We start from the raw sequence: 72089 nt of genomic DNA, 5'->3' as shown, positions 1-72089 counted from the left end.
TATGGGCCTTTTTCACAACGTGGCTGAGTTAGTCGGTCTCAGTCGAGTGTAGCGTAGTTTTTTGTCCTGGAAACTCCGGTTTTTCTTCCAGCAAACAGAAAATGGACTACAGAATATACGCAATTTACAAACAGTATATAAGGAGCAATAGGGCCTTAGTCGCTGATGCTTCTAAAACAAACAGCCATTTTAATTTCCTTTTTTGGGGGGGAAGGAGGGATCAAAACGAGGGCATAAATCCGCCTGACTTGTAAGGAATGCCGGTTCATCAAAACAACGGGAATAAAGTGACCTTAAATTAATTCTAGGTGATGATAAAATTTTGATAAACAGTTCTTGAGTACTTTGGTGACTCATTAATACTTGAAAGCTCGAAATATTAAAAAAAGAGACGTTCTTGAATTTTGTAACTTCTTGAATTTAATGAATTTCAAATATATATATTTAAAATTCATTAAACATATATATAAATATATATATGTTTTTTCTTTTTCGGTCTTCAGTCATCGTTTTTCCTGCTTGTATGCTGTCTACTATTTTTCTGGTAATCCAATGTTTTACTATATTCTTTTCACTCTAATTTGACACCAAAGTAAAGCCTATCTTAACCAGTTGATACCTATTTTGTGCAATACTTCGACAAATAAAAAATACTTTAATGGTATTGATATTTTATATCAATACCATTAAACCATTAAATAATTTTATTTTATATCTGTCATGTAAAAGTTACGACATGCTTGATTGATTTCTCTTTGATTTTGAGACAGAATGCAGCACTCGGTTCAAACTATTTGCGAATTCTTTCTTTTTTTTCCAGTTTAGTACTCATCAAAAATTACAAGTGATAAGTTAATATTAATATTTTTAAATATACATATATATATAAATACATATATTGATTCATATTTCTAAATGTATATTTTTATTAAAAAAACAAAACGATAATGCTATATGATCATGAATACAAGTAAGGCGTATTAATACATTATGTCATTTGTTTTGGAGAGGAGACTCTGCGTGTAACTTTCTTGAAGTTACTTTTGAAATGCATAATAAATACAGGCGGAAATATTTGTATGACGAATTTAGTGAGCAAAGAATTCAAAACAGAGAAAACTGGCGCGCAGACCCAACGTTCAATGAGTTATAAGCTTACGAGCAGTTTACATCTGATTCTAAAAACACGCACATTTCATTTTGTGGCCATTTTACAGAGTTTTATATAGAAAACATAAAATCAACGGCTCCTAAACGTTAGTTCAACTCAGGAAGATTTAACTAACGTTTAGGGATAGCCATACATAAGATAAACACATATCCACATGTCCACATTTGATTGACTGTAGCCTTTCTATTACCCCACACCGATCTTACCAACCTCCATTTGTCTCTCGCATCAATGAGCGAGCTGTTTCGGACCACAGGATCGCCATTGGCTGAATGTTATTTGATTATTGGAACAATCTAAATGCACCAGACACAGAACAATGCGTGGAATCCCTAAAGCAAAGTTTCAATTTCCGAAATTTCCACACTAATAGCTCTGTCGCTGGCTACATGCCACCTTAAATGTCACTAAAATCTTTGATTTCCCATATTCTCACACTGAATTGTAGACATGCAGCATGCCTACTTATCTGTCCACCTCCTTTATATCGCATGGTATGAATGGCGCTCTTACCGAAGAAGTACTCCATTTCATGAAATGGAGTGTGGTCACTGAGTTTATTTACTGAATGTATAGAAAAACTGTTGCAAATAAAAAAAAAACTGAATCGATTGAAATTTTTAACTGAATATGGTACCAGAATATCGAAATTTCGCAATCAGGGACACTTTCAATAACATTCCCATATGTATAATAAAAAAACTGTCGAAGAGCGCGAGAGAAAATTTTGTGTTTTTTTTTTTTTTTGATCCATAACACCTTTTTTTTTTTTAATCCCCGGTAGTTTTAAGGTTTGCTAAAATCAACGTTTTAACCTGATTTCTGACCAGATTGGAAGTATACATTATGGGAATTCCTGCCGATTGCGAATGGTCACCACGTGATCTTCAACAACCATACCAAGTTATCCATTGGGCCCAAGGCTTCCAGGACCTCCCCGGACCTGGCGGTATAGTTTCGCCACTGATTTTCTCACATTTATTTAGCAAATAAATGTGAAAAACAACATTTCGATATGAACACCAAGATACTTTTTGAAATTTACGTAACGTAGGCCAATCCAAGGCTGTGCAGGCACTGAAAACATATCCACGTCAATGAGTTCAATTGGTAAAATGTACTTTGGGTTAATCGAGTTAATGTTATTAACCCAAATATGCCAGCTTTTTGTTGCAGTCGGTTTGATAAATCGAATTGGGAGAAAGATCTCAAAGGCTTTCTTTTAATAGGTAAGTTTTAATAGGTTAATAAATGTTTTCAATAATCAGGTAAAATTATTAAGTTATGTCAAAGACATGTGCGTGCCCCTTTTCAATAACATCCGTTGTTTGACAACTCCATTCTATTTTTTGATGAATATTAACTGTCTAATTTTATGCAAATATATACAAGTAATTAAAATTTTGATTAAGCGATTTAAATAACTTAGATAAGGAATTCAATTTGTGCACAGCAGATTTGAATAAAAGAGGTTAAAAATGACAATAGCTTAAATCTCATTATTTCAAGGTATGGTATAAATTGCATATCTTCATTTAATTTTATTATAACTTAACTTGCTTAAAACTTAAAATATTGCAATTCCAGCTTGAATAACATTAAATATAATCTTTGTTATTCATATTCAAAAAGTGCCTCCAACCACAACTCGACTATTTCCGTTATGTTACTTTCAGGATTAGATTAGAACAACGTTATGATCTAAATTCTAATATGAAAAATGTTTATACATTTTTTCATATTGGAAAACCTTCGGGGGAAAACCTTCATTATTAGAAAAGTTCATAACTTTTGAACAGATGCATATTTACAATAACTGTTTTCACAATTCCAAAAATATATAGCTGAAAAAGTTTTTATTTTTAAGTTTATACACTAATAAACTTAAACGTGTGCTCCTTTGAGGATGTGAAATCTGGACTGCACCTACCACCATAATTGCTTTGCATTTCAGGCGAACTTGAAGCGACTACTTCAATTTTCCATTGTATAAGGCAATGGTTAGACCTCATCTTAAGTATTGCAATAGGTCTCTGGAAATCTCATTTTATGAAAGATATGGATCTGTTGGATGGCGTGCAGAGAAGAGTTCAAATCAATGACACAAAGAGGTATAAAAGACTTCATTTCTGTAAATTGTAGCGTCTAGAAACTAGGCATCTGCGAGGAGAAATTGAAGTGTTTAAAGCTTTAAATGGATTGAATAAATTAAATTCAGGTAGCATCCTATGGGAATATAAATTTATATTTAAAAATTATGGTTATAGGATAGATATAGGAAAGTTTGCATTCAGCCAGAAGGCGATAGATTGTTGCAGCAAACTTCTATCCGATATTGTGGAGGTGGATAGTTTGGATAAATTTGAAGGAAGAATTAGATAAATTATTTGAGAGGATGGACAGGTGAGGTGAGTACAGTAATTTTTTTTTTTTTTTTTTTTGCTGATGCTGTATAACGTTTCTTCCTTACATCATCGCCACTACTAATTATTCCTGTCTTTAACGTTCGTAAATCGGGAATTGTTGTTGTGAATATCTTATCCTTAACATAACTCTACAAGAAAAAATCGAGCGGTGTTTTGTCATATGAGCGAAGTGGCCATTCAATCAGTCCACCACAACCAATCCAGAGATTTGGAAAATGCATTAGTGTTACGTACAGAACAATATCAATGAGGCAGAGCCTCGTTCTGTTGATTAACCGCGACGTTGTCGTGGCAAACATTTTTCGTGCTGACCAGCATATTGGTAATTATTACTGCACCACTTGAACTATCGAAGCCTTTTATGAACGACACCGTGCACTGTTAATTTCGGAATTTGAAGTTCTCGTGAAGCGATCGAATTGACTTTCTTGGGCTTCGGAATGCACCAGGAACGGTTTTCGAAACTTCAACTAACATACGTACCAAGCCGTCCCACTACCTTTACCGTGCAATAAACTTTTTCCACTCATACATAAAAGTTTGGACCACTTGGTGCATACTCCTTGAACATCCAATAGTAATTACGTTGAACTTGAATCGGTGGATTTGTAGGAGCAACCTACTAAACACATTGCTCTTTCTGTTGAACAGTAACCATTTTGCTTTATGGCCTGCTGTGGCGCCGCCTTCGAACCCGTAATCTATGAACTACATGGAAAACAAATTATTTCAGTTATGCTTTGTTGGTTAAAAGTACATCTTTATTTCATATCAGATCAAAAGCTATGCTCATTTCTAATAATAAAAGCTTTTTTTTTTTTTTTCGGAAACCCTATATTTATGATATTAAATATATTAATGGCACAGTTTATTGTTATTTTAGCCATCACTAATGGCTCCGCTTACAGGAGAATTATACATTATTAAATTGTATATATATTTTTTAATTTTCAATTTAATTTTTAGTTTTAATTTTTAATACATCACTTAATTAATTAATTAATTAAGTGATGTTTGTACTAAAATTTGATTCTGATGTATCAATAAATTAATTTCACAAGTCTTTTGGTGGGCATTTAAAAATCTTTGAAAAATCAGTCTAAAAGTGCAAATTATTTTAGACTTTATACGTAACATAATTTCAACTGCTTCATTCAAAGTGTCAGAGAAAAACATATATGAAGCAAAAGAAATTAAATAATAATACAAATATTCTGTTTATACTCCGGGACGAGCAAACCGTCAGAGGAGTTTACAAGAGGAAGAATACAAAAATCAGCGCCGTATTTAGTAGGCAGGAGTTCGAACTTTTGTCTTGACCACTCGGCTACGGTGGCCTTCAATATACATGCGATATAGAGATACACAGTATTTGGACCTCCTAAAACGAAACTCGTTCCCGGTCTATGCTAATACTTAGTCTATTGCTCTAAATTAGCATTTTAACTCATGTAAACTCTATAAATAGGTATCTCAATTTTTATTTCAAGTGAACTTGCATTGTGTAAATTAGAAAACTTATTTTTTAATCTGAATCCTTGATTTAAATGGAACTTTTTCATTCCATTAAAAATTATTTTTTAAAAAAAAAAGTCTATAAAAATTCTTTTCAGTTTTTGACTTTACATCTACAATTTATTTTCTGGTGGCAATATTGATCATTTCCTGCTATATGTCGGAAAACAACAGGAATTAAATTTCTAACTTAGTGATCCTTATGATCAGCCTTAATGCGTTATTTTGGCAATTTCCCACAAATTCTTCCTACTCTATTCTCATGGAAAACTATCATAAAAAAAAAGATCACCAATCACGTACGTAAACTAGCATGCGATTAACTGATACTTACTAGTTTTCTTTTCTTCTTTTATTATTATTTATATTACATATATATATATATATATATATATAATTTTTTTTTTCTTTTTTATTAAATGACTTCCGTATCTCAAATTAGCCGATTTGTGTTTGTGGGGGAGACCTTATTTACTTTCCTCTTCCTAGTTTACTGACATTTGGTAAGTAAACTAAACACACGATAAGGTAAAATTAAGTTATTCCAGCTTCGAGTAAAGTAAAATATCCAGGTTTCCCCTGCTGTTTTAGGATACAGCGTCCTAGTTTCAGCAGGGGGAAACCCAACTGATTTGAGATTCTTTAGTCAGAACAAATCTGGAACAGCGCGGCAGGAATTAGCACATACTTCGCAGTACGGTATTTGTTTATCCCATCACCTAAAGAGAGCCTAAAATTGCATTTGGCCGTCGTTTATTCAAAAAGTCAGCGCTCACAATAGCTATAACCACCACCAACTCGGTTTTGACCATCATTGGAAAAGCCCTAGGTTTCAATCCAGTGTCGGGTTCAGGGTAGGGGCAATGGGGAACGTACCCCCCCCCCGTCATTTTTCGGAGAATATTCACTAATCGTTTAAATTCTCTTTAGCCACAAAAAAATTTTTTTTTTTTTTTTCATATTTAACATAGGATTTTATCTATTTTTGCATTGTGGCTCAGCTATTTTCAACTGACTACAGTTGGCAACACATGTTATCGCCATTTTAGTTCGAGGCGTCACGCAGTTTGGTCGTGCGTAACGTTTACTTCAAAGTAATTCAGTCTTTAGCTGTGTGCCTGTGTCCGCTAGTCACATGTTTGAGTATCATATTTATTTTGTTCTGTGCATTATTTTGTGCCTTGTTTGTCACAAATTTTTTTTTTTTTTTTTCATAGTGGCAGGGTTAGTCGGTCTCGGAAGACCTTAGCAAGGTTATTTAATTTTTTTTTTTTTTAACTTTTTTTTTTTGGAAATTAGAGATTTTTCGTCCATAAAAAGAGGCAAACTGAGTAGAGAACACAATGCCAAAATATACTTGGATGTATGAGCAACCGCTCAGGTAACTAACTCCCAACCTGAAAATGTATACGAAACCAGTATGACCAGTGATCCAAACCTATCAAGGAACTGACAAATAGTGCTTGAATATGTCATTTTGGTTTTCATAAATCTACTTGTTTCATAAGATTATTATACAAAAGAAATTAACAGAGCGATATCCCTTTGGGAGTTCTGTCTGTTAACAGAGGAGTACCACAGCAGGGTGTTCTGTCTGCCATTCTTTTCGCGATCGCTCTCGATCCACTTTTATCTGTGAATTAGAATTTTCTTTCGTATGCAGGCGAACTTAAAATGTTTAAGTTCGCCTGCACACGAAACATTAAAATGACTCAAAGATGAAAGGCAAACTCGCATTATTTCTCAGAATGCTCGCAACAAATAGCGATACTTTTATCTTAACTTTAAGCTATTGGCCTTGAACGAAATTCCTTGAAAACAATGCAAATCTCTTTCGCCAGCAAACACAAGAAAAATGACAGATATATCGCTTTTAACGGATAAGGAAATATAACAGAGAAGGATTAGAGTCATCGTGATCTTGGTCATTTGGGACGATTCCAAGATCACTATGCCTCGGAATCATCTCATTTTCAAACGTCACTTCAAACATCGTCTCAGAAGAAAACCTCTTGCATATCTCTTTGGAATGCGTGGCAAGATTCTATGACACGAAATTAGTTACTCAATACGTGCAACTGTGCGTTTATTCAGCTGCTTACTCATCCGGTCATTGGAGCTAATAATAATAATAATAAAGTTCTTTTTTTATTGCTGCTAAGTACAGTACAGGTCCTAGAAACAATAATTCTCATCACGGCGACATGGCCAGGAGATTTACATTATGGAAAAGTTTTACATTAAGGAATTAAATTGGTAAAAATTAGTTACATGGGAAATTATGAGTTACACAAAATTAAACATGTAAAAATGAAATTATAATAATAGGAAAATATATAGAGGAACTGAATGTCGTAACCCAGTTTGGAAGAATTTATCGCAGTTCAACAGATGCAATCCACTCGAGGAGAATGCGACGGTATTTGTAGTCGGTAGCCATTTTCTGTAGGTTGACCCCAAGACGGAGCAGCGCCTGAATTTTGGGGAGTGCCTGGGCAAGTAGGAACGACTACACAGTTTCAACCGGTTATATTTGAGGATTAGTGTGGGGTCTGACCTCAAGGATGTGTGTGTGTTTTGTAAAGGGCGGCACCTAGAACATCTGTTCAACCCCGCCTCGTATCTCTGTGAAGAACAGTATCACTACAAATGGGCCAGATATGTGTGTGACGGAGGTTTGTGTGTATTATGTGTGTTCTGTTGTTGTGTCTGGCCGCTTGGCTACCCAGAAGCATCAATCACCTGGAGAGATGATTCTGGGTACTCGTCCACACCACGGGAAGGTGGGCTAGTCCCAGTAATGCACGTACTGTCTCAAAAGAGACTCTGACCCACATGATGTTGCCATCAGGTAAGTCAGGATCCTCTGGGGGCCCATTCCAGGGGGGGCAGACAAAAAAAAAACCGCCCGTGGTGTATTATGGGGAAAAAATAAATAAAAAATAATAAATTAATTAAAATAAAATAAAATTAAAAATAAAATTTAATTTAAAAAATAAATAAATAAAAAACCACCCTTGGTGCAGGTTATGGAAAAAAATTAAATGATAATAAAAAAATAATAAAAAATAAATTAATTAAAAATAAATAAAAAATAAATAAATTAAAAATAAATAAAAAATAAAAAAATAAAATAAATAAATAAAATAAAAATAATAATTTAAAAAATATATATATATATAATAAATAAAAATAAGTATGGAGTGGTTGACTCCAAACAGAACGCAAGGAGGAGAAGAAAAAAAAAGAAAAGAACAATTGTCTAATCCACTTCAGGCCCAATTCCAGGGGTGTTGACCACTCTATATGACCTCCTCCTTCGAGCAAAGACTTCCGTAGCAAAGTTGTGAAGAGAAAATAAACGTTCAGGGGTTTGGAGTAACTGGTCTAATCGTTTTTTTTCCGATATTGGGATGGTGTTCACTAAACCTTGTCTCAAATCTTCATACAGAATACAGTCAAAAAGGAGGTGCCTCCAGTTTTCCTTGGCTCCACAGTAGCACGGGTCAGTCGTGTAGAGGCCTAGTTGGTGCAGTTTTTCATTAAGAGAGCCATGTCCAGTAACTAGGAAGGAAGTCTCCATGGTAAGGGAAAGCCAGGATTGGACCGAATTAGAGAATGTAAAGGTGACATCAGGAAAGAATCTTCTGGTAACCACTCCAACCTGGGACGTATCCCAGCGGGTCTGCCAGATGTTCACTAACTCGTTGTAGCATCTGACTTTCTCAGCTTTTGGGTCGGTGCCAAGATCAAGCTCGATGTCAAGGAACTTAGTGGGGATGTCGTTTTTAATTCTAAATACTAGTCCTCTGTAAGCGGCGTACAAATCCAGAGGAAGATTTCCAGCTATGACCTGGATGGCTGCTGTAGAAACTGTTCTGCAAACTCTAAGGGTAGCCAGTAGCATTGTACGTTGGAAGGAACTCAATCTGTCTCTCATCTTGACCAATCCAACTCGGTGAAACCAGGCACCAGCTGCATATGTGACGATTGGCAGGAAGACTGCTTTATAGTAGAGACGAAGCGTCCTCTTGAAAAGGCCCCAGTCGTTCCTGGAGATACGAATAATGGAGCCAGAGAGCTTCTTGACTTTTGATCTGAGATGGGTGAGGTGTGGTAGGAAGCTCAGTTTGTGGTCAATTACCACTCCGAGAATGGTAGCTTCAGTAACTATGGGTAGCCGGATTCCAGAGATTTTAACCTGTGGTGGACGCCTAAGGTCTAGCTTGTGCTTAAAGAGCATAATTTTGGTTTTACTTGGGTTAATGCAGAGTTCAATCTGCCCAGGAGAAGAGATCAGACAGTACCAGATTGGCGTTATGTTCAATGGCACGCCTAGATTTTCCAGACACAATGATCGTAAGGTCATCGGCAAAGGCTACAACTTTTGTGTTCTCAAAGGAACGGGAGAGCCAATACTGTAGAACCATATTCCACACCACAGGCCCCAAAACCGACCCCTGTGGGCATCCCCGAGAGACAGGCCTGAGAACATGTTGATACTTGGATTTTAGGATAACAGTTCTTTCAGAGAAGTAGCCAAGGAAAAGTCTGCCCTCGATGATGGCAGAGGATTGTGCCACTGACAGAAATCCCAGATGTTTGGGGCGTTTATCACTCCTATGTACATTTTTAATGTAGTCATTAAACGCCTGCTGTTAATTAACTTAGGGAGCCTGGGTACATTTAGCTGCACAGCCATGTCAGTTGTTCTCAATTGAGGGGGCCGGCGATGCTTATTTATGGCTCATTTCAGGGTCCAGTACTTACACGAGACCACCGGTTTTTGAAGTGAGGGCGACGCAGATGCCCAAATTTCAGCAGCGTATAAAATAACCGGATAAACAGTGGTTCGAAGATATCTGGTAGTGGTTGCGGCATCGTTGGAATGAAGTAAGTGTTGCTTCGCTCTCCAGCGTAGGGTGTTAAATCGCTTCCGGAGGTATTCTGTGTGAACATTAAATTTCAGCTTCCGATCGAAATAGATACCGAGGTCCTTATGGCTAGTAACCACTGGGATGAGAGTACCAAAACTGATGGTTGAATTACTGTTGGTTCTTTTTCAATGAGTAAATCATTATTGCAGATTTCTAAGGGTTAAGGTTTAATCCAAACATCTTCAAGTAAGTCGAAAGAGCGGTCAAGTTCTCCGTGATTAAAGACGTAATTACCGTTGGGTTTGCAGATGGTGGGATTAAGGTAAGAAACTTTATATCATCAGCATATATTAGAGCATCATCACGGGAACGCATGAAAGGAATTAGAATGGCTGAGAAAAGAAGGCCAGACAGGACGCCACCTTATGGGACTCCTGCACTGATTTTCCTTTCCACTACTTTCATATCTTAATAACTGCTCAGCCTAGAGCACCAGATCTTACATTGGCTAAATGAAACAGTAAGGAATATCGTCACTATCTACAACGGGATCATTTTCGTAATACTCGAAGTTAGGCCTTGGCGCTTTAACCGAAATAAAATCGTTAGTTTTATTTATGGGAGGCCGGGAGGGTCGGGATCGCACAAATTCATTTATCGTTTTAGGAAATCTTTGTATAGTAGTTTGAGACTCCTTTCCTTGGAGGCACATTGTTGTCACAAGTAATAACCTGACGGTGGAAAACTACAGTCAAGGGAAATGAATACATCAAGCATCAACTCATGGTCAGAAATGCTTTCTTCAGAAATTCCGGTGAGTGGACTTGCTCGCCCTGTAAGCTTAAAGCATGTTCCCTTACAATACTATCACTCCCTTTAACTTTATGATAATCAATAGTAAACTGCTATGTAAGACAGATTCTAGAGAATCATATTCAAATATGCAGAATCATATATAAAGAGGAATTATGTACTCGACTGTAAATGTAAATAATGTAAATTCTATAGTATCTATAGAAAAGGCATGCAGAAGAAACTGAACTTCTATAAGAAAAAGACTTTACAAGAGACTGATTATTAATTAACCTGACTGCCCCCTTTTGAATAGTCTAGAAGCATGGCAGAAATTTTGGAGGTACCATCCCAGATGTGGGAACAATATTGCATGATAGGGTTGGATTGAAATATGTACAGAGGGAGTACTTGTTTAGAAAAAAAAGTAACGCCAAGAACAAAAACAATGTCCATTATCCTCCAGCGGTATAAAATACAAGAAGTCTAACTTAACCTAACCAGTGTATTTTTTATGCACGTATATCTTTACCTTTCGCAGTTCGCAAATAAGCTTAATGGCAACGATGGTGATGGTTGTACCACTAGAATAGTGACGTCGTAACTGCGGATGGGAGGATAACAGACAACTTATCCTCCTAAAAAAAAACAGATGAAGATATAGAGGAAACAGTATTCGTAATGTATTTATGCAGAGAGAGAGAGATTAGAAGTCAGGGTAATCCCTAATAAAATATGTAATCTTGTCTAGAAATCTGAATGTCATCGAAGACGAACAAAAGTTTTTCTTAACTCATTGGAGAATTAACTCTAAATCAGCATCTGAGGAATTGATAGTGTATATTCGGGAAGCTGAGCCTTTTTGTACAGGGTAAGGTTTCTCAAACTGAAGGGTGGATTGTAGTATGCTATTATCAGCAAAAAATCAATGGGTTGGTTTTAAGTCAGCGGAGGTTCATTACTGTATAAAAGAAAAACAGAGTAAGAAATAACTGAACCTTGGGTAATGCAACATTAAGCCATTATCCCCTCCCTCCCTCGCCACCTGAACTGTTGTAATCTGTTATTTATAACTATGGTTAATTGAACAGTATCCAGCCTCATCGTTCATTATGTTTAAGAACTGTTTGCAAACGTAAGCATTTCTTAAACATGCGTGGTACTGTCCATTAAAAACAAATCTGGTATTGCTGAAAAATTAAAAATTAAAAACTAAAAAAAAAAGTTTTTAATGGTACAAATTTGACAACCAATGCGGGTAGAAAAACCGAAAACTTCCAACTAAAGAATAATCAATAAATAAATTTAAAAGAGCGGTCAATTTAAAATTTGCTTCGGAATTAATTATCTAAACTATCCCAATTATTTCGGATAATCGAAAACCTGCAGTTATTTATATGGAATTATGAGAGAGCAGATTGCACGTTTTTTCGAGACATTTTTTTAATTTCTTTACCGTGTTTAAATAAGTAATTATCTACGTTACTCATATGGTTGGAATTGAAAGTACAGTATGTATGATATTTAGTAAATTCAGCGATTCAGTAAATTCAGTAAATTCAGCGATTCAGTAAATCAATAAATTCAGCGAAATTTCAGTAAATTCAGCGAATAGTGCGAAGGTTTTAACCTTTATTATTTTTGAATTGTGTAATATGCCTGTACAGGTGTGTTCTCAAGTGCTGAAAAACCCACAATAACATGCGGGGAAATCCTGCTCTTACCGCCTGAGATCAGTTAGCTACAGCCTCCACTAAAGACACTTAGAAGCTTCCTCCAGTGTCCGGCTGGATTTCCCAGACCTCCCCAAACAATGACAAGCTGCGAACCAACCATACTGATACAGAAGTCAGAAGCGAATAAAACAGTAAAAGAATGCAAAGCAGAACAGTTCACGTTAGCCAGTCGAAAGAGTCAGAAAAGGTAGAAAGGGGGGAGGGATACGTATAGAAATATTGTAACCAGTCAGAGGGCACTTGACATTGAGTTAATAAATTAAAAGATTTGAATTTACTTCATTACAATAGGGGTTTTTTTTAATTTTTTTAAAGTGATAGAGAAGGAATAAGGCTCTAAATAATCGAAACAATACCATTGGAGAACTTTCGATCCAAATCTTCGTAATGTGTTATACTTGTATGCTGTCTGCTTTCTCTTACATATATATTGCCAGTTCTGTTTATACCCTGCTACCATATACAAACTCTCTAAAGGTGGACGTAAAACTTTCCTCTTTACTTGAATAAATATTAATATCTCGACATTTGAAATAACAAAATAAAAAACTGAAATTAATATTTTTCTATTATATTTAGTGACGGCAACGCAGAACCAGACATTGCTTTCAATAAACTGTTTTATGCAGTGCTACAAAACAGTTTCAATAAACTGTTTTGTAGCACTGCATAGATCTTAATGCAGCCTGCTGAACTCTACTCATGATCACATCTAATAACAAAAGAAATCAATTTCCCCAGGTGAGGCTCGAACTCACAACCTCGGCATAACTCAGAAGTACTGTCTTATAAGTACCGCGCGCTAACCAATTGCGCCACTGGGGATATTACGATGTTTTCGTTAGCACCATTTGGGAACTTCTAAAAGCATTTGGGTCTCCCATATTGTAGTCTGTAAAAAGGAAGAAGGACAGAATTGACCTTATTTGTTAGTATTTTAGCCTACCTTAAATTATGATGTTTTCCGGAACGGCATGCATGAAAGAAAGTGAAAATAAAGGATCTCAAGATTGGCTGACATTTGAAGTTGATCCAACAACTGGAGTAGATCTTGAGTTGTACTGTGTTGAATAGATTTTTCATGGTAGGTACTCTTTTGGAGCTGATCATATGCAGGCATCAATTAAGGTACTAGTGTATGATTGAGATAAGTGTTCTGCCCTGTTAAAGGATAAATTAATAACTTTGTAAAGCTTAAGATGGTCGGCAAATAGTGCTCATACATGTTGGCAGAGTGAACGCGCACGACAAATTGTTTAGATTTGGTATAAGTAGATGAAGGTCTGAAAGAGAACCATGTGCAATTTAAAAGGATTAAAGGAATTGAATCCACGCTTTCAACAGATAAATAAGAATTACTGATTCAGAAAAGAGAAATGTATAGCATAGATGGAAGGTTTAAAGTAGGAAAGTTTTAAAAAGAGCAAAATTAAAAAAAAAAAAAAAAAGACTAAAATAATCTGATCTCATTAGTCACCTTTCCATCACTTATTCAATAAAACGTAGGGTGACACAACCAAGAATCTGTTTATTTTTATCAAAGTTGATATGGAGAAAGCGGGTAAATACACTGAGGTGGAGAGAATGGATAGGAAGAAAACTGTATTGCTGATAAAAGGGTAAAGGTAGATAATACTGAAATACTTGAAATTTAACCTTTCAAAGATTTTGGCAATGGTATTGAATACGTGATGGAACGGTGACTAATGAAATCAGTTTTATTTTCTTTTTTGTAAATTAGAAGTATGTGAGAGTGTTAAAAGAATGATAAGAAACACTCTGAAAACGACAGTTGTTTGAAATGGTTAGAACAGGAAAAGAAAGACTAAATTTAATTGAAAAACATGCTCCAATTGACCCCGCTCTCTTTTATATTTTATTATTATTATTAGTTTTTTTTTTGTTTGTTTGTTTGTTTTTTTTTTTTTTTTTCGCGATGTGAGCTGTTTGATCAGATTTAGTTGTGAATTTTGAAATTATGTTTTGAAAAGAGGGATGATCCTTGTAAATGGTAAGGAAACGCAGTATAATTCTTAAAGCAATGTGATAGTGAAATTTGACTAAATTGAAGTTGTGAATTTTGAAATTATGTTTTGAAAAGAGGGATGATCCTTGTAAATGGTAAGGAAACGCAGTATAATTCTTAAAGCAATGTGATAGTGAAATTTGACTAAATTGAAGTTTCTCACGCTTCTCAAATATTTAAGTACATGGTTCCATAGACTTCATAGTCTGTTAACACTATGGAATCTTTACTTAAATATAGCAATTGCAATAAGAATTCGGTTGCGAAAACAATAATTTCGAGGAAATTGTCATAAGACAAAGTATTAATAACAAGAACAAGTATTAGTACTGTTTCGATTACAAGATTCAGTCAAAAGCTTACGATCAAGTAGTGACTTTTTTTTTTTTTTTTGAGCCAAAGGAACTAAGGCTATGAGACATCAGTGTATTGTGTCTCTAAGTTGCATGTATCCTATGGTCGATTTGCTTATCTTGATAGACGAAAAATAGGAGTTTCCGGGGAGGGGAGGTAGACTGTGCAATCCTTCTTCGAGAGCGACTGAATCGTCCATGGTGTTAATAAAGGAAATATACTGGTAAACAACAGAAAAAAGTTTATGTTAAAGGTACAATTTCAAAGATAAATCGAAGGAAAATGAAGAAATAGAGCAGTTTATTTCTTATTAAAAAAAAAAAAAAAAACTGAAAACGTCTACAAAAGTTTTTTTTCCTTTTTTTAAAGATCTATCATGTCTAATTTAGTAAAATTATCAAGATACCTGAAACGTTACCCAATTGTATATATTAGTTTAGGCTCTGCTTAAATAAAATATATATTAATAACTCCACGTGGTATAAGTAGTGGTTAATTATACATATTAATAATTCTTAATGGATAATAATCACGTAAGTTTCTAACTTATGAATATCCTCGGAATATTTTGTAAAGAAGTTTGATTTCCCCATCATTACCTGACAACATACTACAGTTCAAGACACGTTATTTTTGTGAAAAAATCTGTTGCATAGCATTCGTGCGATCACCAACGCGTAATGCATCCTAACGTTTTATCTGATCCCTATACTTCCTTGCATTACATACTGTAGGAATGGCGTTTGAATTAAATACATATAAATATAACTCATTCACTAGAATAATCTGACTAAGCAGCTTCCTTCTTTAAGTTCGTACCATGCCTTCGGAAGGCGAATGGATATGGCAAATACATTTTTAGCTTTAGTATTAAAATTATTTTGATAATATTCTTGTCAAATAACTAATTGTAAACTCCAATGGCCTATGTGGTAATGCCAGAGTATAAACTTAACATTCTATTCTTGTTTATTTTTTTATTTTGATTTCCAAATATTTACATTTTCAAATTTCCTACCTAATTAAAGAAACTTTAGAATAAACTAACCGAACATTTAACTAAACGAAGGAACAGTTACCCCGATGAAAACATATCCATGACACAAACATTTCAATTTCGTTATAAAACTCTGCTAAAATATAACGTTTACATAAGATGACGAAAATCTGTGGTCTTTAGATGTTTTCAGCATTTTTAGGCCTTATAAAAATTTAGTCTAAAACATTTTATTTTACATTAGAGTTTTTAATTAGATAATGCTGAGACATGGAGATAAATTATTCACTGTTTTTCCCAACTCTTTTTGAACGATATACATTTTTAACGATACACAATTGTAATGACTGAAAAGAAGAAGAAGAATCGTATTTTATTTAAGCTTTTCTACTGTAAATTGACTAAGTTTAAAATTAAGTTGTCTCTAAGTTTCTATTTGAAATCATTTCCTGTTTCTGCACTGGAAAATGTGTTTTCTTTCGCAATGCTGAACATGTACCGCTACACGGATAATTACTCACAAACATCATAACAGTAAAAGACACCTGCTTTAATTATGAAATAGCGTATCCCTTACCTGTAAATACTGGCCGGATGTCGACAACCAGGAAGAAAGCTGAGAGCAGCAACCTCCAGTCAAACACCCGCATTGTTTCCCCGAGTAATAACTTCACTGAACCATCTTTTTAAAAGTTTTCATTTCTGTTTTAATCCTACAGCATATTTCGAAGAAAGCCGCCTTACTCTGGCGGTCGTATTAAGCGAGTCATGTTTCACTTCAAAATTTCAACTACTCAATGAAACTATACCAACAAAATATACTCGCACTCCTGAATATACGGAGCGCTTGAGGTGCCTTTCCCACCTAGACACTGTTCCGTCAACTATGTCGATCTCCTATTGGCTGAGACAGCAGCGGGTGAGCGACCAAGACCCTGATGTCGGTCAGGACGATAGCGGCGAAGGTTCAGTGGCCTGCGACTTCGATGGGCGAAGTAGGTTAGTTGTAACAACGCGAATGTAATCTACCCCCATGTGAAAAGTTGTGTTAGAAAGAGCCTTTTGCTAGATTAACGCCTAGCGTAATTTTGTTTTCTTGGGAGGAAACAATTCCTTTCAAAGCGGCCTTGACCTTGTCCACCCTCTTCCGGATATCTCAACTACGGAAACACCATTGGACTACGAGGAAATCAATAAGTTTTTTTTTTATATGAATAAAATTATTAATTTAAATTCAAATTTCTATCTAGTCTCAGTTTTGTAATAATCTATTTTTACCTTATTAAGTCATTTATAGTTCTGTCACCTCACATCTCATTAATCAGCAGTTGGACACTGAAAGGGTGCTTATAAATGAGCCATAAATAAAGTGCAACAGAGGAGAGAAGCGATATGCATTAGTGCTTTCATAATTAACGCAACTTTCACCCCGTTAAACAGGAACATTAACTAACGCCTATCCGTAACCAAAATGTCAGAGAATAATCACTTAAAAGCTCCAAGAATTTTAATTCTAATGCAACCTTGAAACTCCATGAATTTTAATTCTAATGCAACCTTGAAACTCCATGAATTTTAATTCTAGCGCAGCCTTGCCGTGCTGTTTCTTCATTAGACTCTTTCAGCACTGTGCTTATAGAGTCTAAGGAGTTTTTAGGATCTACGAAAAAATATAATTCAACGGTTTTATTCCAACAATAAAATTCCACAAACTAATTTTAAACACAGATTTCTTAAGATTTTTTTTTTTTTTTTCAGCTTTTACTATTAGGAAGATAATTAATATCATCAGAGTTCGTATTACGATTACGTTAGTACTGGATTAAATATTGTGGCAATAACTTCCAAGCCAAATTTATAGAAACGCTTTCGAATTTCAATAAAAAAAAAAAAAAAAAAGCACCAAGGGCTATGAACACCAAAAGAAGAGTACCTGGAGCCTACGAACACCAAAAGACGGCCCTACCGAATTGGATAATCGAGGCGGATGAATCGAGAGTCTTCTAACGATTCTGTTCAAAATTTTTCAATAGCAAATTTTATCAGAATTAAAAAATGATAAGGGGAACTTACTTATTTACAGAGTGCTGATCTCTATAAGAGCAGGGATCAGCGCAATGGCACCCTTGATGCTATCCTCACCCTACCCCGAAGACCCACAGATCGTTTTAAAGACCACGCAGATCAGGTATGATGCATTCGACTGACATTATTCATACTCCAATGGCTGTTAGCTATTGTAACTTACTAATCTAATATTAAAAATAGTAAGTGCTTCATTTTTAAGTGAGGTTAGGTACTTAAAAAAAAAGAAGCTCTTGCTATTTTTAACACCGTATTGGTAAGACACAGTAACCAGCAGCCATTGAGCTGTAATTAATGTCATTGTTATCCATACGTATCCGTCTGTCTGTATTTGGTTTTTATTTCCCATGGAGCGATCACGTGGTTCAGGATATTATAATTGAGATGAGTTACTTAAAAAGAAGCATTTTTGCTATTTTTGATATTACGTTTGCAAGTTTCGTTAACCGTCCTGGATGCAAGAAAGGAAAAGAGTATTTTACAATTGTGGCGTAGAAATGAAAATGCTGAAAGTGCCAAAGACATTTTTACAAATATAATGGTACAGTCCAACCCCTAAAATCAGACAAATTTGGGGATTGAACCTTTGTCCGACTTTGGGTTTTGAGTGGTCATATTATAATCATAAGACCTATAAAAATATTTCTTTTTCTATACCGCAACTTTTTTATTGTGCAAGTATCATCAGAGTTTTTCGTCGTTGTTCGAGAGAGAGAGAAAGATATGATGTACAGTATACGAAAAAGTACAGTACAGTAAACTGTACAGTACACATTGCAGAGTAAAACTGCAGTAAAAATTAATTATTTTCTCTTTTAAAACATACCGCACACAGTAATAAATATTTTGGAAGAAGAAAAGTTTCACACAACTGCTTCACCGAAGTTGCAGTGCCCAGCAACTTTGCAACTTTAACAATGCACCCTTTTCCAGAACAGATGACTTCTGCATGCCATTTGAAAGGACACACTCCTCTAGATCATGTACATTATGCTTATATTTCAAAACCTAAGAATTTGTTCATCTTTTTGATAAAACAGTTCATGAAATTCGGCCGTTACGTTTTTCCTTTTTTTTTTTGCGTGTACTTTTCGAGATTGTCAATTTCTTATAACACACACATACACACACACATGTATAATATCGAAACGAGCGATGCCAAGTCATCACCTATGTCTATTGGGTTTGATGGTGCGACCTTGTGCATAATGGAGTACTGTGTACGCTTACCGCTTTCTTTAAGGTTTGGTGTGCAGTTTAATAAAATATCATGATGTAAACTTTTAAAAGAAAGCAGAAATATTTGAATTAAAATAATGGTACTTATGCACATTTTACTATAATATGCCACTACCGAGCTGAGCAAGATGACCATAAAAAGGAACGGGGGCCTAGATTTATACCGTGAATATATATTATGCATGAATTTTGAAGATAGAAAACAGAATTCGCTTTATACTCCGAAATATTCGATACTTAATTTTCCTTTAGAAGGCATAATGGCAGCTATAAATGGATGACAGTTGCTGTGTTGATATTAACAAATGAAAATCTGAAAGTTCTAAAAATATGCACTAAGCTCTAAGTGCCAGTCATCATGAAATGAATTCTTGCTTTATTTATCCTTCTTCTTCTCGACCTATTATTATACTTTCTATAACTTTCTATATTTCCTTTTTCCTTTTGCTGGATTTACATTCTTCTGTCTTCTTTTCTCATTTCATTTTTCATTTTCACAGTTACACGTAGTTGTTTTTTTTTTTTTTTTTTCTTGTGCAGTTTCTCTCTTATATCATGTTACTTTCTCAGTGATCGCAATAATCCTATTCCTTATTTTATCCACTTCTTATTTATATCTTCACTTTCGACCTTACTCCTCGGTCAGTCTCAATCTTCCTTGCAAAATTTTCCTTATCCATAATTGTCTCAAACTTTACGCTTTTATCCATCATCATTACTGAGATCGCTTTCAATATCAGATCCTGGATAATCGAGGGCTGTTCAATAAAGAATGATCATAATTTCTTTTTTCGCAACATACCTTTATGAATCATCCATATTTTAATGGTCCTTTTCAAAGTAGTCCCCGTTTGATGAAAGGCACTTATTCTTACTTTTCTGCCATTCTTAATAACATAGTGGAAGCCATTTTTTGACATGCGTTTGAGAATCGTCTCAGATGTCTTTACAACTTCTTCTGAGTGGAAACGTTTTCCTTTCAGCTCCTTCTTCAACTTTGAAAACAAAAAGAAATGTAGGGTGCAAGGTCAGGCTGTAGCGCGTATGAGGAACACATTTGACATTAATGCTGGCTAAGTACTCGATGACAGTATGAACAATGTTTGGTCTCGCTTTGTCGTGATGCAGTTGTGGTCGTATGCGACGAATGTGATCCCGCAAAGTGTGCAGTTCTGTAGTAAGGTCCCGTAACATTCGTATGACGTGGCGCAACCATGCTAGTAAACCATTCTTTGAATGCTAAAAAAAAGAGATGACCATAATCAGTGGTTGGACCTTCAGGACCACCGATTTTAGTGACTGAATCACATCTATCTTTAAACATTCTAAACCACCTGCGAGCTGTGCTATACGGAGGCGTCAATTCACCATAAGCCTCTTTTAACATTTCATATGATTCAGCTGACGTTTTCTTGAGACGGAAAAAAAAAATGAGTGCAGCATTCCTCGCCTGTAACGTCCATTGATACGTAGGCAAAACTGAACAGGCATAAACTTGACCGACCGCCATGGTCACACCGTGCATACGAGTCAACTGTGCAGTTGCTAAGTGATGCAGCTTGGTTTGGCCTTAAATTCCACAGCTCAGCTGGAAAAAGCAAGCAGTAAGGTTGTTCTCCGGAGCCGAGTGGTCAGGAGCGGGAGTGCAGTAGCATACGCTTTTTGGGTAAACCGGGGTTAAAGCCCCTGACTGCTAAATACGGTCGATCTGCCAACCTGCACTAGACCAGCGTGGCAGATTATGGTCCATTCCCTCAGCATGAATTGTTGAGGAGGTTTCCATCCTGCAGTGGGTTGATAATGGCTGCAGTTTACATTTTTTTTTAAGGTTGTTCATGGAAAATTATGATCATTCATTACTGAACAGCCTTCGTATATGCGAATTTTTCACACTGTTCTTTCTTTTTACACTTGAATTTTCGAAAAGTATAACTCTTTTTGTTATGATTCTTGAATCATGTATTTGTAACTAATAACTTATTTCTTCTCCCACATTCAATCAATAACTCCCCTTACTCATTCTTTCTTTCGATCACATATTCTCCCACACAATTTCCATCAATTTCCCCCCGTGCCACCACTGCATCTCAATCTCCTCTTTTACACTCTTTTATCCTCACCATCATTATCCTATCATTAAAAGAGTAAATGACTAGCTATCTGACATCCATTTTATTAATGGACAATTAGACTGTGCAACTTGTTTTGAACCATATTTTTATCCAGTAGCAATGAGGCTCTGAATTAAGTAACTCGACATCAAAATTGCATTAACTAAAAACACCAATGTTTAACAAATAAACAATTTATATTTAAAAATTAGTCTCATGATAATTTTTAGAAAGCTGTAAAGTATTGTATTGACTATTCGTATTACATCAAAAGTGATTACCACAGGAATGAAGTCTGCCCTTGCCCAATCGTCACCATTAAAGTATTAGTAATATTAAAGTATTAGTATATTAAAGTTAGTATGTTAAAGTATTAGTATAATTAGCATTAAAGTATTGGTAGGTTAAGTATGTTCACATCCGTTATTATTATTATTATTATTATTATTATTAATATCAATTTATTTCCGAAGAAATGTCCTTTTACAGCTATGCAGCTAGAGGACATGAGTTACATACAGATATAAAACATAAAATACAGACAAATGCATTGTATACAGAGCCAGATACTATATACGGCCTTAAACAGCCACTGGTGAAGGTACAAAAACATAAAGTTACGACAAATACAAAAACATAAAGTTACAACAAATACAAAAACATAAAGTGCATACGGATACATCGGAGCGTGGATAATGCGGCATCACAGAGAGTCCACCTAGAGCGTGACTAAGGCATACATGTCTGCAAGAATGGAAGATCTGTAGGTTCTGTCCTTGCAAAGTTTCTTAACGTCTATGGCTAATCTATTAAATATTTGGAAGGAGTTATGAAGGTACCTCCGTAGCCCAGTGGTCAGGAGCGGGAGTGCAGTAGTACACGCTCTTTGAGTAGACCGGGGTTCAAACCCCTGACTGCTGAATACGGTCGATCTGCCAACCTGCACTGGACCAGCGTGGCAGATTATGGTCCATTTCCCACAGCATGAATTGTTGAGGAGGCATCCATCCTGTAGTGGGTTGATAATGGCTGCACTTTACCTTTTTTTTTTATGTGGAAACATGTCCAGGAAGGACATGCTACGCAGTTTCGATCTGTATGGGGAGGTGTTGGACTGGCATCTTCTCTTGTCGGACGGTCTAGTGATGATATCCCATATATCAGGTTAGCTCAGTTTTCCGGATAGAAGCTGAGAGAGGGTAAGAAGGTTCCTAGAGATGATGTGATACCTCCAAGGAAGCGTATTAAGATTGGTGACCATAACAGATTTTGAGATTGTAGGTGTTAGCCCGGCAACCCTATTTAGCCATTTCAAGATCCAGAATTCCAGGGAGAGGAACCCGGCTTGGTATGATGAGGGTGCTGAGGACCATATAGTCGAGGCATATAAAGGAATTGGGAAAATGCAACGAAGAATGTATTTAATGATAAGGTACGGGTTATGGAAGTTGGTGATCTCTTGTTTTATTGCCCATAAAGCCGAATATGTTTTCGTTCGAGTGGCATTAAAGTGAGGCAAGAAGGTGAGGTCTTTGTCCCAGGTGACACCCAAATCCTTATATTGGGTGATTTTTTTAACTGGAGAGTTAGCTATAATGATGTTCACATCGTTGGTATTTTTCTTCTTGGTGATAGAGAGTTGTGAAGTTTTATCTTTATTAATGGTAGTTTTCCAGTTCATGTAGCTGTCGGTTTGAGCTCATAGTAATAGACTGGAGAGACTGGGGGCATTTTGCGATGATGATGAAGAACTTAATATCATCTGCGTAGGTGGTAAAATTAGTACGGTTTGATAGGAAGGGTTCTAAAGATGCGGCGAAGAGGGCGGCAGAGAGAACGCCCCCTTGCGAGAGCCCTCTAGAGCAAAGAATGTGGTGATTATGGTTTTGATTTCTGATCCATAGAGTCCTGGACTGAAGGAGTTTCCTAAGGAGAACTAGGATGTTGCCAGAGATTTTGAAGTAGTTGCACAGTATGGTACATAATGCATGGGTGGACAGATTGTCAAAGGCCGCCTTAATGTCAAGGAACACAATATCCAGTTGCTCTTTGTCCATCCATCCATCCATCCATCCATCCATCCATCCATCCATCCATCCATCCATCCATCCATCCGTTATAGTATAAAAAAAAAATCAGAGATAAGAAAGTTTGTTAAAAGCCTAGGAAGTGCTGCGTTTTTATCTTAAAACGGAAATTGGATGTTGATAATTGGAATAGTAGAAAAAAGGTGAAAATTGTAACGCACTTATTAAAGAGTGATCTTAGGTTTTTAATATTTTACAAACGCTAAATTGGCGATAAAGGAAAAGAACTATGTTAAAATTAAGCCAAATGATATAAATTACATTCATTTTGTGCAGTCAACACCAACATTAATAAAATTGAAAAAAATAATAATAAATAATAAAATAAAATAAAATAAAATAATAATGAAAATACCACTTATGAAGTTTGAGTGTAACTTAAAATTTTCATATAATTTGAAAATAAAATGGCACTGTTGGGAAAACCAAGGCAATATGGAGTCCCGTTTCATCTTTTTGCACATCGCTCAAAAATTAGGCTTTTGATCACCTTAAGTTAAACCTCAGAAGATAAAGATAAAAGCGATAAATTATCGATGATTTTAACAAAAGAAAAAAAAATAACAATTTTTTGCGCATTGCAAGAACATTTCTGCGCAATGGCCACGTGGCCCATTTATTCCTCCAACCAGCGCATGGCATCAAATATAACAAACACAATATGGACAGCCCATTATAATAACTGCGAATTCCTATTGGGTCAAGTCAATTAAATGAAATTTTGGATGGCTAATAAACCTTTTCAAAAAAAGAAAACATAAAATTTTATGAAAATCCACCCGCTCGGAGCCGAGTTATTATATGCGGACGGACGGACAGACAAAGTATATGGTGAAGGCAATAATTACATTACGCATATATTCTAACGTTCATAACTGGATTGGTGGCTTGTCTTGGATTCTCACTATTCTTGTTTATACTCCGGCGTGACTACTGGGTCAGAGGAAATTGGATGTTGGAAATTGATCAGAGGAGTTTACAATTGATTAATTTGACAATAGGGGCATTATGCACATATGCATAATGCACCTATTGTCTTCACTATGTCCATCCGTCCCTCTATTTATCCGTTCATCCGCATCTAATAACTTGACTCTTAGTGGATGGATTTTCATGAAATTTTATATTTGGGCCTGTTAGAAAGATTTATTGAGCCTGCCAAAATTTTATTAAAATCGGACCAATTTAAATCCGACAGTTATTATTTCATTGTACCTCCGTCCGTTTGTAATAACTCGACTTCCAGTAGATATATTTTCTTTTAATTTCATACATCGCTCAGTTAGAATGATTTTTCGAGCCTTCCCAAATTTCATTAAAATTGAACCAATAGAAATCTGAAAATTGTTATTATTTTTTGATTTTCACACTCGTCACGTAGGCTAAACCGTATGATATAACGCACTACATACTAGTTAATGTGCGTACTCGTACATTAACTTTTTAAATGTATTTAGCAGTAACAAGAATTTGAACCACTGTCCACTCAAACGTGCTTGCATAACTGCACTCTCGTGCTTCACCACTCTCCAACATTGGGAATATAGAGTCATTTCTAGCAAAAAAACAATCAATACAATGGATAAATTCTGCCAATACAGAATGCACTCTAAATGACATGATATTTTCTAATATTTTTTTTTCTAATTAATGAAATGCTCTCTAAACCAACAGAATTCTCTATTATTAAGTGCGACCAATGATATAAATTTGTACAATTATTATTTTTTTCCTTTCAGTTCATATGCACCGCATTATGCAATACCCATCATTTATAAACCTGTCATTCACAATATCTATTGTACATAATGCTTGTGTATGATTAGTATAGTATTCATAAGGGATCATTCATATTTATCCTTCAATTTATCCTTCAGTTATCTATCCTATTATTCTGTGTAAGGTGGTTGTGGACGCAACGCCTAAAAGAGACATAATTCACAAAAAAGTGCCCTCGTGGTAGCACAGTTAGTATAATACTGTCTTCCCCCACACTGGGTGGAAAAGACCTGAGATTCCTCCCGTCATCTCGTCGATGTCGGGAGGAATTTTTATGGGTATTTTTCACAAGCTGAGTAAATGGGTCTCAGGCTAGGGTAGCATGGTTTTTTCTCGCGGAACTCGGGTTTTTCGTACAGCAAAAATTGACATCAGAACACACGCAATTTTATGGGTGCTCTCACGTAGAACGCAGGTGACCGCTTGGAACATGACCTTAGCGGCCGATGCTCCTAAAACCTGACAACAACAATCCCCCACACCGGGTCTGCGCGGTAGCATAGTGATATCGTCACCGTCCTCCCCACACCGGGTGAAAAAGGCCGGGATTCGGATCTTGTCGATGACGCGAGAAATTTGATGAGCTTTTTTCACTCCTTGGCTGAGTTAGTCAATTTCTAATGTAGAAAGCAGAGTTCCCTTCCCCCCCGGAAAAAAAACTGGGGGTTTTCGTACAGCAAAGCAGGCAAATCGAGCAAAGGATAAGCGCAACTTACAGATTCAGTATACTTGGGTAGATGAAATGCTTTCTAGGCGACCCTAATATAATAGTTTAGTTTTAGTATTTTTTCCCCCACACAGGGTGGATAACACCTGAGTTGAAATCCCGTTAATGACGCGAGAAATTTTGATTGGCCTTTTTCAGAAAATAGAGGATTTCACTACTCGAAATTCTGGTTTTCCGTCCAGCAAATCAACTGCACAACACACGAAATTTACAGACCTTATATTCAGCACAATATGGCCAAATTGTTGATGATGACGATTTGGAAAACAAGAAAGTTGACATCGTTAAAAGGGTGCCCATATGAGGAGAGACTTCGAATATGCAGGTTACAGAGTTCAATTAACTGGGTTTAGTTAACTTCATACCTTACAGCACAGCACACTACACTGGAGCATCGGAAGCGGAGGTGGCTAGAGTTTTCCAGAAGAACATTTTGTTATATCATATAATTGTGCATTCACCTTTGACCCTTGTAACAGCTAAGAATGTGAAAACATACTACATCTTCCCAAGCAGGATCATCAATAGTTAGATCATCCACATCATTTGGACCAATGCGATTCAACCACTTCTTTCTACTTACTGCTGGTAATATAAGCAAAGAATTCTTTAATGCTTTTCTTTGCATTATTTGCCAGAGAGGTCCCGAATCTGCCTTAACCTGCCAAACCTCCTTTGAGAATTAACTACAGACTAGTGTATATCTACTATAAGCGTATGTTTCAGCTGACATTTTATGTGCATCCTCTGCATTTTTCTTCTCTGCCCCAAATCTCATTATTAAGCCTTCGACAGTATTTCTTAGTATGAAAAGATTTATCACAAAAATACATATGAATGCATATAAATTACAGATAAATGATTTATTCAAAGAGGTAACTACCATCAGGGGTTAAGGGAAAGGTTTTTTTGTGTAAAGGTGATTACGGTGGTCTGAGAAAGTTTTAAAAACTATACAGTGGGACGAACTGATGATGTTACCAACAGCAAATTCTAAATGGGAAGCATTCAAAGAATTAATCTTGGAAGCTACTAGGCTTTTCATACCAACTAAGAAATATTGTTCAAGGTTTAGGCCTAAATGGAAGTCAGATGAGATATCTGGCAGAGAAGTAAAATGCATGCGATATATATAAATTAACAGGTGACACAGAAACCTATGGTAGATATAAGCTGGTCTGTAATCAAGTCACAAAGGACGTTGGGCAGGCAAAGGCAGATTACGAGAGACCTTTGGCAAAGGATACAAAGAAAAATAGCAGAGTTCTTTACTTATGTAAACTCTAGAAGGAAGGGAATGAATCACATTGGTCCATTTGATATCGATGGTTCAACCGTTGATGATCGTGCTCAAGTAGCTAGCAAACTGAATGAGTATTTTGCATCTACATTTACACATGAGGAGTTCTTCAGGGAGGCGAATGGCAGAGGTGTATTAAACTCTGGAGTGAGATAAATGATTTTGTAATAACTGAGAGCAAAGTGCAGCAGAACCTGTTGAAGATAAACATATTAAAGATATGTTTATCTTCATAACTGGATAGATTGCATCCACCCGAGGTGGATGCGATCTATCCAGTTATATTAAAGGAGGTAGCAAATGAAGTAAGCAAAGCCTTAGCGATTATTATGGCTACGGCTTTGCATCCTTGGACTCAGGGAAGGTAGCCATGGACTGGAGATGTGCAAATGTGACCCCAATTTGTTTTTGACACAAGTAATTACAGATCTGTTAGTTTAACTTCTGTTCTGGGGAAATGAATGGAGGCACTAGTCAACGAAGCACTGCAGGATCATCTACGTACATTTATATACACCTCTGCCATTCGCCTCCCTGAAGAACTCCTCATGTGTATGTTAGATGAACTAATGAGTCATGTGGCAGGGAAGAAAAATGCATGGGATACATATAAATTAATGGGTGACATGTAAGCTGGTCTGTAACCAAGTCACAAAGGAGATTAGGCAGGCAAAGGCAGATTATGAGAAATCTTTGGCAGCGGATGCAAAGAAAAACAGCAAAAAGTAATAACTGAAAAAAGCCTAATAGCTTTTTTCAGTTATTACTGAAAAATCTTGTAAATCTGTAATCTGTAATCTTGAATGCTTTCCATTTAGAATTTGTTGTTGGTAACGTCATCAGTTGGTCCCACTTCATAGAAGTTAAAAACTGTCTGAGACGTCTGTAATGAACTTTACGAAAGCAAAAGCCCTTCCCTTTACTATTGACAGTTAAGCCTTTAAGCAAATTCTGCATCAATACACTCTGATCATTACTGTCCAGTTGTGTTTTACCTGAAGATTCTTGATGCTGAAGTATTGTCATTACTTCATGCATCTGAATAATCTTTCACTTAATCTTTCACACTGGAATAATCTTTCACTGGGATGTCAAATTCTGCCCAAAAAAGGGGCAGTTTTTTGCCAAAGAACATAGTTAAAAAAATCATGGGTAGACCAAAACTGTTCTTCTTCCACTCTTGCACATCAGCATCAGTCAGACTGGGTTTGATGAAACAGTTTGTGAAAGCATTACTTCAGATCAATCCCTGGTTGAACTATCTTTGTACTAAATTTCCATCGATCACCCAAGAGAAGCTAAAACAAAGTATTTTTGTTGGACCTCAAATTTGCAAACAGATGAGGGACAGAGATTTTGAGGGAACTATGGATAAAAGAGAAAAACAAGCAGGGATTAACTTCAGGTCTGTTTTGAGAACTTGTTAGGGAACAGCAAGGATCCAGACTACAGAATATAGTTTGATATATGTTGGCAAACTTCAAGAAGCTGCATTGCAAAGTGAGTGTCAAGGTATACACCTTGACACTCACTTTACACTATTTTTTACACTCCCACACAACTACATCACGGAAAATCTGGGAGGTGTTAGCGAAGAACGGAGTCAGAGGTTTCACCAGGACTTTGAAGACATGGAGATGAGGAAATGGGGAAGCCAGAATTTCAACATGATGGCTGACTATTGTTGGATGATGAAGAGTTACTGTAAAGTAGAACGATCTGAAAGAAATTAAAGAAACGAAAATTTGAACTATCAGATATCAGTTTTTAAAATTAGAGGTGAGTGTTTAGTCGACTTTTTATTAGCATTAATTAGCATTAGCATTAGCATTAGTAGAGGCATATGATGCAAGAAAGCAAGCTAATGCAGCATCAGTCAAAAAAAAAAAAAAAAAAAAAAACCCTCCCATTTCACCCCTCTATTCGTTCGAAACACCTGTCCAGCTGAGCCTTAAATTTATTTAGACTATCAACTTCCACAAGGAATGGAAGTCTGTCACAGCAACCAACTACCCGCTGGCTAAAGGCAAATTTCCGCACATCTATCCTACATCTGTCTTTCCTCAATTTGAATTTATCCCCTCTCAGGTGATTATTCTGAGCAAGAGGAAGAATCCCATTGGCATTGAGCATGCTCGAACCATTCAAGGCTTTATACAACTCTATCAGATCACATCGCCGGTGTCTAGTCTCCAGACACATTGCCTTATACAAGGGAATAATCACCTCCTTACCCCTCCAAGAAAAATTCCTGTATATCATTGACAAGACACCATGAGCTACTCTTGTAGTCCGTCTGCACTGCTCAGAGAACTTCATATCTGCCAGCACAATTACCCCCAGGTCCTTTTCATTCACGACCACTGTCAGTGTAGTACCACTGAGTTCATACGTTGCTGTGGGGTCGCTGTTTCCCATATGTAGTATTTTACATTTGTCAATGTTAAACTTCATTTGCCACCTCTCAGCCCATCTGCTCAACCTTTCCAGATCCTGTTGCAGCAGCACAGCGTCAGTAGTGTCCTTAACAACCCTGCCAACCTCTGTAACATCTGCAAACTTGGACATTAAACTTGATATCCCATCATCAATATCATTCATAAACACCAAAAACAACACCGGACCCAACACTGAACCCTGAGGAACTCCACTAATAACATTAGTCCACGTTGAGCAGTGTCCATTGATTGCCACTCAACCATCCCCTTATCCATAGCAGCAATTTGCCTCCAATGCCACACTGCTCCAATTTGTGCAGCAGTCTTCCATGTGCAACAGTATCAAAAGCCTTTCTAAGATCCAAATATATAATATCAAAGTTATTCCCTGCATCCAGATCTTTGTGACTACATCATAGTATCCAATCAAATTGGTCAGGCAAGACCTGCCCTTAACAAAACCATGCTGCATCTGAGCTATAACTGAATTCTTGTCTAGATGATCCTGCAGTGCTTCTTTAACCAGTGCCTCCATTAATTTACCTGGAACAGAAGTTAAACTAACAGGTCTATAATTACTTGTGTCAGCCTTTGATCCTCCTTTGTGAATTGGGGTTACATTTTCACATCTCCAGTCTATGGGTACCTCCCCTGAGTCCAAAGAAGCTCTCATAATTATGGCTAGGGGTTTGCTTACTTTCTTTGCTGCCTCCTTTAATATAACTGGATAGATCCCATCCACCCCAGGTGCCTTTCTTGTATTTATCTTGAACAATTTCTCCTCCACTTTACTCTCCATTATTACAAGATCATCTAGCTCACTGCCAGTGTTTACTTCAGCTATGGCATTCCCCTTCCTTAATAACTCCTCATGTGTGAATGTAGATGCAAAATATTGATTTAGCTTGTTAGCTACCTGAGCAGGATCATGAACAGTTGAACCATCGATATCAAGTGGACCAATCTGATTCATCCCCTTCCTTCTAGAGTTTACATAAGTAAAGAACTCCTTGCTGTTTTTCTTTGCATCACTTGCCAAAGATTTCTCGTAATCTGCCTTCGGCTGCCTAACCTCCTTTGTAACTTGGTTACAGATCAACTTATATCTATCATAGGCTTCTGTGTCGCATGTTAATTTTTATGTATCCCATGCATATTTCTTCTCTGCCATATGCGTCATTAGTTCATCTGACATCCATTTAGGCCTGAACCTTGAACAATATTTCTTAGTTGGTATAAAATAAAAAATAAATTTTCTGTTTATACTCAGGGACGACCAAACAATCAGAGGAGTTAACAAGATAGACAAATACAAGAAACAGCACAGTATTCAGCAGTCACGGGTTTGAACCCCGGTCATTCAAGGCACATGTACTTATGTTCCCGCGCGCCTGACCACTAGGCTACGGCGGCCTTATGTAAAGCCTAGTAGCTTCCAAGATAAGTTCTTTGAATGCTTTCCATTTTGAGTTTGCTGTTGGTAACATCATCAGTTGGTCCCACTGATTAGAACTTAAATAGTGTCTCAGACCATCGTAGTCGCCTTTACCAAAGCAATAACCCTTCTCTTTACCCCTGATGGTAGTTACCTCTTTGAGTAAATCCCACTTCAGCACACTGCGATCACTGCCACCTAGTGGTTCCTGTATCTGCAGATTCTTAATGCATGAAGATTCACTACTGATAATCAAATCAAGAGTATTTCTCCCTCTAGTTGCTTCCCGAACATGCTGATTCAGAAAACAATCATCCAATAAATCCATAAAAGCCTTGCTAGTGTGTAAGTGACCAACCCACAAATTCCAGTCAATATCTGGGAAATTAAAATCCACCATTATAAGACTCTCTGATTTACTGGCCCACTCTATTTCCCTGTACAGTTTCTTATTATACTCATCAGAGTCATTAGGCCTATAGCACACTCCTACTCTCATTTTTGATCTCACACTGCTTATGTCACATCAAACTGACTCGACACTGCACTCTCCAGCGATGTCGACTGGCTTCACTGTATATGACAGTAAGGGTCTACCCTCTTCGTTTAGCCAACCAAACAATTTGGATTCGTCTTGGTATGGCATCAACAAGGTCTAAACTTGCAACAAGAATGATGCTCTGTGTTAACTCACTTGCTTCCCAGAGTTGTCGTAATTTGGACAGTTGCGGTTCTATGCTCTGAAGAGCTCGTTTCGCTTTATACCATAGGTGCACTTTTGGGTTTAGATTTGGTAACTCAGGAGGCCACTGAATTAACTCCCATGCTCCTGGAGCCAATTTTACACTATTCTGGCCTTGCGACTCATATCTTTTGTGGAAGAGCCCTTGCACAGATGGGAAATTTCCAAATAGTCTGTCGCCTCCAGACGTTGTTCCACTGGTATCAAGGACCCCAATGGGTACCTCGAAAACACTCCACATACCATTACCCACCATCGCAACTAGTAGACAGTATTGTTAACACTTAGCAGGATAAGTCTGAGGACTCGTGCTGTTCCATAGCTGGTCCTTCTATTGTGTGAACCATCAGGAATCAGGATTTCTCAAAGTAGGCAATGTGTCCAACCTTTCACTGTCCAGTGTTCGTGTTCCTAAGCCCAACAAACGTACCTTCTTGTCTTTTTTTTAATGGGAGTGAAACCCCGATTAGTCGTATGCGATATATAGGGTATGCGATAACCTATTTGTTACGAGGAACAACGAGTTATGCAGTCTGAAATGCGTCTTTGGTTACTCCCGTTGTATTAGATTGTTATTTGACTGATTGTAGCCTTTCTGTTTCACATGCAAATATTCCCAGCCTCCATTAGCCTCTCGCATCAACGAAATTTTCCACCATTGGAGAGTCTTGGGTGGATGTTATTGGATTATTGAACCTTTACCAGAGACAGAATGATACTTGAAAACCCCAACAAGATTGCAGTTTCGTTTGATATATTCATATATTTCCAGACTGGCTATTCATATATAGCGATAGAATGAATATTCTAGGGCTATATATGAATATTCGTGACACATTTAAACTGACTTAAATCTCTCGTCTTGCCCATTCTCGCAATGAATTGCACACACTCGTACAGCAACCCTCCATATTTGACCATCTGCCTTATATTGCATGGTACGAACACATGACGCCGTTGCTGAAGCACTACCCCATTTCTTGAAAAAGAAAGATTTACATAATGAATAAATAAATAAATTTTCTCTTTCTCCTGAACGATCACACGAGGAGGTCTCACAAGATAAAGAGAACCACAAGAAACAGCACCGTATTTGGTAGTCATGCGAGCTTGAACCAGTTGATAGCCTAAATATATTTAAGGCTGAGCTGGACAGGTATTAGGAACGAACGGAGGGATGAAATGGGAGCCTTTTTTTTTTTTTTTTTTTTTTTGGCTGATGCTGCATAAGCTTGCTTTCTTGCATCATATGCCTCTACTAATACTAATTTCCCTGGGTCATGTTATTCGTTTTGTTTGTTATTTGGTTTTTAGGAACATTAGCAACTAAGGCCATATTGCTCCGGGATATGCGATGGTCATTCCCTGACCTTTCCGCATCCTCCGTATTTGGTGGTGACAGGCTCGAACCCCGGTCTAATCAAGAAGCATGTGCTACGCACTGCCGCTCCTTCCCACCTAGTTACGGAGGCGTCTCCGTGTTACTCAGTGTTGATTCCATTATCCTGGTCTTGTATGAGAAAAGGAACGGCAGAACGAGGAACTAATGCTATGAGGCATTCGCGTTTGAGTTTGTAAATTGTGGTCGAATTGTCTGTTTGCTGGTCAAAAAACCCGAGCTTCTGGAAGATAAAACCATGCATCCCTCATCTGAGACCAACTACCTCAGTCACCTTAAAAAAAAATAATAATAAAATAAATAATAAAAATTCCTCTTGTGATGTTCAAACCAAAGGCTTTTCAACCCGGTAAAAGTTGTAGTAGTAGAGCAACAGTGACTAAGGCAGTGGTTTTCAACCCGGTAAATGTTGTAGTAGTAGTAGGGTTTTAAGAGCACCAGTGACTAAGGCAGTAGTTTTCAACCGGGGTGCCGCAACAACATTCCAGGGCTGCCATGTAATTTGGGTTTTAGTTACTTAAACTTTTTATTTTTATTTTTTATTTCTATGTTTATTTAATTATAAAAAGGTGTACAGTATCTTTTTAATTTTGTCGTGATCTATAATTGATGTTTACAGAGTACCTCCATATAAAGATAAAATTATATACTGTATATATATATCATTTGTAATTTGAAATGTAATTTATATATATATATATAATATACAGGGTGTCTCAAAAATACACGGCATAACTTCAGGAATGAGTTTCCCATATGTAGACAATAAAAATATTTTATATCAACATAGTTCCGGAAATGCTTGGTTTCCGAGAAGATCTGTCTATGACACTTAACTTCACATCACCTTATAGTAATTGTTCAAAATTTCCACCTTCTGCCTGAATACAGGCAATTTATATTGTCTATAAATTGCGTGTGTTCTGTGCTCGATTTTCTGTTTGCCGGACGAAAAATCGGAGTTTCAAGTATAAAAACCATGCTACCCTCCCTCGAGACCAACTAACTCAACCACGTTGTGAAAAAGGCCCATTAAATTCTTCCCGTCATCGACGGCATTCGAGCTCAGGTCTTTTCCACCGGTGTGGGAGGACAGAGATCCTACCAACTGTGCTACCGCGAGGATGCCCCATATGGAGGGACGGTGATTATACCTACTCACTAGCAGCGAGGATCCGTTATGCAGCCTTCCCCTTTCACCCTCTTTCTTTTAGTACGAATTAGTGAAGGTTTTTTTTTTTACTATAAATATCAGCATTAGTATTAGGAGTGACAAATGATGTAAGAAAGTAAATTTATATGGCAACATGCAAAATGAAAAAAAAAAAAAAAGCAAAAAAACAAGCTTCCTCTATCACATGTTCATCTCCTCTAAGAATTTGTCTAGCTCTTCCTTAAAGTTATTCAAACTTTCCGATAAAATGATGGGTACTGCGGTAATGAAGTAGTCAGGGTTTCTTTTAATTTAAATTTCTTTTAATTTTAAATAAAGTTTTAAAAAAATAAAACGCAATGAACGTCAGCTGTTACTGGAGGACAGGTGTCACCTCTGTCATTACGGAAGTGCAAATATTGTTGTTTGTGGTTTATTTTATACTAAAAGTTTGCGAATTACTGCTATTATTATTATTATTATTATTTAGAACCGAATGTAACATTCAAACGAACTTGTTAGTTTTAGACTACATTAATATATTTTAAAAATATATTTTAAACGTTTTGTGTTCGTTGAATTGCTTTCGTAGTCAAGCCTTTGCTGAAATATTTTTACTGGATTTCACTGTATAGATAATGGTATGTAATTTAATGAGGTGTATTTTACAGACGTATAAAGGTATACAGTTATTAATGGTAAAGTTTTTACCGAAAATGTTGATATTTAAAAAAAAGTATTTTATTGCTTGGCTCAAACCGAACGTAACCAGATTCCTGTTTTTGAATGAGTTGGCCTTTTTCCCTACAGAAATGAAACGAAACGTCAAATTGTCGGTTGCCATTTTATTTAGAAGTTAATGTGAAAATTTTGTCACATTACACACGTTTTCTTAAAGTTTCATTTATCTTTTATTAATTATTAGTCAAGTTGCTCGTACAATTGGAAATAATTTGACGTTATGGCGAAACAGTTTAAATCTGATGACTGAAGAACCCTATGGGGTTGGATACATAATATAATTTCTTGCGTGCACCGGCCCAGTGATGCACGCAAGAAATTATATTATGTAATTTAAATCTCTTATATTTTTAACATTCGTATTATAAGGCATGTTATGTGGATAACATTTCTGGTTAAAAATTCAGTAAATTTTCACATTAAAATGATCTCAGCTGACTTTGGAAATAACGTGCAGCGTCTGCTGAACTGGATTTTCGTCCATACGGAACTTAGCTGCCTCGGTCCGATTCATTTACCATCAATTAAAATATTTGCACTAACCGCATGGATCCAATATTCGGACTTCCCTCCTCCCTTAATCTGAATTAGTGAAGTTTTACTGTGTATTGAGTTTCCCCAGAAACCTTGTACTCTGCGTTTAATTAAATTTTTAACTAAGGCGCATTTAGGGCTAGAGCCTCAAGCTGCGAACAAATTTAGACTATGTATATAAAGTGCTTAGCATCATAATACACAGCCATTTCTGAATAAACAGAAAATTTTTAAGATGGCATCGTTTTAGGTTATATCTCATATTGTGAATGCCTTCACAACGAGTTGCCATGATATTGCACTACTTCGAATAAGTAACGCTTCACCTAAGGAGAAGACTAGTGTTACTTATTCTCAGATAGGTACCACCACCCAGACAGCACTGTTTCAGGGCTATTTGGCCCTTCGTCAGTGAGTGGGTAGGTACCCAAGTGATGCAATGATGGCAAAAACAGTTATGAAGTATAGCTCCACAATATGAGAGATGCCTGATGGTGTATGATGTATTTAGACTAAGGCGCATTTAGGGCTAGAGCCTCAAGCTGCGAACAAATTTATTGTGAATGCCTTCACAATATGAGATATAACCTAAAACGATGCCATCTTAAAAATTTTCTGTTTATTCAGAAATGGCTGTGTATTATGATGCTAAGCACTTTATATACATAGTCTAAATTTGTTCGCAGCTTGAGGCTCTAGCCCTAAATGCGCCTTAGTCTAAATACATCATACACCATCAGGCATCTCTCATATTGTGGAGCTATACTTCATAACTGTTTTTGCCATCATTGCATCACTTGGGTACCTACCCACTCACTGACGAAGGGCCAAATAGCCCTGAAACAGTGCTGTCTGGGTGGTGGTACCTATCTGAGAATAAGTAACACTAGTCTTCTCCTTAGGTGAAGCGTTACTTATTCGAAGTAGTGCAATATCATGGCAACTCGTTGTGAAGGCATTCACAATATGAGATATAACCTAAAACGATGCCATCTTAAAAATTTTCTGTTTATTCAGAAATGGCTGTGTATTATGATGTTAAATTTTTAAATATTTTAACTTTACTTAAAACACTAAATTTACTCAACCCGACTGATTTCTGACATGATCAGCCTGCTAAAAGGTCAGAATGAAAAGGCTCATTCTGACCTTCTTATTATATGATACAGCTAAATTTCTATTTCTCTATTCCATATAATAAGTGCAGCAAAATGTGGTATTACAACATTTAAATTTTTAAATTTTAAATTTCATGTGTATTGGGAACAACATATGTTCCCAATACACATGAATCATTAATGCACAATGGTAACATTAAATCAAAGCATAGATTCATCTGTGGTGGATACTATATATTTTTAAAATAACTTACATGGCAATCATTTGTTTGCAATTTGTGTGTGAATTGCATAGTATCATGTGTTGCATTGCTGGTTCTGCAGGTGCAATGTGTTTATTTTTTAAAATCTGGTCACCCTAACTTTATGCTTATTGAGGACTGTGTGGAAAAGCAACCAGTTATGTGATTTTGACCAATATTTGTGTGTGCTTGTGCATACGCTCACACCACATTCATGAACACCATCAGCCTCACATACCAAGGTCTTGATATGTGAGGCCAATGGTATAATAAAGACAGCATTTCAGGTTTTCACTGAAGAAGTGGTACAGCAAGTACCACAAAACATCTGAAAATCTGCAATCCATTAAGAAATTCAAGACAGGTTATACTCTATGCAGGTTGAATTGCTTATTTTCTCACTAATTTCCATTTCTTGATTTATTATGTACTAAAAGAACACAGATCTAATTGTTTCTTTCTCATGTGTTCTCTGTTATAAGTAAAAGTAAATCTAAACCAAATATTATTCTTATTATTAATAACAGCCTAGGTTATATTCAGGGTGGGCTGGTTGTTTTAGGATTTTATGGCATATTAGTGTCTAAGGCTATAATGTGCCACAAGGTGGGCCAAAAGTAGGTATACAGTACTGATCGGGTCACGTTTAGTCTCTTAAGTGCTCAAAATGTCCTCCAGCAATGTTGCAACATTCCTGGAACCTGTCCCTGATGCTGTGACACACAGTAACACACAAATTCTGGCTAGCACCAATGTCAATAAATGCTTGAGAGATGAACTCCTTCAATTTGTCCACTGTATGGGGCTTCCTCTCAAAAACCTTCTTTACTACACCCCAAAAAAGAAGTCCATAGGTGTCAAGTCGGGTGAACGGGGCGGTCATTCAGTGCTACCACATCACCTGATCCAATGTTGTGGGAAGGTCATGTCAGGGTAGCCCCATACCGTCAAAGCAAAATGAAGAGGAGCCCCCATCTTGTTGAAAGAACAGTTCGGCAAAGTCAGCCCTGGTTGCCAGTTGTGGCTCCACCACCATGTTGCGCAGTATGTTTAGGTAATTGTTACCATCCACAGTTGTATCAAAAAAAACTGGCCCTGTGACACCATCACTGAACAGTCCACCCCCACACAGTGACACCTGGCTGGTTCAGTTCATTTGTGATAGTCACATGAGGATTTTCATCTGCCCAGTACACACAATTATGCCTGTTCATGTGGCTTGACAACTTGAAACAGGCTTCAGATGATCTTATCAAGGTCTGGTTGGTCAGAAATTTGGTTATGCATTATTTCACAGAATTGGAACCGATGGTCTGAATTGTCCTCCAAAAGGCCGTGTAAGAGTCTTAGACAATACGGCTTCAATTTCAATTTATGCATTAAGCTTTGCAAGGGTGTTCTCGGTATGGGTAGCTCTTGAGACGCATGTTGCGTGGACTTTTTGGGACTGTTCATGAATGCCAGGGCAACTTTCATCTCATTCTCCTCTGTCACAGATGTCCGAGGACATCCAGATTTCGGTGCATTAACCACTGAACCTGTTGCATCAAATTTATCTCTGATACGATAAATTGTCAGACGTGTTGGTGGAGCAGTGTCAAATGCTTCTTGCCACGCCCTGTGCACCTTTTTGGCATTTTCAGTCTTCCAATACTGCTTCAGAATCCACTTTCTTTGTTCTTCAACCAAATTCCCTGCTATCATTCTCAATACCTGTAAAATAAAAGAAATCATAATGAAAAATAAAAATAAAATATCCTTATTACCTATAAACTAAAAAGAAATACTAATGAAAAATATAATAAAAATATCATGACCCAAAAGTAGATATCAGTACTGTATACCTACTTTTGGCCCACCCTGTATATTAAGAGATATGTACAGAGAAAATGGTCAAATTTTGATATTTTTGGAGGGCACTGTTATTACCAAACCTGAAAATTTAGGCCCCTTAAACTTTCTGTTAACAAGATTCTAGCCGGCCGGGCTAGCTGGGTGGGTTAAGTGCCTGCCTGCCTGGCAACCCAAAGGTCATGGGTTCAAATCTCGCCTCGGGCTTGGATCAAAGTACTGCAAAAACCTTGGGAGGTGCATTATGGCCACAGAAGCCAATGCGCCAACAACTACCCAAAAAAAAAAAAAAACAAGATTCTACCGTAATATATTGTGTGTTCATTAAATAACGTGAAAAGTTGATAATTATTTCAGATAATATGTGGAAATAGCCAAGTAGAAATAATGCATGTATAATAGATATCATTGGTCAGCATCAATTTCCTCCCTGAAATAATTTCGACAGGTTCTTATAGGAAATATGTTCAGAAACTCAGATATGTGTATAGTTAGTTTAATCGTATTTTCCTTCTATTTTATCAAGTTATTTTCTTGAAAGAGTTTACTTATGCATGGGTAACATATTATGCACACACATTATTTCTACTACCAAGGTAGTAGATCTTTTTAATTATATCTTGTATTGTGAATACCTTCACAACAAGTTGCCATGGTACTGTATTACACTACCTCGAATAAGCAGTGCTTCACCTATGGAAAAAACTAATGTTACTTATTCTTGGTGGATACCACCACCCGGACGGCACCATTTCGAAGCTTATTGGCCTCTAATCGGTTGGTGGGCAGGTACCCTGTTGTTGCAATAGTGACAACCCAGTTATGAAGTATAACTCCACAATATGAGAGATGCCTGATTGCGTGCGTGGTTTAACTAAAAGATATTTCTTGGTGAAATGCATAAGAGTATGAAAGAGTTTACTTATGCATGGGTAATGAGAGGCCAATAAGCTTCGAAATCGGTGCTGTTTGGGTGGTGGTGGTGGCGGTATCCTCTGAGAATAAGTAACATTAGTTCTTCTCCAAGTATTACTTATTCGAGGTAGTGCAATACCATAGCAAATCATTGTGAAGGTATTCACAATATGAGATATAATTAAAACAATGCATTAAAACTACCTTGGTAGTAGAAATAATGTGTGCACATGCACAAGTAAACTCTTAGGCATTTAGCCAAGAAATATCTTTTAAATTTATTTTCATTATTTTTTTTTCTAGAACATTCAGGAGATATCTAGAGCATTCTGAAACTTATGTTTGAGAATTTTATGGAATGTTCTAGAATACTGTTATGTGCAAAAGAAATGTTGGGATGTTTCTGGAAGGTTCTGCAACTGTCAATGAAGTTCTCTAGAAACGGCGGGAGCCTTCTAGAAACTTCACTACCGCTATACATACGAGTGGATTCTCCCCAAGCAAGCATTTTCATATTTTAAAAAGTGTATTGTTTCAGAGAGTGAATGATGAACAAATGTTTTAGTGAATTGGTGTTTGCAAACAAGCATTGTATACATTAACGCAAATCGTGAACTGTGTTTAAATTAGAAAAAATATCTTCACTTTATTAACTGTATTCATATTTGAGCATAGCTCAACCATACATGAAAATGTTATGTTCTTGCCTAAATAAGCCTGATAGTTTTTGCTACATTTATGGAGAAGTGGTGTGAAAATCGTAGCGGAAGCCACTGTCACAACTTGTGAGAAAAGCCTATGAATTCTGTTTTGGATTTAAGGTCGGAGATCAAGATAAAATATGGCTTCAAAGATTTCTTGTAGCTCATGTTCAAGTATATTAACAGGCATTCTGAGAGGTAGTCATCAGTTGATGTATTTTGCTGTTCCAGCGGTATGGCGGGAACCTCGAGAACACATAAACGATTGTTACTTTTGCATGACCAATATTTCTGGTTTTTCTGGGAAATCCAAGCATAGAGTATCCCAACATACCTTCTGCTCTAAGGCCATTTCCTCACGATGATACACTGACAAAACCACCAGAAATTTATGGATTTGACTCTGATTCAGGATCAGAAAAGAAGTCTCCAGAAAATGTAGAACCCAAAACAAGTACAGATCTAGACTTTTCAACCCTTGATACTGCAAAATCACATCTAATAACTCAGGCAGAATTGAACGATTTGGCCAGAGATTTGGATCTCTCCAAAACCAAGACTCGGTTACTAGGATTACAGCTTCAGCAGTGGAATCTTCACGAAAAGGGTGTCAAGGTGTCTTTTTATACGAAGAGACAATATAACATAATGACCTATTACTCCATGGATGGTACTTTGATTTATTGTAACAATGTCCAGGAATTAATGAAAAAGTTACTCTGGAGCAAGTCCCTGAGCAATGGAGGCTTTTCGTTGATTCATCCAAGGTCAGTTTGAAAGCAGTTTTACTCCATAATGGAAATAAGTATACCATTGGCCCATGAAGGAAATGTACGAGAACCTACAGGTTCTTTTCCAGAAAGTATGCTATCAAGAATACAAATGGAATATCTGTGCCGACCTAAAAGTGGTAGCTTTGCTGACTGGATTGCACTAAATATTGCTGCTTTTTATGCAACTGGTACAACTGAGCAAAGGATCACCACTACAGGATAAAAAAATAGCCAGACTGTTCGGAAACTACACCAGGCCAGAAAAATGCAGCACATTCTCCTTTGATAGATAAGTCAGAAATCTGTTTATCTCCATTGTGCATCAAGCTAGGTTTGATAAAAAAAAAAAAAAAAATTTGTGAAAGTGATCAACAAAAAAGTAGAAGGATTTTCCTGTTTGTAGCAAAAGTTTCCTTGAATAAGTGAGACCAAGATAAAAGAAAAAAATTTTGTGGGCCCTCAAATCAAGAGGCACCTCCATAGCCAGGTGGGAAGGAGCAGCAGTGTGTAGCACATGCTTCTTGATTAGACTGGGGTTCGAGCCCGTCACCACCAAATACAGAGGATGCGGAAAGGTCAGGGAATGACCACCGCATATCCAGGAGCAATATGGCCTTAGTTGGTAATGCTCCTAAATAACAAATAACCCAAAACCCTCAAATCAAACTGCTATTTCAAGATGAGGAATTCACTAATTAAATGCTACAGAAATAAGAGCCTTGGAAGGCATTTGAAAATGTCTGGCAGACCTTTTTAGACAATGAGAAATCGCAAATTACAGTGAAATTGCAGATGAGATAATTTTAGTGTAGAGTGAGTTGGGATGCAACATGTCGTTAAAGCTTCATTTTCCCATTTAGACATTTTTCCTGAAAACTTGGGAGCGGTCTCCAATGAACATGGTGAAAGGTTTCACCAAGATATTTCTGAAATGGAAAAAGATACCAGGGAAAATTGAGTCCAAATATGTTGGCAGACTAGTGCTGGAATCTCGTACGGGAGACACCAATGGATGATTGTAATAGGTAAAAAACCGCAATATAAGTGCTGTGTTAGCAGATAGACATTTTTGTAAATAGAATAAGGTTAATATACCCATTGTTCAATATTTAGCATTGTATGTAACATTTTCTTAAAATATATGAAATTTTTTACTATAAACTTAGTTTTTGACTTTGATCCCTTTAATTTGGTGGGTGTTACAGCAATATAGTAGCCATATTTGAATTCAGCAGCATCAAATGTATAAGAATTACCCCGAATTTTAACAGGGAGCGAAAAAGGTGTTGTTTTTTTTTTTGCTAACCAGTGTATTCTGTAAAGTTATTTTTTGTTTATTTTGGTTTGCTTTTTACTTATTATTTATTATTTTTTTTTTAATTTATTATTTTATTTTTGTTTATTTTGTTCAGGCACGATTCTTTCGTGAACAAGATATTGATGGTAAGGAAAATATTTTCTGAATTTATTGAATATTAGTTGGTACTATAATATAAATTTTGAATGAAATATCAGGCAGGGATATTTTTAAGACACTCAAGTTTTAGGATAGCCCTTAATGCAAGGGGTCTCAAACTGTTGGTTGGGACCTCCTGTGGAGGTTGCAACCCATGCTCCTACACTTAGCAACTTGAGGGTTGCATAAATTTAAAACCTAATGCAAAATTTTTTAAAAGTTTGCTTCGGTTTTAAATTTTTTGTAAAACACTTATTTTATAAAGATTTAAGGTTATGTTGTTGTTTTGTTTGACATATATAGAGTTAAAATTTAATTATTAAAAGTAAGTAATACATATGTCCAGCTATCCTTGAAACTGGCTTTTAAAATTGACCAAAGGTCAATTTGTGAATAGTGCAAAATTAGTAGTTTGACAGTTGATCATTTTATTTTCGTGCATGCTGTTTTTTTTTCTTCAAGGTTATCTTTCTTAGTGCAATTTTTTACTACCAGTATCAGACATGTCTAAAAGACCACCGGTTAGTAGGAGTTTTAAAAGGAACATTTTGTACTAATTATAAGGAAGAAAGTGGAGTTACTTATGAAATTAATGGAAGGTACTTTTGTAAAATGATTAAGTGAAGAATTTGCTCATAAGAAAGAGAGAGAAAACAGTTACTTAGATATATCTAAATTAATAGACAATTGAAAAACTTCACACCATGCTGATGTGAACAGAGTATTGTTTGAAGAGATTAGGCAGCACTGCAGTGAAAAATTTCCACTTAATTCCTCCATGGCTAGCCAAAAATGAATTAGATTCAACAACTTCCTCTAAATACTCTTGGTTGGTACTACTCTTATAAAGACTATTCAAACAACATTATGGCCATCTTTGTTTGCCAAAAGTACTCTCCTGCCTAAACGTTTGAAATCTGTTTCATTTTTCTTAATCTCCAAAGTTTTTATTAAAATATTTTCTGTTATAAAAAATATAAAAATCAAAAAACTTAAATATTTATGAAACATTCAAGAAATTTCTGGAATATTCCAAGTATATATAGAAGACTACTAAATGTGGTAGAATATTGTAGAAGATTCCTGAATGTTTTGGGTGATTCTAGAATATTCTAGAAAGTGGGAGTATTATTTCAATATTAGAGAAGATTGTAGATGATTCTAGAGCAGTGATCTCCAAACTTTTTTGGTTGTGCACATTTATTTTACTTAAAAAAACTAGCTCACATCCCAGAATAAAAAAATAAATATATGTTTAATATTTTTTTATTTATAAATCATTTACATAGAGGGCATTATATCTAAAATCACATTTATAAAATTACATATCATTTTAAAATATCACATAAAAAATACAAAACAAAATTAAATTGAAGTTCAAGTACAAAATGCATGTACTTGAACGTGTATGGTTGACAATATGATCAAATAAAGCCACATATTGAAGTATTAAAAAAAACATTTATTTATAATTTTTATTTTCAATTACGTTTCAGAAAACTAAAGTTTTCATAATAGATATTGATTTATTGCAGATTACTCGCACACCCCTAGGGGTGCACACACCCAACTTTGGAGACCACTGTTCTAGAGCGTTCTGCAATAATATGAAGTGAGGAATAAGAGCTGTAACTTATAAAATAACACCCTTTATTCAGAAAGTGTGTTTAGTGATAAACCTGGCAAGAAATATGGAACTGTCTTTAAAAAGGAGTGCTATTGTAAACTCTATATAAAGAAAGTTATTCTATGAGAAGTATTGGCAAAAATCTAGGTTTCATTTAAAGGAGTACAAATTACCATTCAACAATTCAAGGAGACTGAAAGTTTAAAAGGACAAACCACAATCAGGATGACAGCACTTAACAATAGAAACACAAGATAAGAACATAACACTGATTTCTAAACAAACGATGACTTGCTGCACCTGAAATTCAAGCTGAGTTCAGTAGAAACAGAGAAATTCACATGCCTATATCCACGGTAAAACTTCATCTTTAATAAGCAGAACTTTGTGATTGTGTGGTGGTCTTAAAACTCTTATTAAAACTGGAAAATCGAAAGAATCAATTGCCTTAGGCTAAGAGCCATCAGTGTGGAAAAATGTACTTTGACAGATAAGTCCAAATTTGGAATTTTTGGATCCAACCATAGACTTTATATGAATGGTCAACTGAAGAAAATAATGGTGCCACATTGTTTAGTGCCTACAGTCTAGCACTGTGTGGTGATTCCATCATGATCTGGGGTTGCTTCTGTTTTTCTGGAGTGGGTGACATTGCCAGAATTGAAGGAATTTTAAGAAAATAAGGCTATAAAAACATTCTTGAACCATAATGCAATATCCTCTGAACCTCAACTTTGTGGAAGAAATTTTATATTACAACAAAATGACCCAAAGCAGGGACTTCCTGGCAACTAAACAAGAGGGGTATTGCAAATTATGATGTGGCCATCCCAATCACCTGATTTAAACTCAATAGAGCTTTTGTGGGATCATTTTTTGTTGCCACAGCACACTTTTAAAGACACTAAAATTTTGCGGCACACTACACATTACAGTTTACTATGCTCATATATTCACAACCAGGAAGTTATTTCTGTTGAGTGTATTTAATAATACACTTATTATTTGTTTAAAATGATTTTAATATCTCTTTTTTGAACATACATGAAATTTAAAAGAAAATATGTAAAAAAATTAACATAATTATATAAACACAAACAAAAATAAAATTTTATTTTTATTATAAAACTTGAATTTATTCATTATTTTTTTTAATTTGCATTTTCCACAGCACACGTGAAGCATACTTGTGGCACACAGGTTGAGAAACACTGATCTAGGCCATCAAGTCCGTGAAGTCTGCCCATCTTCACAAAATTTATGGGAAACCATAAATTAATTAAAAATTAATTTATTAAATTAAAATGATTTGGTAATTAAAATTAAATTAACGTTAATTAAAATGAATCGCCACATCTGTAAGGCAGTGATAAAATCTTGTGGAGGATATTTTGGTTAAAAATCAGTATAGTTAATATTGATTAATATATTTTCCTGTAAATTTTTCAATTCTTAATCTACTTAACAATTCAGTTTTCAATTCTTAATCTTAAACTACTTTGTAGTTTGTTGCTTTTTTATATTAAGCCTTACATTGTAATAGCTACTCTCAAAAAAATTTATGTAAACTGTTGTTAGACGCTGTGATCAAAACTTTTAAGTGGAAGTTCATGTGAGGAGAAAGCTCTTGCTTACTACGAAGTTGCACGGGTGAATTTGAAAAATGAATTAACCTGGTGAAGGTTTAACACCAGAACAAATCTATAATGCAGATGAAACGTCTTTATTCTAAAAGTTTTCACCAAAGAAAACCGAAGTAATACTTAATGAATCAGTAGCAGCAGGGTTCAGGGACTCAAAGAAAAGGATTATGGTTCTCATGGTTTACAATGTAGCTAGCATCCAAAAGTGGATCTTTTATGGGGTTTCATTGAATGGTTCAAAAATAAAATAACTTTGTTCCTGAAACCAGGGCTCAGTGACATCCATAGGACTACTTGATAACTGCAAAATTATCTTATCTATAATAGTGGTCATTTATTTGTTCCCAACTTTTAGATCAAGATATTTTTTGTACATTCAAGTGTATCAAGGATGATTTTTTTGTAGAAAATGTTCAACCCTTGCAACTAAAGTATGGGACTACAGAAATTTCAGAAATCGCTTAATATTGATGATGTAGTTTGGATTGCACAGGTTCTATTACCCATTTATCAAAATATTTTTAGTTGTTTATATGTCTGGCATACAGTAACTAAAAATATTTTGATAAATATACATTTATCAAGGATGATTAGTATCTGCTTTAGCAGATACTAATCATCCTATCTATCAAACTATCTGCTAAAGTAGATACTCCTTTTTCTCTTTCAGACTTAAAGCAGATGTAGTATCTGCTTTAAGTCCGAAAGAGAAAAAGGAGATAGTATCTACTAGATATGCATCAGGCTGACAGAGGAATTAATTTAAGGAATGGAGCAAAAATCTTTATTAGTGATTATTTTTAGTGGTTAAAATAAGATGTTTATTAAAGAAAAACCCAAATATATGAAGGAAATGTTTGCAAAGCTGAACTGGAAAAATTTTAATCAAATTTGCACCAAATAATTGAACTCGAATGTCCACAACCTGTGCTTATACGCCAATCATAACCTCAAATGTCAAATCTTCAGCATGATTGCCCGCCCTCAATTCTAATAACTTCCATCTCGTGTTTTTTTTTTTTTTTTTTTTTTTTAATGTTATAGATATGCATGGTCTTGCAGCTGCACTTCCTCTCTTACAACCAGACATGTTTCCACTTTGATTTTTTATTTTAAAGAACAAATTTATAAAAAATTCTAAGGCTCAATATTAAAGCGGACAATAAACCTCAATAGTGTAGCACTGATAATTATAAACATAGTATTCAACTTCACAAATGGAGTTTTAAAATAAATTCATTTTTAAGTGAAGAACCACTATTGCATGCAACATTGTGTAGAGAATGAGCATATTAGCATTAGGCATATAATGCAAGAAAGCAAGCTTATACATCATCAGCCAAAAGTAAAAAAAAAAAAAAAAAAAACCTTCCCATTTCACACTAATCCAGTCACTCCAAATGTTTGTCTAGTTCAGCCTTAAATTTATTTAAGCTATCAACTTCCACAACAAAAGATGGAAGTCTGTTCCACCAATCAACTACCTGCTGGCTAAAGGCAAACTTCCGCACATCTATTCTACAACTGTCTTTCCTCAATTTGAATCCGTGCCCCCTCAGGTTCTTAATCTGAGCAAGCAGAAGTATCCCATCAGCATTGAGCCTGCTCAAACCATTCAAAGCCTTAAACACCTCGATCAGGACATCTCGCAGGTGCCTAGTCTCCAGATGCTGCAACTTGCAGAACTTAAGCCTTTCTTTGTAAAGCACACCCCTTTGTTCCTCTCACCAATCTTGTTGCCCTTCTCTGTATTCGTTCTAGCAACTGTACATCCTTAAAATGAGGCTTCCAGACCTGTATACAGTACCCAAGGTGTGGTCTCACCATTGTCTTATACAAAGGGATAATTACCTCCTTGTTTCTGCTAGCAAAATTCCTGTATATCATTGACTAGACACCATGAGCTACTCTTGCAGACCATCTGCAATGCTCAGAAAACTTCATATCTACCTGCACAATTACCCTCAGGTCCTTTTCATTCTCTGCCACTGTCAGTGTAGTACCACACAGTTGGTACATTTCTCTTGGGTTACTGCTACCCATGTGGAGTACTTTGCATTTGTCAATGTTAAACTTCAGTTGCCACTTCTCAGCCCATCTACCTAACTTTCCTAGATCCTGTTGCAGTAGCATACTGTGTTTACTGTCATTAACAACCCTGCAAACCTTTGTATCGTCTGCAAACTTGGACATTAAGCCTGATATACCTTCATCAATATCATTGATAAATACACAAAACAACAATGGGCCCAGCACTGAACCCTGGGGGACTCCGCTAATAACATTAGTCCACGATGAGCAGTGTCCATTTATTACCACTCTCTGTCATCTCCCACTCAACCGTCCCTTTATCTATTGCAGTAACTTGCCCTTAATACCATACTGCTCCAATTTGTACAGCAGTCTTCCATGTGCAACAGTATCAAAAGCTTTACTGAAGTCGATATTCAAATTTTCCTAAATCAAACTGTCATAAATCAAGGGCCCACTGTTATTACTAAGCAAAAATTCAACTAGTTGGGCATGTTGATCTGAGAAAGAGATTTAAGGGCTTGAAAATAAAATTCAAAGCTGTGTCATGCCCATTTATATACATTTGAACTGGCTGGGTTCAAGATTATATACAGGTTATTGTAATGCATTGGAAATGCTGAAAGCATACATGCAGCCACATCTAGTGTAGCACTTGCAAAATCATCTTCAAGAGCATGTTAATATCTGGTGGGTGAGAAAGTACCAGATTTCAGAATGAATAGCAATGCTGCATAGTAGATATTTTGTTATGCACAAAGACCTTAACTTCCTCCCATAAGTAGTACATTGACTATGATCACTGTTCTTGCACACCACATGGAAAATGTTTGGCTTGAACTCTATCAAGATAGGAGGAATTTTTATTTATTTATTTTTTTTATGGCTGAATTAATTGGTCTCAGACAAGGATTGAAAATTTTGCCCCTTCTCCCAGCAACTTTTTTTTTTTTTTTTTTCATTCTGCAAAGCAGGAAAACTGACCACAGAATACTCTCAATTTATAGATGCAGTGTGCTATCGATGTCTTATGGTTATTAAAATCGTGTGTGTGTGTAAATTATTAACATATTTATATGAAGGGTTATGTTTAATGGATTCCAATGTTCATTCCAAATATTTATATGCAGTATTTACTATAACCGTGTTTGTTCTTAATATTCTTTCAGAATTTCGAGACTGCTTTTATTTGAATGCCCGAAGTGGACAAATCCGTACTCTTGATGAGCTTACAGTTATTATGAGGTCTCTTGGTATGAGTCCGACTATTACAGAGCTGAAGAAGTATTTTAAGGAAAAAAGTATGTTCATTTAAAATGATTTTATATATATTTTTTGTTTTCTTATAGAAAGCTAATTTATATTATAATATATTCTATTTTCATTGTGGTAATAATCTTTATTACTAATTATAACCTATGAGAAAAATTTAGAACACTAAATTTAGTTTGGGATTCTTTGCACAATCTGAAAGCAGCAACTAAAAATGAATTTAATTTCTTATTTTGATCCAGCTGATATGTCATTTCGTATCAGCAAATGACATAAACTGACCATTGTTATGCAGTAATATGGAAACTGAAAGGTTATGATGTTCTCAGTTTAAAAATAATGATATGCTAAAATATATAAATTACTTTATTATTATTATTTTCATTTTTTATTTTGTATAGTTTGATTAACCTCATTTTGTTGGTTTAACATTTATAACTTATCTTCAAGTTAATATGTGAAAAGTGTATTTAAAAGACATTTATTCTGTCTTGTGTTACCTTTAGATCAACTTCATGAGGCCTAAAATTATACTACTTAAAATATACGAAAATTTTATTTTGTTTCTCATTACCATTACCTAAAGTGCACCTGGTTGGAATCGTTAAATATAAAATGCTCGGATGCCTCTTTGAACAGGAACAGTGGTTGCCAAGTTAACCCCATCACAGAGGCAGTAATTCTATCCATAGACAAATGCTGGCCACGTCACCACCATATGTTACAGCCACAAACATCAACAAACAATTAACCATGCGCCTCATGCACCATCCTGGCAGTGCACATCTCTATTCCAACTGCCATTCATGTATTCAATCTGAAGAAGGCTGCCTCCCAGCCGAAAGCTTATTAATTGTAATTCTAGTTTAGTTTGCTCTGAGAAACAAAATAAAATTTTCGTAATGAATCCAGAGCACGTAGGCCTTTTTTACCACTTAAAATATGTTGAATTATTGTAATAACTAAATATCATTGGATAAGAGAACTTATGTTATTTACGGGGATTGGTATGTACGCAATGTCTCTTTGGCCGTAAAAGTATAAAGACAACAAATACAAAATTGAAATTTATATAATTAATTAAACAAATCATTGGGAAGCATGTGTACATTATTATTTCTGTCCACCTTGTTTGGCGCCTCCATGGCCAGGTGGGAAGGAGCAGCAGTGCGTAACGCATGCTTCTTGATTAGACCGGGGTTCGATCCCGTCACCACCAAATACGGGGATGCGGAAAGATCAGGGAATGATCACCGCATATTCCCGGAGCAATATGGCCTTAGTTGCTAATGCTCCTAAAAACCAGATAACAAACAAACAAACAAACAAACCACCTTGTTTATCAGTACATAAAAGGATTGCTCCACTGTTGAAGACAGCCTCATTTTTAATTTTCAAATCACTCAAAAAGTGTTTGCTTTTCGTATGTCCAAATAAAAGAAAATCAGATGGATCCAAGTTTGGGCTGTGTGCAGGATGAAGCAAAACTCTAGGTCTGCAATTTTCACCTGAGTCATATGGGCAGCATTTGTTTGGAGTTATGTTGTAATGGAATTTGTTATCCATTTAGAACTTTCCTGTTTTTTAGTTTTATAGTCCAGTCAAGCTTAAGTATTTGGCAGTATCTTTCCTTATTTATAGTCTGATCCTACCCTAAAAAAAGCAACCAAAATTGGACCTTCTCTGTTCTTAAACATTTTGACCATCATTTTTTTCAATGATTGGCACTTTGAGGTTTTTTCCCACTGTAGGTGATGGATATGTCCATCGCCTACAGTGGGATTATAACCCTTATTCTAAATATGTTTAGAATAAGGGTTATAATGGAAGCTCCAGGTCTCATCATCTGTTATCAGGCTTTAAAAAAATATCTACTTGAAAGTTATTGTACTGATGAAACAGATCTCTTTCGAGAAAAATTAATTTCTTTTAGTAACATCTTGGGTACTCATTTGACATTTTTCCTGTAATCTAATGGGTTTAAAATTGTTCATATTTTAGGTTTTGCCATCTCAGGCGAGTGCTGGTCTACCGGATTTTGATGTCTTCATTTTTGTGGATGATGAGCTCTTCACTGTAAAGTACAAATGATTGAAGGCTTCATAGAGGCTAACCCTAACAGATGAGAGCAACAGAGATGATGACAGTGAGCACATTATGCCTGTACCAAAGAAAACCAAAGTCATAGATACCTTGGACAAACTCGAGCACTGCATTTCTTCTCTTCTCTTTTCTTGATGTATCTGATAGTGTGTTTTCTTTGGTAGAAAATACCATAATTGCAACTGCTATAATGCAGTTTGAATAAAAAATCGGTTATATCCACTAAAATATTAATGAAATATGAAAAATAACCTCCAAAGGGGTCGGTCTCTCTCTCTCTCTCTCTCTCTCTCTCTCTCTCTCTCTCTCTCTCTCTCTCTCTCTCTCTCTCTCTCTCTCTCTCTCTCTCTCTCCCCCCCCCCCCAGACTGCCAAAATGAGCACTATAACAGGAGCTTACTGTATTTGAAACAAAGCTAATAGCCTATGGTCCAGAGTTCTCCATTGTTATAAATCAGTTATGTCAGATTTAAAATTATATAAATTATTGGTTCATATTATCATAGCAATTTGTGTTAAACATAAAGTAAAACCTGTATAATGACATATGGGACAGACTTCAAAACTTTCTCTAACAATAAAATATTTTCATTAATATTTTTGCTTTTGGTTCCTTATTTATTTAAGAAATGCACATTACAGAGCGAGTTCTGCTTGTTTATTCACTATGAACTTTTTTTTTTTTTTTTTTTAGATGGGAAGATAGCGTTTGCTGATTTTTTAGAAATAATGCATAATCATAGTCAAAAGGAAAATATTCCTCAAGAAATTCTGAAAGCTTTTCATGCCAGTGATAAGGCCAAAACTGGTCAAATTCCAGCAAGAGAACTTCGGCATATACTTTTGAAATGGGGAGAAAAATTAAGCCCTAAGGAAGGTAGGGATAGTAGTATGTTAGTCTAATTATTGATTCAAAAAATTATTAATTTCATATAAAATTTATTATGTGGCAAGTTACGAAACGTATTAAATAATTAAATTTTTTTATGTATGGCAAATTAAAAATCTATAATTAAAATCTTATGGCATTTCCCCGATTAGTAAGGCCCAAGCTCATTTACATCAGGCACGAGGAATCCAGTGTTTGTGACTGGATTCTACTTACAAAAGTTTTTGATAGTATACAAAAATAGAAAGGAACAGGGGGAGGCTGAAGGAAAGGCTGATAGCTATGTATGGGAAATTTTTTACCTAAGTACTTCGTTAGTACTCAGGTTTTTCTTTTTTCATTGTTAACATAGGATTTTATCTATATTTGCATTGTGACTCAGCTATTTTCAACTGATATACAGTTGGCAACACTGATGCTGATGTGATTGCCATTCTAGTTCGAGGCATCACACAGTTTGGTCACACATAATGTTTACTTCAAAGTAATTCAGAGTTTAGCTGTGCCTGCATCTGCCAGTCATATTACAGGCGCACTATAGCCCCGGCAGCTTATGCACTCCTAAACCCCCATAACACACACGTGCCTTCATATTACATTTGAGTGTCATATTTGTTTTGTTCTGTGCATTATTTTGTGCCTTGTTTGAGCACAAACAAGACACAAAATGGTGCCCCTCCTCATTTTTTTTCTGGATCTGCCACTGTCAGACTGTATATATTTACCTCTGGGTCTTTTTCATTCTCTGTCATCTTGAGTGTGGTGACACCCAGTTGTTAAGCTATTCTGGGGTTGCAAAATCATCTTAAAGAGCATGTTAATGTTTTCACATTTCATCCCTAGTTTTTTTAGATCTTGTTAGTAGTACAACCTCAAGGGATTCCACTAATAATATTATTCCACCAAGAGCATTTATCGTTAATAACCATTCTCTGTCTCCTGCCCCTCAGCTATCCCTCTAACCTAGCAGTAACTAGCCCTTAATGCCACACTGCACCTTTTTCTATAGCATTCATTCTTGTTCTTGTAGAAATGTGTCAAAAGCTTTACTGAAATCTAAGTTCATAACATTTAAATTTTTTTTACATCCATTTCCTTTGTTTCTGCATCATAGTAACTAATCAGATTGATCAAACGAGCCCCTTAAAAAATCCATGCTCCAATTTTTATATAACTGCATTACTATTAATACAATTGTTCTTTAACCATATTCCATTATTTTCCTCACAACATATGTCAGGCTTATAGTTCTGTAATTACTTATATTGCCCTCTGTGAATAGTAGAAACATTTGCATATCTCCAGCCTGTAAATACCACCCCGGAATCCAAGGATACTCTTATAAATAGGGCTAAACATGTACTTACCTATTTTGCTGCTTCTTTTAATATAATCGGATAGATTCCATTAGTTCTAGTGGTCTCATTTACTTTAACTTCAGGAATTTCTCTTCCACTTATTACTCAGTTATCATAGAATTATTTATCTCCCAGTATTTTATATGCTTATGATATCCCTACTTTCCTATACTTCTTCATGCATGATTGTAGTTGCAAAATATTTATTTAGTTTGTCAACAGGATTGTTGATAGTTATGCTATATATATACAGGGTGATTCACTACCAGTGCGACAAACTTGCAGGAGGTGTAGGGGGCACAAAGACGAATCGGAATCACATAGCATTGCAGGGTCCAAAATGCCTTCGTCATGCGGTAGAGGACGTTGAACGGGAGGTCACGTGAACAACGATCCCGCTGGAAGTCAGCATTTGCGAACCGGTTCCCGAGTCAGTAGGCTGGATGAGTATTCAAACGTTGAACTGGCCGACATGCACCTCGCGTATGGAGCTGCAGACTGTAACGGGCGCGCCGCTCTGTGCTTGTACCAAGAACGTTTCCCACACAGGTGTGCTCCTCATCATACGATTTTCGCACGTGTGCACAGAAGGTTACGTGAGACTGGTTGTTTCACGATTCATGGTACCTCGCGTGAAACAACCAGTCTTGTGAGACTGGTTGTTTCACGAGAGGTACCATGAATCGAGACCGAATGACGAGGATGCCAGACAATGAGGAGAATGTCCTACGTCTTGCAGAAGGCAATCAGAGTACGAGTACTTGAGCGATAGGCCAACGATTGGGTATTTCCTAATCCACTGTATGGAGGATACTGTCAACAAACCAAATGAGTTCATACCATCTGCAACGCATCCAATCATTGGAGCCTGCGGATTATCCACTCCGGAGGACTTTTGCTACTTGGTTTCTTCAACAGAAACTGTTCGCAAATGCTGACTTCCAGCAGGATTGCTGTTCATGTGACCTCCCGTTCAACATCCTCGACCGCATGACAAAGGCATTTCAGATCCTGCAATGCTATGTGATTCCGATTCGTCTTTGTGCCCCCTACACCTCCTGCAAGTTTGTCGCACTGGTAGTGAATCACCCTGTGTATATATATATATATATATATATATATAAACCCATGCACGCACACACTCCATGATCACTGAATTGTGACCACCCCATCTGTAATGGACTATGCCACATAACTCGCAGTATAAAAAGCCGAACAGCTTTGCACGCTAGAGCAGTGGTAATTTGCATCTGGTCGTGCAAGTCAGAGCGATAAAGTAGCAGTTATGGGTTGTATTAAAGATATTACAGAGTTTCAAAAGGACATGATTGTGGGATCTCATGTGTCGGGGTGCTTCCATATCATAAATGGCATGTCTTATCAGTTGCTCGTAGCTCGCTGTGGTTAAGGTGTACAAAGAATGGTGTCAAATCACCTCCTGCCAACAGAACTTCCATTTAAGCAACAGAACCTTCAATGCGCCACCCAGGCAATTGCCTATCTGCACCAGAGTCTTTTAACTTTTGTAATACATTTATATTTATGTGACTTATCATCACTTTAATTGTTACTCAGCCAAAATTGTTCTAAGCATTTCTGTTGATTAAAGGATTCTTAAAATTGGTCTTTAGCCTGTGGTCACACAGAGATAAGTGAATATCCTGTGTGACCACAGTTTCCGCCCCTTCCTCGAGGAGGAAGACCTCTACACGTTTGGCGGTAAAATTCAGCTTAACTCTTTAAAACCTTAAAACTGTAGTCTCACACTGAGTCTCTTTCCAAGTGCAGCACTGTTTCAATCATAATCAGTTCTTCTCCGGCTTAGGGACATAGCCTTTTCATACTCAGGGCAAGTATGGTCTACTGCAGTATGTTCAGCTGTTATTTTCCTACGTTTGCAGTTTATGCAACAAGGTGGTCTTTCTTTATTAGCACAATCTTTATATGAATGGCCTTCAATAGAACAGAATCCGCAGCTCGCTCTCGTTTTGCAGAACTTGGCTATATGGCCAAAGGCCATACATCTGTAACATTGTGTCACCATTACAATATCTCGAACTCGGCAAGCAGACCAATTTACGAACACTTTCCCTTTGCTAATTAGCTGTTTATGGACGGGACCTGCTATCTGCAATATCCAATTGTTTAGTTTCTTATTCTTTGCTTTATTTACTGATATTACGTTAAAGCTTTCTTGGAATACATTTTGGTCCACGCCATAATCCTTCAAGTTCTTTATCCACAATTGTTCTTTTAACTCTTCTTTATTTACATCTAATTCCACATCAAAGATCAGAATCTTGGGATCTTGCTTCTTTACTTTTTCCACGCACAATTTCAGTTCTTTAAACTTTGGACAATCTTTGAGCAAGTCTATGTCCTTCTCTGATTCTGCTTCAAGGATGATCTTGTTATCCCGTGCAGTTCTTAAGTTTTGTACCCTGATTTTCTGTAACTCTGGTCTTACTTTTTTTATCAGATCTTCTTTGATATCTTCACTGCACTTATGTTCACTATTCTTCGTAGTAATAACTACCACTTTTGGTTTAACACACTTTTCTTTTAATACAGTAGCATATTCCCTTTTTTGCTCCTTTTGAATGTCTCTCTTTTCAGCTTTTAAAACATGTATATCTATTTCCATCTTTACTATAATCATTTCTAGATCATCCCAGATGTTCATTATTTTGGTTGCCACATTGCCTGTAACCCGATGTTCCCTTTGCAGTAGGAGAGCCCTCAATCTCCCTCGTGCCTCTGCAACTTTTTCCAATCCTGTTACCATTGGTCTTTGTTCCGAACTGCTTGCCATAGAATTTAACAACTTTTTCATATTATGAATCATCTCTAGTTTCTTTTCTGGTGTCCATCTATCCTGCTTTTCCCTTTTACCACCTATATCACGAGATTCCACAGTACTATCAGTTCTTCCACTTACTTCTTCTAGATCTACATCTTCCATTTCTTCCTGAGTCTCGGATTCTTCACTCTCAAGATCACTCTCTTCTTCCAACATCATCTCTGCTTTTTTCTTGGAAAGAGAGCCAGTGCTCGACTGTTTACTAGACATATTAAAAGGCTAAATTTGCCAACTATTTACAATTCAACTTTATACAAGGTCTTTTAGACCAACTCAACTAAATAAATTTTTAAACAAAATTCTCTCCGCTCTATCACTCAGTACCCGTTTGGCCGGCCAGGGGAATAACCCCTAGCCGCTCACCCCAGACGTCGTGAACGTAGGGCAGCTAATCAGTGCACGTCGTGCAACGGAAAACTCAATAAGCAACAAATCAATAAAGAAATTTTAATCAAAAATTTGCTAATTACGCTTCTGATAAATCACTTAGTCAATCCCCAAGATTAATCCACCCTACATAATTCTTTACAGTCCTGCCAACAGAACTGTAAAGAATTATGTAGGGTGGATTCTCATGGTGAGTGAATAGTGCAGCACATTGTACAGGCTCAATGATAGGTCACTGTGCAACAGCTGACATCACAGTACAATATGGCATATGCAAAATAATAACCCAAATGATGAAGAGCTGCACACTCTGACGTACGGAGTTCCACAGCATATGACCCAAGAGACACCCTCTCTTCATTGCCAATCATCGTCAGTGGCAAATGCTGTGGTGTTAACGCACTGATTGGACACTGGAGGACTGGAAAAGCATGTTCTGATTGGATGAGTCAAAATACCTGGTGCAACATGCCAACAGATGCCTTTGTGTGTGGCATAAGCAACACAAGTTCATGGATCCATTGTGCATGGTGCCCAGTTAGATGGTGATGGTTGCTTAATGTGGGGCATGTTTTACTGGCAAGAACTAGCACCCCTGGTGCATATGGACCAACATTTCACTGGTGAAATCTATTAGCAACTCTTAAGACACCATGTACACCCTTTCATGTTGCATTTTTTTTACAGACAAAAACAGAATCTTCTAAGATAATAATGGACCATGTCATTGAAACTGCACTGCAGGAGTGACTCAAGGAACAGAGTGAAGATATTACCCATCTTGATTGGCCTCCAAATTCACCTGACCTCAATCCAATTGAACACCTGCGGGATGTTTTAAAACAAGAAGTGAGGTGTATAGACATGCAGCCATTATCTATGCTGACACTGGAAAGCCTTTCAGGCTGCATGGCTGCAGATCCTATGGATGTCTGCAGACATCTTGTGGAGCCATGTGAATAACAGCCCAACACTCAATGAAATCTGCAGGTGGCCCAACAGATTTCATTGAGTGTATAACATATTTTGTCTAGTGGCACCAGGGGTTTCCTCCAATTATATGTATGTATGTGTGCCATACATAAATGTATGTATTTATGTGTTTGTGATTAACAATTATATTTGTGATTTATTGTAAACTTCTCTGGTCTGGTGTTGTGCTGTAAATAAACAAAAACATTTTTTTATATATAGGACTAATGTAGTTCATCCTTTTCCTTCTAGTCTAAAAGAACATAATCACAAACAGTTGCTTAGAGGTAAGTAAGGCTCCAAGAGCCTTATTTACCTCTAAGCTCAAAGGTTTTTCTGATAAACAGTCTTCTACTTTTCTTATCCAGAAACTTCTTTTAATTTGTATTAGTGACTTCAATCCAGCCAAGGTTGTATGTTGTAGGTTTTTGTGTCCCTTGATAACATATAATTTTCCTATGCATTTTTCTTTTCTGCCACTGCTCTCAATCAGTTCAACTGACATCCATCGAGGTCTAAACCTTGAACAGTATTATCTCTTAGTTGCTATAAAAACCTAAGTAGCTTCTACAGTTATCTCCCTGAACACTTCCCATATAAAATCTATAGTTGTTAAAATCGTCAGTTGGTCCCACTGAAAATAATTTAAAAACTTTCTAACACCATCGTAGGCACCTTTATGAGAGCAAAATTCATTCCCTTTACCCTTGACAGTATTTTTATTTCATGAAAAAGATTAATGATCTCACCATGTCAGTTGCCTGTCTTTTGGACCCTTTCAAGGAGCTCGATGCCTTTTTTTTTTTTTTTTTTTTTTTTCAGATGAGATCTCCATACTTGAACACAGTATTTGAAACTACACTGTTACAGTATCTTTACTACGCTGTTAGCAAATGTTGATGTCACACCTTCTTTACCTTCGTCAATGTCATTTATGAAAATCAGAAATAACAGTGGTCCAAAAACTCATCCTTGGGGAACCACACCACTCACTTTACACCAATCTGAAGAATATCCATTAATCACAACCCTGCAGCCACCCAGCAATCCACAAAAACTCATCCTTGGGGAACCACACCACTCACTTTACACCAATCTGAAGAATATCCATTAATCACAACCCTGCAGCCACCCAGCAATCCACAAAAACTCATCCTTGGGGAACCACACCGCTCACTTTACACCAATCTGAAGAATATCCATTAATCACAACCCTGCAGCCACCCAGCAATCCACCTTGGAATTTTTTCAGTAATCTTAACACTTTCCAACTTATATAGTAACCTCTCATGAGGGACTGAGTCAAATGCCTTGCTCAAATCCAAATAAACTATGTTGAAATTGTTCCCAATATCTAGTTCCTGAGTAACTCTATTAAAATAGCCTACTAAGTTAGCGAAACCATGTATATTATTCAAATGCCATATCTATCTAAATGTCTCTGAATTGCAATCTTAATCATTGCCTCAAAGATTTTCCCCAACACTGAAGTCAGACTAACCAGTCTATAGTTTGCCAGTTTTGCTTTTAGAACTGCCTTTTAGACCTCACTCACACAGCCTCTTCTCAGCGTGAAGGGTCTTATTCGGTAAAGAAAAAAAATGCAGAGTACCTGTTCGATTCATCTGCAATATTAGCTGGGTTGTCTAAGACTCTCCCACACCGTACACAAGAGTCTGATCTGATTCACTTTTTTCTTCCTTGTATTCGCATACATGAAAAATTCTTTGTCTCCATTCTTTGCTCTCTTATCCAGTGCTTTCTCATATGCAGCCTTAGAACTCTCTAACCTTATCTGTGGTACTGTTACAAATCAACTTGTAGCTGTTGCAGGCTGCAATAAAATAAATAAATAAATTTTCTGTTTATACTCCGGGATGACCAAACGGTCAGAGGAGTTCACAAATAGACAGAATACAAGAAACAGCACCGTATTCAGCAGTCACGGGCTTGAACCCCGGTCACTCAAGGCACGTGTACTTATGCACCCGCGCGCCTGACCACTAGGCTACGGCGGCTTTTCATCACTCCATAACTATCCCATGCTATCTCTTTCTGCTCTATTTGACCAGCCAGTTCTGCATTCATCCATTTCCTCATTCTGCTCCTGCAATATTTTCTTAATCATTTGTATTTGTTCATCACTTATGTGATTTTTCTTTAAACATATCCATAATTCAAGTGTATTCGCTTTCACTCTGCAATTTGCCCCATTAATAGATGCCATATAGTGCCTTACATTGTCAAAGTCCCATCTTCTGAAATTAAAATCTGTGCCTTACCTTTAAGTACTGTAACACCTTTCTTCATCTTCCACCTGATAACTGCATGATGCCTACCTGTCAATGGTTCCAGTATTTTAAACATGCTGGAAGAAATAATAATCATGTAGTTTGTTTAGAAAAATTTTTCCCCAAGGTGAATTCCCCTACTACTTATTCCAATCAATGTGATGCAGATTGAAGTCACCCATAATAAGACATTCATTCTTGTTTGCCTATTCCATCTGCATGTAGACTCTTGTCATACGCTTCACAATCTCCCAGTATGTAGATTACTCCTACTCTCATTATACCTTTGCTTCCAACTGACTTACCACACAGATTCTATGCTGGCAGACATAATTTCAGACTCAGCAAAAGCTCTATTCGAGTTCAGGCTGTTTTTGATAAGAAACATGACATCACTACCCCTTCTATCTTCCCTAAATACATTATACATTCCATGGCAGAACTTGTCATTCCAAATTTCAATGTGGCAGCTTGTTTCTGTTAGCCTTATTTTGTCAGCATTTGTTGTCCTAACCAGGAGTTCAAATTCAACCATTTTATTGACAACACATCTGGCATTACTGTAGCCACAGTTAATACTAAGTATTCTTCTATAGTTTACTACCCTTACACACTCCTTGAAGTTATTTAGGCTTGTTTCTCTATCTTTCTCATCCCACTCATTTGAAACTTGGATACTCTCAGACATCTTGCCAACATCGGCTGTTGTAGCAACAAACAAGAATTTTTGAGGTGAGTGCAAGCATTACTTTGACCATATCAGATAAATGCAGATCTATATTAGCCTTCTCTACCCAGCTAACAGTTCCCCAAATCCTTAAGGTAGCCTCAATGATACTGGCAAAAATCCTTGCACCAGCTTTGTTCAAATGAATACCATCTCTACAAAATATATTTCTTCTACCTACAAGTGCTCGCCACTCTGATAACCCCCCCCCCACCCAGAGTCTTCCCGGTTCTCTCAAGTTTTGAGTTAATGCACAATGCTTAATGCTTTCAGCATATAATCCCACCATGTCTGGGCAGAATTGCAGACAGATACACATTCTGACCTAATTTGCAGCATTTTTCAAGCATGTTTCTGTATTTATCCAACAAATGGTCAGGTTTTGTTCATTTAATATTGTTAGTTCCTACATGATAATAATGCTCTCTTACCTCCTTAAACTCTGACAATCTGTTGGTAACATCCTCAGGTGTTGCTCCTGGCAAACACACCCTGGTTCTGGTCCAAAGTGTGTTTCCTGTCTTTATTACAAAACATATTACCATTTTCCTGCCAATAGAGTCTCCCAATAAATCTAGATCACCTTCAATGAGAGTGGTATATACTTGACAGTTATTATCAGTATTGACAGTTATTATCTGGGACTTGAATCAGGGGGGTGCATCACTATACATGTCATGACAGGTTTGAGGCCCTGATGGGCTCCCAGTTACGTTTGTTTCTAGGGCAAGCACTCATTTATTATTATTATTGCTCTTATATTATTTCTCCCTGATTGGGGGTTCCACCTCGTGACGGGTATTGCTACCAAGTACACAGGGTGGCTGTTATGTCTGGTGTTACTATTGGTCGATGAACTCTCTGACTATCCTACAGGTGTTCAGGATTGCGACTTTCTGGAGTTCCTTGTAGGTGTTTTCCTGGGAGACCTATTGCTGCTAGGCTGTTATGTAGTGTCTTTGGCACCAATACCTGTGGTTGACACGATGATCGGGATGGTCATTACTTGTTGCTTATGCCACATCTCTTTGATCTCCTGTCTTAGGTTCATGTACTTCCTGATTTTTTCCCCATGGGTTTTCTGCAGGTTGCCAGTTTTGGGTACGCTATGTCAATCAGATAGGTAGCCTTTTCCTTCTTGTCCACAAGGGTTATGTCCAGTCTGTTGTGCGGGATTGTCCTATCCATTATTATGGCGCAGTCCCAGTACAGCTTGTGGGTTGGGGTCTCTAGTGCTATCTGGTGTTTGTACTTGTAGTACGGTACACTTTTTTTGGTAAACTGGTATTTCCTTGCTAGCTTCTGACGTATTATCCTGGCTATCTGGTCGTGTCTATGAGTGTACTCAGTCTGGTGATCACCTTGCATCCCGCGGTGATGTGTTGGATCGTTTCTGAGGCCAGGTGGCATCGTCGACATGTGTCATCAAACTTTCTGGGCTCCTTGGTGATGTATTTTCTATAGTTAGTTCCTGTTGTTGATTACCTGGTCTTGGATGGCGAGCATGAATCCTTCAGTCTCAGAAGAGCATCCTACTTGTGAGCCATGCATTGAAAGAAATTTTATATATGTGATCTTGATGGAGATCTTTGTAGTGTCTGCCATGGAGTGTCTTCTCTGCCCAACTTTCTAGCTTCATTTGTACCTCCTGGTTGGGGAGGGACTCCTCGTTTAGGTTGAGTGGGATATACCGCTTGTCTATCTTCCTTATAGCCTGGTGGAGTGCTGCTCTGTGTTTCTGGAAGTAATTCTTGAGGTTAACTATCGCTGTCTTTTGTTGCTCAATGAGGTCTATCAGGCCCCTTCCTCCTTCTTCCCAGGCAATTGTCAGTCTCTCTATGGCAAATTTCGGGTGGTGTTGGCGGCTCTTGGTCATCATTGTCCTTGTCCTTCTCATGATATCCCCCAGCTCGGTATTAGTCCAATCAATGACCCCGAAGGAGTATGTTAGCACTGGGACTGCATAGGTGTTTACCACTTTAACTGTGTTCCCTCCATTCAGCTTTGCTTTCAGCAGGCTTCTGAGTCTCTGATGGTACTTTCCAGTCAGACAGGCCTTAATTTCCTTGTGCTGTAACTGCTGAGCCTGCATCATCCCCAAGTATCTGTAGGCCTCTGCCGTGGCTTCGATCTCTTTACCACTCTGCATCTGGTAGTTCTGGTTGACTAATTTTCCCTGATGCAATCCGTGGGTCTTGCATTTGTCTAGACAAAATCCCATCCTAATATCATTGCTGAATTCTTTGGTGATCTGGAGTAGTTGCTGAAGGTGCTTCTCAGTTCCTGCGTAGAGCTTGATGTCATCCATGTACATCAGGTGGGTGAGGGTGTACAGGTTCTTTCTTCCTTCGTTTGTTTGTTATTTGGTTTTTAGAGCATTAGCAACTAAGGCCATATTGCTCTGGGGATATGCGGTGGTCATACCCTGACCTTTCCGCATCCTCCGTATTTGGTGGGTGCGGGCTCAAACCCCAGTCTAATCAAGAAGCGTGCGCTACGCACTCCTGCCCACCTGGCTACGGAGGCCATTTCTTCCTTCTTTGAGGTTATATCCGTGCTAGACAGAACCACAACAGGCTCAGGGCATCTCTCTGAAAGATTCCTCTCCTGATGGGGATTGCCCTGGTTGTGATGTTTTCGACCTTAATGATGGTATTCCATTTCGGCATCGTTTCTCCTAGGAAGTTTGTCACTATCGGATTGACTTTGTAGATGTTCAGCACCTCTATTAGCCAGCTATGAGGCACGGAATCGAAAGCCTTTGCAGTAATCGATGTAGGCTGTGTACATGTTGCAGTGCTTCTTGTAGGCTTGCTCCATAACTGCAGCATCCGTGGTTAATTTCTCCTTGCATCCTTTCTGCTGTTCGGCCATTATGTTCTGGCTCTCCAAGTGGTCTGATATCTTCCTGGTTATGCAGCTGGTCAGGATCTTGTACATTGTTGAGAAGCAGATGATTGGCCTATATTTCGCCGGGTTTCTTGAATCTTCATCTTTAGGCTTCAGATATGTGATTCCTTGAGTGAGAAATTTCGGGATTGTCTCTTGGTGCCTTATTGTTTGGGTGAACTGCTCCACCAGGTGCTTGTGTGTGTGCAAGTGAGTTTCTTGTACTAGTAGTTGTGGATGTGCTTATTATTATTATTAGCCATATGGTGCGAGGAAGCCTGAGGCTTACACTGCACCAACCAAAAAAAAATTTCTGAATTATCCTGAGAGAGAGAGAGAGAGAGAGAGAGAGAGAGACAACAGGAGTCAGAAGTAGAAGGGAATCACCAAGAAAGAGAAGAATGATGTGATATCCAGTTCAGGATTGCACCAGATGTGAACTCCTTGGTATTTCTTCAACGACTCAAATTCTGCTTGTAATGCACCAAGTTCTAATTTGAGATATACCCCTTACATCGGGTGCAAAAAAAAAAATTGTCACTTGACCCTTAGAGTACATGCTACGGGCTATAGGAATGATGTACTCATGACTCGCACCAGAAATTTCCACTGGGTCACGATATCCTTAGACCTTGTATTGTAAGTGGGTCTTGTAGGAACCATTATTAAAGTAAAATTTGAACTTTAGTAGAAAGATTGCAATATTTAAATTTACAATATATTGCAGAATTTAAATTACCAAAATATTGCAGAAATCAAACTGTTGACAAAACTTTACTAGAGATGTTAAATATAAGCTGCAGAATATCGGGCCAAAATATCTAAAATATTCTATAAAATTTAAATTTACAATATATTACTGGATTTAAATTAATAAACTATTACAGAAATAAAACAGCTAACAAAACTAACTGTTAGTTAGTGAAGTTAAATTTAAGCTACTAAATGGAAGTTGCAAAGTTCCCACCAAAATATTGATAACAAAGGCCTTCTGAATTAGGCTATATTAAGCTACAGCTTATAAACATTTAACTAAATACAAAAAAAAAAAAAAAAAACCTACGTGACTATATGAATTCAAACTATATATTAAATATAGTTTAGTATATTAAATTAAAAAAAAAAACTCAAAATTATTTCGAAAATTAACCTGCTGTTAAGTTTCAAGATGCGTGCCCACTGTGTAACTATCAAGTGCCGCAATGTGGTATATGTCTGCACTGGTTGACATAATCAACGAATCACAATTGGAACGAAATAAAGCAGATTATAGTAGCAAGTGCATGGAAAAGCTATGAAATGACTACAAATGTTCTTGTTGCTTATTTAGGTGGAATCAAGTGTAAATAGTGTCAAAATTCATTGCCGAAAATTGGTGAAAAGGGCATTAATTAATTTGGATGATGTAAGAGTTTGGTTAAGAGAAAATGAAGTAGCATTAGTTGAGGCATATAATGCAAGAAAGCAAGCTTATACAGCATCAGCCAAAAGTAAAAAAAAAAAAAAAACCTTCCCATTTCACACCCATCCAGTCATTCCAAATGTTTGTCTAGTTCAGCCTTAAACTTCCACAATAACAGATGGAAGTCTGTTCCAGAAATCAACTGCCTGCTGGCTAAAGACAAACGTCCACACATCTATTCTACAACTGTCTTTCCTCAATTTGAATCTATGCCCCCTCATGTTCTTAATCTGAGCAAGTGGAAGTATCCCATCAGCATTGAGCCTCCTCAAACCATTCAATATACACCTTGATCAGATCACCTCGCAGATGCCTAGTCTCCAGATGCTGCAACTTGCAGTACTTAAGCCTTTTTTTGTAAGTGTACCCCTTTGTTCCCCTCAATCTTGTTACCCTTCTCTGTACTCGTTCTAGCAACTCTACATCCTTCCTAAAATGAAGCCTCCAAGCCTGTATACAGTACTCAAGGTGTGGCCTGACCATTGCCTTATACAAAGGGATAATCACCTTCTTGTCTCTGCTAGCAAAATTCCTATATATCATTGACAAAACTCCATGACCTGCTCTGGCCACCCATCTGCACTGCTCAGAGAACTTCATATCTGACTGCACAGTTACCCCAGGTCTTTTTCATTCTCGATCTCCCTGAGTGTAGTACTGCACATTTGGTATATTTCTCTTGGGTTACTGCTACCTATATGGAGTACTTTGCATTTGTCAATGTTAAACTTCAGTTGCCACTTCTCAGCCCATCTGCCTAACTTTTCTAGATCCTGTTGCAGTAGCATACTGTCATTAACAACCTTGCCAACCTTTGTATCATCTGCAAACTTGGACATTAAGCCTGATATACCCTCATCAATATCATTGATAAATACACAAAACAGCAATGAGCCCAGTACCGAACCCTGTGGGACTCTGCTAATAACTTTAGTCCACGTAGAGCAGTGTCCATTTAGTATTAGTATTAGTAACGGCCGCATGGTGCAAGAAAGCCTATGGCTTATGCTGCACCAGCCAAAAAAAAAAAAAAAAAAAAAAATCCGAACAAAACAATGATAAAAACAAAAAAAAAAAAAAAAAAATAAATAATAATAATTAATAAATAAAAAAAATAATAAAAAATAAATAAAAAGGAAATTAAACCTATCATCCTATGCACTTCCCTTACCCGAAAGTACTATCCAGATGACCTTTGAATTTCCCCAAACTGTCGGCCTCTACCACCCATGAGGGCAACTTATTCCAGTAATTTATAACTCGCTGGCTAAAATAAAACTTCCTGCAGTCCAATCTAAACATTTCTCCCCTAACTTGAATTTATGTCCCCTAGTTCTAGCATCATTTATAATCTTGAAAATTTTGTCCTCATTCATTTTACTGATGCCTCTCAGAGCCTTAAACACCTCAATCAAATCTCCTCTAAGGTGTCTAGTTTCCAAACTCTGCAACCCACATATTCGAAGTCTTTCTTCATAAGGACGCCCTTTTGCCGATCTCACCAGGCGAGTTACCCTTCTTTGCACCCTTTCAAGAAGCTCGATGTCTTTCTTCAGGTGCGGTCTCCATACTTGAACACAGTATTCCAAGTGTGGTCTAACATAAGCCTTATATAATGGGATTATCACGTCCCTATCTCTACTTGCAAAAGTTCGATAGATCATCGATAGGACACCATGGGCCTTCCTTGCAACCTGTTTACAATGCTCAGAGAATTTCATGTCTGACCGTATCGTAACACCCAAGTCCCTTTCCTCCAGTACTGGGTTTAGTTGAACTCCACCAAGTGAATAAGTTATTTTGGGATTACTGTTTCCCAGGTGTAATACCTTACACTTTGTTGGATTAAAGCACAGCTGCCATTTTTCTGACCATTCTTGAAGTCTATCTAGGTCTCTCTGAAGAAGCTCAGCTTGACAGTGATCATTAACTACTCTACCAATTTTAACATCATCTGCAAATTTAGACATCACGCCCTCTATCCCTTCATCAATGTCGTTTATGAAAATTAAAAACAACAGTGGTCCTAATACTGATTCTTGGGGAACCCCACTTCTTACATCAACCCAATCTGAGGAATATCCATTTATCACAACCCTCTGCCTCCTGCCCTGAAGCCATCCTTCTATCCATCTAAGGATTTTCCCAGTGATTCCAACCTGTTCCAGCTTATAAAGCAACCGCTCATGTGGGACTGAGTCAAAAGCTTTGCTGAAATCTAAATAAACAATGTCGAAATTATTCCCTAAATCCAGCTCGTGAGTGACCCTTTCGAAATAGCGAACCAGATTTGTTAAACATGATTTTCCCTTTACGAAACCATGCTGAGTATCCTTGAGAATTTCAATTCGATCCAAATGATCCTGAATTCCACCCTTGATCATTGCCTCCATGATTTTCCCTACTGCTGAAGTCAGACTGACAGGTCGATAATTTCCAACTTCACTTTTAGAGCCACCCTTATGTATGGGAGATACATTTGCACTTTTCCAATCCAAGGGAATCTCCCCAGAGTCTAATGATGCTCGCATAATTAGCCTCAATGGTTCAATGCACTCGCTTGCCACCTCTCTTAAGATTATAGGGTATATCCCATCAACTCCAGGAGCTTTACTGGTCTGTAGGCTCGAAAGTTTTTTCATTAAATAATCTTGCGAAATTTCAATATCATTAATTACATATTTTTTAACTTCGCTCCCACAATTTCCCATTGCCACAAAAGGCTTTTCATTTGTAAATATCGATGCAAAATAACTGTTGAGTTCATCTGCAACGGCAGCTGGTGTATTTATTACTATCCCCTTTCCCTTACGTAAAGGTCCGATCTGGTTTGTCCTGCTCTTCTTGGCATTTATATATGTGAAGAATTCTTTATCCCCCCTCTTTGCTCTGTTTGCTAGTGATTTCTCATAAACTGCCTTTGCCTGTCGAACCTTTTCTGTGGCTCTATTACACATCACCTTGTAGCTGTTATAGGCTTCAGTACTTTTTATTGCTCTGTAACCTTTCCATGCCACCTTTTTTTGCTCAAGTAATGCGGCAACTTCACTATTCATCCAACTTGGAACCATCCTCGTGGAGTATTTTTTTAATGGTATATACGCATTCAAGGCATCTGTGATTAATGTTTTAAAAGCGTACCACAGTTCAATTGTATTCATTCTCTGCGCGATATCTACCCAGTTAATAGAGGCCATGTAGTACCTTAAGGCATCATAATTTCCTTTTCTGAAATTAAAACCCATTCCTTTGCCTTTTACTTCTGTTACCTCTCTCGTCATCATCCACCGTAGAACTCCGTGATCGCTTCCTGCTACTGGTTCCTCTACTGTCAGCCCTGTTATGTCATCTGATTCATGTGTGATGATGAGGTCTAGGATATTCTTTTCTCTAATACTTTCCCTGACATGTTGATACAAATAACAGTCATCTAGTTGATTTAAAAATTTTGTTCCCCATGTCGAGTTTCCTTCCCATTTACTCCAATCAATTAGAGGCAAATTGAAATCACCCATAATAAGACATTGACGCTTACTTGCCCATTCCATTTGCATGTAGAGGCTTTTGTCATAATTGTCACAATCACCTGGTCTGTAGATTACTCCTACTCGCATTATACCTTTGTTTCCAACTATCTCACACCATACAGACTCTATACTAGCATGCGAAATGTCTGAATCCGGGAAAGCTATCGTCGCACTCAGGCTGCTTCTGATAAGAAGCATTACCCCACCACCCCTTAAATTATCATTGATAAATACACAAAACAGCAATGAGCCCAGTACCGAACCCTGTGGGACTCTGCTAATAACTTTAGTCCACGTAGAGCAGTGTCCATTTATTACCAGTCTCTGCTGTCTCCCACTCAACCATCCTTTTATCCATTTCAGTAACTTGTCCTTAATGCCACACCACTCTGATTAATATAATTAAATAGCAACAGCCTTTCAAGGGGAAAAAAATTATAGGTGAAACAAAGAAAAAGAATAATGTAAAGAAGAAAAATGTTAAATTACACAGTCAGAAGTTGCCTTGATTCTCTTATAAAATTTGCTAATTCTAATGAGGAATTTTAAAAACATCTCTACTAAGAGAAATGGACAATATCGTGAAATGGCAGTAGAACAAGACCTGCCTTTACTCAACAGAGCATTTCTAATTTCTTTAAAAAAGACAGTATGATTATGGAAGACCGGGTATATCCCTTAAATTATCATTGATAAATACACAAAACAGCAATGAGCCCAGTACCGAAGTTATAGTCATTATTATAATTTAAATTATAGCTATTTCAGTCCACACAGCATGGAAATTAACCTTTGGCCCAAGTAGTCAGTGTTCTGATTAATATAATTAATGTTTATTGTTAAAAAACGTTATTTGTGTTTTATTTTATTTGAACTCTCATTTCATTTGGTTTTAAATATAAACATTTTCATAAAATTCTTTCTCATTTTGTCATATTTATGTCCTAATATCATCTATATTAATATATGTTGCTGGATTATGAATAAATTTGCTTTTTTTTATTATTTACAAGATAAGATACTTAATTTTGAAAAGCATCTATTTTTATAAAATAACTTTATTTGTTTGTTTGTCTTTTCTAGTGGACTGCATATTTCGAGAAGCAAATGTGTCTCCTACTGGTTATGTCAGATATGCTGATTTTGTAAGAGTTGTTTGTGCTCCGGTACCTGATTATTATTAGTTTCATATTTTAAAAAACAGGACAAAAGTTCATTTCTGGTGACAGGAATTTTATAATTTAACAAGCACTAAAATAATTATAAAATAATCTATTTTTATATATAATTTTTTTATTGATGGGTAAATGCAGATGGTGTATGTTATAAGTATTATTTATTTTGTATATTTATTATTTGAATAAATTTTGCAATAATATCCATTTGTTTTTAAAAATATAATAATAAATCAGTCAAGCAATGGCATAGTGTACATATAGCAAACTGGTGCAGTGCACTGGGCCTCCAGCGAAGAAGGGGGACCCTAAACATCCCTGACATTTTTATATCAGACCAATAAAATTAATGGTGCAGGCTCTAAAATCATATTTCACACTACAGCCCCACAAGGGTTTGTCAAATAGTCTGCAAAAGAGTATTAAAAGGTTAATCAGTAGGAAGTCAACCTTTTTTTTGCACATTTCTTAATACATTTTTGAAGATCCACAGTACCCTTTATAATGTTCTCATAAGTCCTCATATCCTGATGTATTTGAAAGCTATTTATATGAAAATGTAAGAAGCATATGATTGTGGCAAGATGAGGTAACATCTACTTTAACATACTGGGGATAGGCAGCCCTTTAAAGGGCTACCTATCCCCAGTAGTATATAACTGCTGGTTTATTACCACTGCTGTATAGCATTCATAAATAAAATTCAATATCTTAACTTAAATCATTAATTAGAAATATTTACAAAAGAATTTTTAATTAATAATTACATTACAAAACTCAGAAATTTTTTTTTTTTTTTATGGAATTCTCTTTAAGCAACAATCCTCTTTTCCTGTTGTGGCAATATTGTAGATTATATGACTGCTAACTGTTGTATTATATAGTCAGATATATAATAAATCTAACATAACCTTGATGTTCCATAGGAAATATTTCATATATACAAAATGTGCGCATAAAATACAGCAGAAGTTAATTGATGAATTTATAATAGGTGTAAAGAACTGACCTGAAAAGGAGAAGAATGTTTAACTTCAGTTTCTTTTAAGTCCATCTATTAGACTTTATTTGATGACCCTGTTGGCACCACCTTCCTGTTCTGAGCAAGTTAGGATTGAATACTTAAATCCGGATATGCAGAAGAGTCAGTAAGAGAGAAAAGCTTGCAAATGATGTCTTACATTATTCTTCAAAATTTATGCAATTATTTTGCAGGATAACATGGCCATCACATTCATTACAGGGCTACTGCTCCTAAAAAGTCAAATACATCAAAAGGAGAAAACATTTTAAAAAAAACTTCCAACAGAATGGATGAATCTTGTAAAAACGAACCTGCTTGTAAGAGATAGACGTAAAAACTGTTTCCTGTTGTTGTTTATTTTTTTTTAAATTTTATTTTGCAAATATTGTATTTCCAGCATTTTTGTACAAGTTCATTTGCAAACAGTTGTTGTGAGCAGTTATTGTAAAAGTTCTTAATCGGTGGAACTGTTAATGTATCTGTCAGTTTTTTCTAATTATAATGGAAAATTTCCAAAAAATTGTCTGTTACGGTATTAATGAAAAGTCTACTTCCTTTCAGATTTCAGTCTCCAAGTTCTGATACATTTCAGATATCTGTAAAACTGTCATGTTATGTTTTACTAATGTGGATAAAGTGAATTTATTGACATGAGCTCAGTGCTGACAGTAGTAATATCTGTGTTTTCTGTAATTCATTTGTGTCCTTGTATGCTTATATAGCTTTGGAAAAATATTAAATGTAATTCTCCTAATTTGCTCTTTAAAAAAATTTGAAATTTTCAGCTTTTCTGAGGATTGATTTATTTTCTTGAATACTGTTTTTTACAAATGTAATGTGAGTTCAGACACCTAATGATCAAAATATTTTCCCACTTTATATGTGGAAAAAGTGTTACTTATTTTTATTCAAAGTATTCTATGCTACAAATTGCACAGGCCATGCAAATTCATTTTTGCAAATTTGTGTTGTTTCAGAAAAAGTGAGGTTAATTGCATTACATCAAATGCAACAGTATTATGAGATAAAACCAAGAAGTATTATTTTCAAGAATGGAGCAGAGTGAAATTCAAATCATAAGCATCATTTAAAACATTCAAGCCTATTTCAGTTTTAAAACACTGAAAATTAGG

The 72089-nt window shown here is 36.6% G+C and overlaps 1 protein-coding gene and 1 non-coding gene across 2 annotated transcripts; one reads left to right on the top strand and one right to left on the bottom strand.

Annotated features, from left to right (window-relative positions):
• Window positions 1–13250: 13250 nt before the first annotated feature.
• Window positions 13251–13342, bottom strand: TRNAI-UAU (transfer RNA isoleucine (anticodon UAU)). The gene is given in 2 exon segments: window positions 13251–13286; window positions 13305–13342. It is a non-coding gene; the product is annotated as a tRNA-Ile (tRNA).
• A 21601-nt stretch (window positions 13343–34943) lies between these two features.
• Window positions 34944–69943, top strand: LOC150089812 (calmodulin-like protein 4). Its single transcript, XM_090368831.1, has 5 exons — window positions 34944–35030; window positions 42677–42707; window positions 49191–49322; window positions 52090–52272; window positions 69841–69943. The coding sequence occupies exons 1-5, from the start codon at window positions 35028–35030 to the stop codon at window positions 69939–69941; spliced, it is 450 nt and encodes a 149-aa protein (XP_090224957.1). The 5' UTR covers window positions 34944–35027; the 3' UTR covers window positions 69942–69943.
• The last annotated feature ends 2146 nt before the right edge of the window (window positions 69944–72089 follow it).

The sequence above is a fragment of the Mastigoproctus giganteus genome, chromosome 2 (assembly GCF_048544385.1).
Source record: "Mastigoproctus giganteus isolate SK-2022 chromosome 2, ASM4854438v1, whole genome shotgun sequence".
Lineage (NCBI taxonomy): Eukaryota > Metazoa > Arthropoda > Arachnida > Uropygi > Thelyphonidae > Mastigoproctus > Mastigoproctus giganteus.
Note: the sequence above shows the minus strand (reverse complement) of the source record. Positions and strands in the feature narration are given on the sequence as shown.

Coding starts and splice junctions, on each gene's coding strand:
- LOC150089812 (XM_090368831.1), top strand. Junction 49,323..52,089: donor GAAGTATTTTAAGGAAAAAA/GTATGTTCATTT, acceptor TTTTTTTTTTAG/ATGGGAAGATAGCGTTTGCT. Junction 52,273..69,840: donor AAAATTAAGCCCTAAGGAAG/GTAGGGATAGTA, acceptor TGTCTTTTCTAG/TGGACTGCATATTTCGAGAA.